Source organism: Papilio machaon, chromosome 10 (assembly GCF_912999745.1).
Source record: "Papilio machaon chromosome 10, ilPapMach1.1, whole genome shotgun sequence".
In the NCBI taxonomy this organism is placed as follows: Eukaryota; Metazoa; Arthropoda; class Insecta; order Lepidoptera; family Papilionidae; genus Papilio; species Papilio machaon.
This window is the reverse complement of record NC_059995.1, coordinates 2,429,853-2,490,751: the sequence shown is the minus strand read 5'-3', so window position 1 is coordinate 2,490,751 and position 60,899 is coordinate 2,429,853. Positions and strand designations below refer to the sequence as shown.

Genomic DNA, 60,899 nt, shown 5'->3' with positions numbered 1-60,899 from the left:
ACTTTTTTTGAAATAAATATTTCAATATCGGAATCGAAAGTAACAAATCGATTTTCCTTTTTTCCGAATTAAATATGGCAATCATGCACTTAGATGATTTAAATTTATGGTGTAGACAGAGAATGGTAAGAGAGTGATTGAGAGAAAACAGAAATAGTTTGAGAGTTAATACTTTTTCTGAAATATATATTTCAATGTCGGAATCGAAAGTTACAGATCGGTTTTCCTTTTTTCCGAATTAAATATGGCAATCATGCACTTAGATGATTTAAATTTATGGTGTAGACAGAGAATGGTAAGAGAGTGATTGAGAGAAAAGAGAAATCGTTTGAGAGTTAATACTTTTTCTGAAAAATATATTTCAATGTCGGAATCGAAAGTTACAAATCGATTTTCCCTTTATTTCAAATTAAATATGGCAATCATGCACTTGGACGTTTCAAATTTATTGTGTAGGTAGAGAATGGTAAGAGAGTGATTGAGAGAAAAGAGAAATCGTTTGAGAGTTAATACTTTTTCTGAAATATATATTTCAATGTCGGAATCGAAAGTAACAAATCGATTTTCCTTTTTTCCGAATTAAATATAGCAATCATGCACTTAGACGATTCAAATTTATTGTGTAGGTAGAGAATGGTAAGAGAGTGATTGAGAGAAAACAGAAATCGTTTGAGAGTTAATACTTTTTTTGAAATAAATATTTCAATATCGGAATCGAAAGTTACAAATCGATTTTCCTTTTATTTCGAATTAAATATGGCAATCATGCACTTAGACGATTCAAATTTATTGTGTAGGTAGAGAATGGTAAGAGAGTGATTGAGAGAAAAGAGAAATCATTTGAGAGTTAATACTTTTTCTGAAATATATATTTCAATGTCGGAATCGAAAGTTACAGATCGGTTTTCCTTTGCTCCGAAATAAATATAGCAATCATGCACTTGGACGTTTCAAATTTATTGTGTAGGTAGAGAATGGTAAGAGAGTGATTGAGAGAAAAGAGAAATCGTTTGAGAGTTAATACTTTTTCTGAAATATATATTTCAATGTCGGAATCGAAAGTAACAAATCGATTTTCCTTTTATTTCGAATTAAATATAGCAATCATGCACTAAGACGTTTCAAATTTATTGTGTAGGTAGAGAATGCTTAGAGAGTGATTGAGAGAAAAGAGAAATCGTTTGAGAGTTAATAATTTTTCTGAAATATATATTTCAATGTCGGAATCGAAAGTAACAAATCGATTTTCCTTTTTTCCGAATTAAATATGGCAATCATGCACTTAGACGTTTCAAATTTTTTGTATAGGTATAGAATGATTAGGCAGTGATTGAGAGAAAAAAGAAATCGTTTGAGAGTAGATACTTTTCCTGAAATAAATATTTCAATTTCGGAATCGTAAGTAACAAATCGATTTTCAAAAACTTACAAATCTCAAAAATTGAAATATTTATTTCAGAAAAAGTATTAACTCTCAAACGATTTCTCTTTTCTTTAAATCAATCTATAACAATTCTCTACCTACACAGTAAATTTGAATCGTTTATCCTCATGATTCCCATATTTAATTCGAAACAAAGGAAAATCGATTTGTAACTTTCGATTCCGACAGTGAAATATTTATTTCAGGAAAAGTATCAACTCTCAAACGATTTCTCTTTTCACTTAATCACTCTCTTACCATTCTCTACCTACACAGTAAATTTGAAACGTCTAAGTGCATGATTGCCATATTTAATTCGGAAAAAAGGAAAACCGATCTGTAACTTTCGATTCCGACATTGAAATATATATTTCAGAAAAAGTATTAACTCTCAAACTATTTCTGTTTTCTCTCAATCACTCTAGTACCATTCTCTGTCTACACCATAAATTTAAATCATCTAAGTGCATGATTGCCATATTTAATTCGGAAAAAAGGAAAATCGATTTGTTACTTTCGATTCAGAAATTGAAATATTTATTTCATGAAAAAAATTAACTCTCGAACGATTTCTCTTTTCTCTCAATCACTCTCTAAGCATTCTCTACCTACACCATAAATTTGAATCGTCTAAGTGCATGATTGCTATATTTAATTCGGAAAAAAGGAAAATCGATTTGTTACTTTCGATTCCGACATTGAAATATATATTTCAGAAAAAGTATTAACTCTCAAACGATTTCTCTTTTCTCTCAATCACTCTCTTACCATTCTCTACCTACACAATAAATTTGAAACGTCCAAGTGCATGATTGCTATATTTATTTCGGAGCAAAGGAAAACCGATCTGTAACTTTCGATTCCGACATTGAAATATATATTTCAGAAAAAGTATTAACTCTCAAATGATTTCTCTTTTCTCTCAATCACTCTCTTACCATTCTCTACCTACACAATAAATTTGAATCGTCTAAGTGCATGATTGCCATATTTAATTCGAAATAAAAGGAAAATCGATTTGTAACTTTCGATTCCGATATTGAAATATTTATTTCAAAAAAAGTATTAACTCTCAAACGATTTCTGTTTTCTCTCAATCACTCTCTTACCATTCTCTACCTACACAATAAATTTGAATCGTCTAAGTGCATGATTGCTATATTTAATTCGGAAAAAAGGAAAATCGATTTGTTACTTTCGATTCCGACATTGAAATATATATTTCAGAAAAAGTATTAACTCTCAAACGATTTCTCTTTTCTCTCAATCACTCTCTTACCATTCTCTACCTACACAATAAATTTGAAACGTCCAAGTGCATGATTGCCATATTTAATTTGAAATAAAGGGAAAATCGATTTGTAACTTTCGATTCCGACATTGAAATATATTTTTCAGAAAAAGTATTAACTCTCAAACGATTTCTCTTTTCTCTCAATCACTCTATTACCATTCTCTGTCTACACCATAAATTTAAATCATCTAAGTGCATGATTGCCATATTTAATTCGGAAAAAAGGAAAACCGATCTGTAACTTTCGATTCCGACATTGAAATATATATTTCAGAAAAAGTATTAACTCTCAAACTATTTCTGTTTTCTCTCAATCACTCTATTACCATTCTCTGTCTACACCATAAATTTAAATCATCTAAGTGCATGATTGCCATATTTAATTCGGAAAAAAGGAAAATCGATTTGTTACTTTCGATTCAGAAATTGAAATATTTATTTCAGAAAAAGTATTAACTCTCAAACGATTTCTCTTTTCTCTCAATCACTCTCTAAGCATTCTCTACCTACACAATAAATTTGAAACGTCCAAGTGCATGATTGCCATATTTAATTCGAAATAAAAGGAAAATCGATTTGTTACTTTCGATTCCGACATTGAAATATATATTTCAGAAAAAGTATTAACTCTCAAACGATTTCTCTTTTCTCTCAATCACTCTCTAAGCATTCTCTACCTACACAATAAATTTGAATCGTCTAAGTGCATGATTGCCATATTTAATTCGAAATAAAAGGAAAATCGATTTGTAACTTTCGATTCCGATATTGAAATATTTATTTCAAAAAAAGTATTAACTCTCAAACGATTTCTGTTTTCTCTCAATCACTCTCTTACCATTCTCTACCTACACAATAAATTTGAATCGTCTAAGTGCATGATTGCCATATTTAATTCGAAATAAAAGGAAAATCGATTTGTAACTTTCGATTCCGATATTGAAATATTTATTTCAAAAAAAGTATTAACTCTCAAACGATTTCTGTTTTCTCTCAATCACTCTCTTACCATTCTCTACCTACACAATAAATTTGAAACGTCCAAGTGCATGATTGCTATATTTATTTCGGAGCAAAGGAAAACCGATCTGTAACTTTCGATTCCGACATTGAAATATATATTTCAGAAAAAGTATTAACTCTCAAACGATTTCACTTTTCTCTCAATCACTCTCTTACCATTCTCTACCTACACAATAAATTTGAATCGTCTAAGTGCATGATTGCTATATTTAATTCGGAAAAAAGGAAAATCGATTTGTTACTTTCGATTCCGACATTGAAATATATATTTCAGAAAAAGTATTAACTCTCAAACGATTTCTCTTTTCTCTCAATCACTCTCTTACCATTCTCTACCTACACAATAAATTTGAAACGTCCAAGTGCATGATTGCCATATTTAATTTGAAATAAAGGGAAAATCGATTTGTAACTTTCGATTCCGACATTGAAATATATTTTTCAGAAAAAGTATTAACTCTCAAACGATTTCTCTTTTCTCTCAATCACTCTATTACCATTCTCTGTCTACACCATAAATTTAAATCATCTAAGTGCATGATTGCCATATTTAATTCGGAAAAAAGGAAAACCGATCTGTAACTTTCGATTCCGACATTGAAATATATATTTCAGAAAAAGTATTAACTCTCAAACTATTTCTGTTTTCTCTCAATCACTCTATTACCATTCTCTGTCTACACCATAAATTTAAATCATCTAAGTGCATGATTGCCATATTTAATTCGGAAAAAAGGAAAATCGATTTGTTACTTTCGATTCCGATATTGAAATATTTATTTCAAAAAAAGTATTAACTCTCAAACGATTTCTGTTTTCTCTCAATCACTCTCTTACCATTCTCTACCTACACAATAAATTTGAATCGTCTAAGTGCATGATTGCTATATTTAATTCGGAAAAAAGAAAAATCGATTTGTTACTTTCGATTCCGACATTGAAATATATATTTCAGAAAAAGTATTAACTCTCAAACTATTTCTGTTTTCTCTCAATCACTCTATTACTATTCTCTGTCTACACCATAAATTTAAATCATCTAAGTGCATGATTGCCATATTTAATTCGGAAAAAAGGAAAATCGATTTGTTACTTTCGATTCAGAAATTGAAATATTTATTTCAGAAAAAGTATTAACTCTCAAACGATTTCTCTTTTCTCTCAATCACTCTCTAAGCATTCTCTACCTACACAATAAATTTGAAACGTCCAAGTGCATGATTGCCATATTTAATTCGAAATAAAAGGAAAATCGATTTGTAACTTTCGATTCCGATATTGAAATATTTATTTCAAAAAAAGTATTAACTCTCAAACGATTTCTGTTTTCTCTCAATCACTCTCTTACCATTCTCTACCTACACAATAAATTTGAATCGTCTAAGTGCATGATTGCTATATTTAATTCGGAAAAAAGGAAAATCGATTTGTTACTTTCGATTCCGACATTGAAATATATATTTCAGAAAAAGTATTAACTCTCAAACGATTTCTCTTTTCTCTCAATCACTCTCTTACCATTTTCTACCTACACAATAAATTTGAAACGTCCAAGTGCATGATTGCCATATTTAATTTGAAATAAAGGGAAAATCGATTTGTAACTTTCGATTCCGACATTGAAATATATTTTTCAGAAAAAGTATTAACTCTCAAACGATTTCTCTTTTCTCTCAATCACTCTATTACCATTCTCTGTCTACACCATAAATTTAAATCATCTAAGTGCATGATTGCCATATTTAATTCGGAAAAAAGGAAAACCGATCTGTAACTTTCGATTCCGACATTGAAATATATATTTCAGAAAAAGTATTAACTCTCAAACTATTTCTGTTTTCTCTCAATCACTCTATTACCATTCTCTGTCTACACCATAAATTTAAATCATCTAAGTGCATGATTGCCATATTTAATTCGGAAAAAAGGAAAATCGATTTGTTACTTTCGATTCCGATATTGAAATATTTATTTCAAAAAAAGTATTAACTCTCAAACGATTTCTGTTTTCTCTCAATCACTCTCTTACCATTCTCTACCTACACAATAAATTTGAATCGTCTAAGTGCATGATTGCTATATTTAATTCGGAAAAAAGGAAAATCGATTTGTTACTTTCGATTCAGAAATTGAAATATTTATTTCAGAAAAAGTATTAACTCTCAAACGATTTCTCTTTTCTCTCAATCACTCTCTAAGCATTCTCTACCTACACAATAAATTTGAAACGTCCAAGTGCATGATTGCCATATTTAATTCGAAATAAAAGGAAAATCGATTTGTTACTTTCGATTCCGACATTGAAATATATATTTCAGAAAAAGTATTAACTCTCAAACGATTTCTCTTTTCTCTCAATCACTCTCTAAGCATTCTCTACCTACACAATAAATTTGAAACGTCTTAGTGCATGATTGCCATATTTAATTCGAAATAAAAGGAAAATCGATTTGTAACTTTCGATTCCGATATTGAAATATTTATTTCAAAAAAAGTATTAACTCTCAAACGATTTCTGTTTTCTCTCAATCACTCTCTTACCATTCTCTACCTACACAATAAATTTGAATCGTCTAAGTGCATGATTGCCATATTTAATTCGAAATAAAAGGAAAATCGATTTGTAACTTTCGATTCCGATATTGAAATATTTATTTCAAAAAAAGTATTAACTCTCAAACGATTTCTGTTTTCTCTCAATCACTCTCTTACCATTCTCTACCTACACAATAAATTTGAAACGTCCAAGTGCATGATTGCTATATTTATTTCGGAGCAAAGGAAAACCGATCTGTAACTTTCGATTCCGACATTGAAATATATATTTCAGAAAAAGTATTAACTCTCAAACGATTTCACTTTTCTCTCAATCACTCTCTTACCATTCTCTACCTACACAATAAATTTGAAACGTCCAAGTGCATGATTGCCATATTTATTTCGGAGCAAAGGAAAACCGATCTGTAACTTTCGATTCCGAAATTGAAATATATATTTAAGAAAAAGTATTAACTCTCAAACGATTTCTCTTTTTTCTCAATCACTCTCTTACCATTCTCTACCTACACAATAAATTTGAAATGTCCAAGTGCATGATTGCCATATTTAATTCGGAAAAAAAAAGAAAATCGATTTGTAACTTTCGATGCCCAGAATTAAAATATTTATTACAGAAAAAGTAAAAACTCTCAAACGATATTTCTTTTCTCTTAATGTCTCTCAAACGACTCTCTAACGATTCGCATTGAAAAAAATAAAAAAAAGTAAAGTGAGGGGGCCAACTTAACACTAGAATTTGAAATTGTTTTTACGGAGAAAGTAGGAACTCTCAAACGATATTTCTTTTCTCTCAAACCCTCTCAAACGATTCTCAAACGATTTGCGTAAAAAAAAGTTAAAAAAATGAAAGTGAGGGGGCCAACTTCACGGAGGTGCTTGACAGCAAAATTGACAGAAACATTGAGTCATAGAGTAGACGTGCCTCGCGAATTGTCAAAGATTAAACATTACGATTTGTTTTACGCATGTCTATAAAACAACTAACTCGTTTCGTAAACCAGAGGAGTAGGCAGATATTACGGATTTGTATTTGATGCGGTCTTGACACATCTCTTTCGACTCTTCCATTTGAGTTTCTAAGACCTTTAGCTTTATAAAACCAAAGTACTCAATAATACTTCATTTTATTAACTAGAGATTTTGTACAGGAAATACATTATTACAAATATTATAATTTTGCACAAACAAAACTTTACTATTTAACCGAATATTGTTTAAATAGGAGATTGGTAAGTTGCAATTTTTGATGCTGGATACAAACTTGAAAAGTCTTTGCTCCATAAAGTGAAACGTTTAGTATCTTGATCCTTCGTCACGATCACATCTTCTGTAAGTTTTATTTTAAAAGTAGTCGATCTGTTAAAAAAAAATGTGTACCACATACAATGTATATTAAAAACTAAGTACATTTTTTTTATAAAACTATGTATTACTCAAAATACAGTTAGACACTGTTTAATTAAATACGTGATTTAACCCTTTAACCGCTGATTGGTAATATGGATGTCAACGTGGTTATAATTGAATATGTAGTAGTAACCTTTAATATGTATTACTATAACTACTACCGATACAAGTACTCTAGTTATTTATTTGTTAAGGTCGCATTTTGGAAGCCAACGTATAAATGCATAAATTACAATAATCATGATTTCTAAAAGCGTGCGATAAAAGGGTTAACATATAAGTATTTTAAGCTAAAATGTTATTGAAAAAATATCTAAATTAAGAATTACTTGATTGGAATTTTGATAGCCGCAGGATCTTTGACAAGCGGCTTACGAAGTGGTACTGATATAGTTTCATTTAACATAGGGCATGGAAAATGTTTGAGGCCCATTGGCATCTCGTCTCTTTCGTCCACATCCTGTAAAGTATTTAAGTATTAATATCATATTGAAAAATCACCTTTCCATTTCTTAACCCTTAACTGATTGTGTTTGATGCTCTGTTTGATTTCTTAGAGCGTAAACAAGCGAATTAATTTTGATCCCTCGAGCCGGATAGACGTTACTTGTAAACTACAACAATATCTTGCTTTGCTTTGCTTTGTTTGTTTATATGCCATTATCTAATCATTTAAATTTTTACCTCCTTTGACTTCGATTGTTTGTATTGCTTGGAGACATTTTTACACCATTTCCATATATTTTCATCGGCCGCACCGCGCCTTTCTAAACGTTCGTACAGATCCGCCATGTTTTTTATAGGTTTTGGAGCCTAAATAAATGGATAAGAAACAAACATATTTTTTTTACTATTTATTACCTCATTACATTCTGCACTTTAGTTATTAAAATTGATTTCATCTTACGACATATTTGCGAGGTTTATTCATCTTCTCTTTCAAGTGCCTAAAAGAAAAATGTCCGGACTTCTGACTAGCGCGTATACTGGGCAGTCCACATCTCGTCTTCACTGAAGTTGTGGGCACTAGGCTTGGTGGCTGTGAACTGAAGTGGTCTATTTGGAAGCCTGATTGATCCAATGTGTCCTCACTCTCGTTGTGACGTAACATTATTTCCTTGAAATACGAACGTACATTTTCATATACGTAGTAAACGAAGTGATTATTCAAACTCTAATTATAAATAAAAAGTATTGCAACTTTTACAATTAAAACGTTCACAGAAATAAAGGATTATTTAAAAAAATATACCGTTAATTTCTGGTGTCGAAAAAACATTGTGAAACAAATCGTCATCGTCCTATCCTAATGATCTTTGATAAAACAGAGATAAAAGTTTTTCGACTATAGATATCTTCGTAATTACGCGATACTTGTACGTTGCAAACATAACAATGCTAGTAATAATCTATTATAGATATGAGCGTCGTCGACACATAGTTGATGGATCGAAATCTACACGTCCAAGTTCGTCGTTCATGTACCAATGAGTTTTTCGATTTTTGAATTTCTTTTGTACGAGTATATTTATCTGACGTTCTTAACGAAGAAAAACATTGTAATGCAACCTTGTGTGCAATTCAAAGTTATGTAAGCCAACCAACCCGCACTGGACCAGCGTGGTTGACTTTGGCCTACACCCCTAACTTGGATAAATCAAACTCCCTCGATGGGGATATGAACTGACGACGAACAGATACGAGTATTATAAAATAAACATTACTCGCAATTTTTCCAACTCCACTTGAATTTTCTGTCTTGCTACGATTTCTGCTTTCAGTTCATCGATAAGATATGACCAATACTTATTAACTTTAGAACATTCAACTAATTGGGATAAAGGTAGAAAGCATAGAATACGTTTTCCAATAGCAGATGGTAGTAATTGCAACTGAAATAAAAATAAATCTTACTAACATTATAAATATGAAATTTTAGGATGGATGTTTGTTAGAAGGTATCTCAAGAACGGCACATCAGAACTCGATATAATCTAAGCATGTATGTAGAACATAATCTGGCAGAGCACATACAAAATCAACCGTCTCCATAGCCTCAGGCATTGGCCTGTCCACTTTCCAAATTCTCTTCTTTGTGCCGTCATTGAAAGTCGTTTCTATTTCTTCCAATTTAAAGCTATCTCGAATCAATTTCATAGTACCATTCCAAACGAGCATACATTCATCTAACTGAAAACGACTGAAAAATTAATAACAAAGTATTGTCTGTAAGAACTTGACTGTAAGACTTGACTTCTTATCCAGTAACATAAATAAAGTAAGGCCTAAACCAAGGGCGCAAATTAACTCTTTTAGAGTTTTAGCCCCCATTCGCACGGGCGCTTTTTTAACGCCCGTTAAAAAAACATTCAAAGGAAATAAGAGTCATTTTTAACCGTTTGTCGATCAGGACCGGCAACACTAAGTTTTAACAAAGTTTTAAAAAGGCACCCGAGCGAATGTGCTCTTATGCTAAAGCGACTTCTGTATTCTTCTTTCTCGTTCCCAGAGCTGGGCATTAACTCGTTAATCCGTTAATCGTTAATTAACGAAGTTAACATTTTGCTTAACGGATTAACTTTTAAGTTAACTTCAAAAAGTGTTAACGCTTTTGTTAACTTCCGTTAAACTCAACTTCCGTTAATATTAGTCCGTTAATCGTTAAATTAGAAACTTGGAGACGTGCTGTCATTTTGTTTAAATTACGCGCCACGCCATTCTCGTAAGTTCAGGTATGTTGGGCGACTGTCGGCGACTCGAATGGTGAACGAACGAGTTGATAATTGATATATGTGAAGTTCAAGCAAATAAGTCAGAGCGTTCGGGAAAGACGTGACCAACAGGACAAAATCAAAAGAAGGTTCGAAATAGTATATTTCATTACGAGTATATAAAAGCACGAGTATGTCGAGTATGCCCACATTCCGAACGCTCTTCGTTCCTGCAATACGCCACTTTTTAGCAACTGTATTAAAACACTTTTTTACTCATGCTTATTCTTTAGCTTTTCCAAACTCGTGCGTTCTCTTTCCCGACTGTCAAATTATTGTCTGTTAAAAAGAAAAACCAACCACGAAGTTTTAAAAAAAAAATAATTATTGAAGTTTTTATGATTCATGCAAATATTTTTAAAAAGAAGCTACTAATTTGTTACAATATGAGATTTAGTGATTTGATTCAATGAATTAGGTTAGGTTTCATTTTATTTCATCTCATTAAATTTCATTTTCATTTCATATCAATAAAAATACTTACTACTTATCTACTGAAGGCTTGGCTGTTTGGGCATAGTTCCCTTTGCCTACCCAGAATGGGTGAAGAAAACAAAAAAAATCTCTGTTTGTATTCTTTTACGGTTGGCGCCATTTTCCAAACATTTTAGTTAGATGAGTTTATTGGGTTTTTAATTATTCTATTAAATTGCTTCATTTTTTCGCAACTGTATCAAAAACAGTTATTTAGTACACGTGTAAACTGTCATTACAACTTGTTCCAACTGTCAACCCTCACCTTCGGCTCGGGTTGACTTTTGTCGGAACATTTGCAAAGACAGGCTTTCCGTACTCGTAATGAAATATACTATAATGCATGTATACTTGTCTCTGATACTAATGTGTTATAGAATGTATAGTCAAATTACTATTTTAAACAACTATTTCACACTTATGCGACGACGTAAGTGTGAAATTAGTATGTATAATTTTGGTATGGTTAACTGTTAACGATTAACTTTAACTTGCGTTAAATCTTCGAGAATTTAACGCTTTAACGATTAACGAAGTTAATTTTTTAATTAACGAATTAACGATTAACGAAGTTAACTTTTCGATTAACTGTGCCCACCTGTGCTCGTTCCCAATATATAGCTGTAGTTGCACTTCCTCGGGCAAACAAAAATCGGTAAAGAAAAATTTATAACTCTCGGCATGGTTACTAGTGTTTCATTCACCTTACGTTATTTCTGAGGTGTTACGTTTTATTGATCATTGAACACACACCTTGACCGCATTTATGACGTAATTTTCTGTGGCATTCTTATATGACGCGTTATATGACGTATTCATCGTAAGGCTGTTATGAAATTCTAAAGTTACCGATCATTGTACGTAGAATGTACAGTAGAGTTTGCTGTCAGTATTCCACCTTTAAGACGTTATTCTTTTGAAGTCTTTTACGCCTTGAATCGTTAAAAGTCGGTAAATACTACGATGGGCCAGTTGTAATCCGGCCCTGTCTTATTCGGCGCCCCTTGTAATCCGTCATGTAATATTTCTTAAATCCCTCTTACTAATATTATAAATGTGAATGTTTTGATAGATGCATGGATGGATGGATGTTTGTTTAAGGTCTCTCCGAAATGGCTCAAAGAATCTTGATGTAATTTGGTACAGATGTAGAACATAGTCTGGAAGAACACAGGCTACTTATTACGTTTTTTTTTAATTCCGCGCTGACGTAGTTGCGGGCGACATCTAGTTGATTCATAATTATGATTTACATACGTAAGTTTTTATTATTTTAATATATATGTACATACATTTGTCTGTACATAATTATTTCCTAATGTAAAGTTATCCTTTTTTGTAAGGTTTATAGCATTGATTGTGTTATTTTTTACTTCAGATTATAACACGTACAAACGTATATTCGATGTATAATTTGTCGGATTACAAGGTACTCTTTTGTAAAGAAGTCCGGAATATAAGGAGTCTTAGGTAGTACTGTACAATCTGACAAATATGATACTTCGACACTGCAAAACGTTTAACTGCTGGTCTACTTTATACAAAGGAAATGTGCAAGTAACCTACAGTTGTTTTTGAGTTGACGACAAGGAACGAGACATTTTTTCAATAATGGACTACCGACAGCGTAGGTCACGGTACCTATGTTTTCTATAACAAACGTCAGAAAGCAGACGTTGGCGTGCGCGTTTTACGTGACAATATGTGCACTAAAGGGATTTGGTGTGAAGCTGTACAAAATGTGATATATATATTTTTACACCCAATTCGCGTGTCTGTTGGGATTGTGTTATCGTGTAATTAAACAGAAGTAAAGAATAAATATATAACACAATCCCACATGCAATTGTTTTAGTATGTCAACTAGAATTTAAAAGATTAAAGCTAAGATTTTCTATGTTTAACCTTGTATTTTTTGAAAGGAGGAGATGAGGATTTATCCTCAACTTTGAGAAAATTCAGTGTTACCTTCTTTTGCGCCTTACCGCTGGACCCTTCAGCGGTCGTCACATCTTTAACTGCACTGAGTGAGTCGCCGTTTTTGCGTCGAAGCGGATCTTTTTTCTGTGGTAAAAATGTATTTTTTACAATATTGAACTTTATAGTACAATATCCCAGAAAACTTTTTTTAGAATATAGTTAGTATAAAAGTTTTCAGATATCTTGGTGGCTCTTAACTTCGCGTGAGTAGTTGAGCAGAACTCAATTTTAGGTGGAGGGTACTGCGCAGTGCGTCGATGACTTTGGGCCGCCAAGTCAGTTACAGTTCGTGTTAAATTTTGTCAAAGGACATTTTTAAGATAGAAAACCTGTGTCATTTCGTATATGGCCAGTTACAATAATGTAGACGTTTAAAAATAAAAACATCAAACCATATGATGAGCTAAATCTGCATGGTGCGATGTCTTGCCGTGATGCGCTGTCTCAGCAACCACCATAGATTCCTTTAGGTTATCAATCTCGTATTCTCGGTAGCGGTCGTATATTTTCTGCGCCCGAGCGTACACTTGCCATACCACGGGCCCTCCTGCCACTGACACCAATTCCAATAATACTAGCGCTTGAGCTTCCTTGGGAAAACAATAATCTTACTTCTTACTAATATTATAAATGCGAAAGTTTAGATAGATGGATGGATGTTTGTTTGAAGGTATCTCCGGAACGGCTGGACGGCTCTCAATTAAATTTGGCACATATGTGGAACACAGTCTGGAAGGACACGTAGGCTACTTATGATTTTTTTTATACCGCGCGGACGGAGTCGCGGGCGACAGCTAGTATAAATATAAAATGAACAAAACATTCGTCACTGGTCAAGGAGAAATCAGAAATCATGGATTAAACCAAATACGATCGTCCTTCCCTGTTTATTCTAAATTCATATATTCTAATATATTACTGTATTTTTTCGAGTTCGACTAATGATACTATTTTCTCTGCTGGTAAAAAAATATATAAAGAATTTAAGTTGGGAGATTTAAAAGAATACTTACTGGCTCTAACGAAACAAACCATTTTCTATCTTCCGTCATAACTTGTGTCAGAATGGACACAGGCAGAGCAGTTCTGTTGTGATCGAATGGTGCCTGGTCGTAGATGCTCAGAACTTTACGTCTACAAAACAGTATACATTATTAACTCAATAACACGGTGTTGGACACAAGTCAAAATCTCGTTTTTTCGCAACATTTTTTGCAGCGCATATGTGAGACAAATAACAAGTGAGAATCCTAATATTAATACGATAGTCCGCATTTAATAAACTATTAGCTTCTTCCTTTCTTCCAAGAGATAAAAAATAATAATTTGATATGTAAGTACCTGCTAATAGAAAATATGGAATCTTTAGGTCGACAATTCCATATGGACTTCAACAGTAAAGATAATGTCCATGCGCTCCGCACGTCTTCCAAAAGAGCCAATAAATATAGTTTCTTGTTTACAAATGATATCCTTTCAAACCAACTCTTTGTTACTTCTAAGTGATTATTAAACTCTTCATTATCCTCATAAATATACTCTAAAATTGCCAAATACATTATCACAAGAGTTTGCATAACTCATCATCATCATCAGTTCACTATAAGTCCCTACTGAGGGGCTTAGCCTGACCTAAGTTAGGGTAGAGTTAGGCCATAGTCAACCACGCTGGGTTAGTGCGTTTTGGTTGACTTCACACATATCCTTGAATTTCTTCGTAGATACGTGCAGGTTGCATCACGATGTTTTCATTCACCTATCACCACATATGTAAATCGAAAAACACATTGACACATGCCGTGTTCGAACCCAGGACCTGTAGATTGCAATTCAAGTGCTTAACATCTGAGCCACCGACGCTTGCATATGTGTGTATTTAAAACTATACCCTATAGGGCATAGTTTTAAATGTTTTAGTTGGATGAAATAGTTACTTTGCTCTCGTAAATAATACACGTGTTCTCCATGCTATATAGTTCGTGCAAAATGTTCGCCATAATAACAGTGAACAAATTTAGAATGGTGTCGGACCTAAATCTGTCTTTTGTTATCTAATTTAAGGTGTACGGAATAAATAAATAAAACGTCTACATCCTTTGAACTTGTATCCTTGTTGACAAATATAGATTTGCTGGTTTGCGTTGTATTATTAAAGTTTTTATGTCAACTAAATGTAAACTAAGAGCGTCGGTAGCTCAGGGGTTAAGCACTTGACTTGCAATCTGCAGGTCCTGGGTTCGAATCCCACCATGTACCACTGTGTTTTTCGATTTTCGATTTACAAATGTACATTTATCCGAAGTTCTTACGGTGAAGGAAAACATCGTGATGCAACCTGCACATATCTGAAAAGAAATTCAATGATATGTGTGAAGTCAACCAACCCGCACTTGGCCAGCGTGGTTGACTATGACCTAGTCACCCCTAACTTGGGGTAGGCTACGAGCCCCTCGGTAGAGTGAGCGTACGTATAGTGAGCTGATGAAGAACAAAACTAAATATTTTAGAAGTTATAATGGAATGTAAAGAATTACTTTCCCCCTGTTTATTCTTACTCATATAACCTTTTAAAATTATCCTACATTACGTATCTTTATTCTTGTGGTTATGATCAAATAACAAAGTTACGTTTTTTAATAATCGAATTTACATCATAAAGTATAATTTATAGTGAAAATTATACTTAAAATTTCGTTGTAAATTTACAAACCACAGCACAAATCGTCTAAAATCGATTCATTGATTGCATTGATCTTTGAAACTATTTCTACGAAGGACATTTCGGTAATTCACTTAAAATATCAGAGTCATCAAGATAAAATACTTTTCTATAAAAGAATTTGTAATGTCACTTCATCTGTCTGTCAAATACCTTTTTTTAAATGTAATATCAGCCAGTGACAATCTTACGGCCATACCGAAGACCGTATTAAGATATTTCTACAGAAGTCAGTGATTTATACCGTGAAGTTGCTGATGATCAACAATTCATACAAATCTCTTATTATTCCACCCTATGAGGGACGGCGCACCAGATTTTTGTTCTCCAGATCGATCTATGTTTTGTGAATACGAAATTCGGAAAAAAAACTTATTTAGTTTATGGGTTGGTCATTTCAATTCGATTCCAGGGTCAAATGTACAAAGGCAATTATTTAGTTAAAGTACATCGCGCTCAGTTTGAACTGGCCGATGCTCTAGTTAAGAATGTGTTACGGTGACGCGATGCTGTCAGTCTGTCAGTAGGCTACTGCCATGACGCGAGTCGGCACACAAAACCAATTTCAGGTTTCAGTAAGGCCGAAAAGTGCAGATTTCTGTCGTTTTATTTGTATACTATCTTTTGTTACACTTTTAGCCATCGTATACTTGATTATAAAAACACCAATCGACTCATTAGACGATCCTTCAGATCAATTTTTAGTTAAAAACATACCGGCGACTTATACAAAGCTAGAAGGTATAGATCCGGATGAAAGAGATGTGTTTGAAGGTTTTAGGACGTCTTTTTTGCCTGAAGAAGAGATAATGTTAGCGCAAAGGATATCTAAAAGAGATGTTTACAATGATAATGTGACAAGTGACAGTTTCATTTGGGGGATTGCGGACAATCAATACGATATACCGAATCGTGTTAAGCGTAAAAGTCATTTTACTTCTAAGGATTATGAGTAAGTAAAATACAGCTTCCATTCTGCAATGAATGAACTGATTCGAACATGTTTGCTTTATTTTAGTAGACAGAGTCATACCACACAAAGCAGCGCAGGGGATGAATATTATGATGATTACAGCGACGATTACAGTGAAGATGCCGAACTTGAAAATACAAATAGCAAGAATCATGAAAAAAAGTAAATCATTTTAATTCAAATTACCGACTTAGTAGAATAGTAAAACATTATGGGCCTTAACATAAAAAACCTAAGCAGTGTTTCATATATATTTTAACTTTAATATTAAACCGTAACGCTAACGGATTGTAAACAAATCATGGTTATCGAAACATAATAATGCGTAGGCTTGCCTTACCAATAAATAATGAAGTACTTATATCAAAAGCGTTTTGGTGATACATATTTATGGTGAAACATAAAACCACGTTGACGTCAAAAATATTAATCTGCGGTGGTCAAAGGTTTAATAAAACACGTGTTTAACTAAACAATGTCTTAACAGTATTTTTTGGAGTAATAGAGTAAAAGTTGTCTGCAATTTAGTCCACTTATTAACGATCAATAATGCTTTCGATTTTAAACGCAGAAATGTTTTTCAAAAGTTCATAATAAATTAACGCTTGTTTACATCCAGTGCGATATTCCAAGAACAATATGTTGATAGAGGACCACTGGACGACGTGGTGGAACAAGTGAGGAGGCAGCCAGAGTTAGAAGAAGGTGAAATGGGTTCCTCTGCGCATTTATACAAGCCTTCCAAATCCCATACGGGTACCTAGTTTTAATGCTTTACTTTAATATTCAGTAAATCCTAGTGGCTAACATTTTTTTTTTGGAAAATCTTGGCATTTTATTTTTAAGCAAAAATCATACGTTACCAATGCTATGTCAATGTATCATCATCATTATCCTGTGTCAGTCCACTGCTGGTCATAGACCTTCCACAGTATACGGTCTTCTACTTTCTCTGATTATCTTGACCGAAATCAATTGCTATCTCTAGTATTTCCAAACTAATGCTATATTAATTGCTTACTATAATTCATTGAGTAAAAAAATTAAAATTAGCATAAGTTTTTTTGTGTGTGAGGTATTCATGCCTTCTGGAAAGGTGAAGGTGATCGATTAACAATAAGAAAAACACAAGCGATTATAATGAAACGATATATGGACGCTGAAGCGGACCCCTGTCACGATTTCTATCAATATGCTTGCGGTAATTGGGCATCTCTAAATCCTATACCAGCTGACAAAGCAGGGTAAGATAAAGATACTGTTCACATCATTCATTCAAAATATGATTATTACCTAGCATTCCCAACTGTAACCCTGTATTCTATCTAAGCTCATCCCAAATTCGGCATTTCTCTTTACGCGATCTCGCTTCTACATTTATACCTATACGTGCCTATATATGCTTCATACATATACATCCTTCATCTTTAATATTTTACTAATTTGCTTGCAAAGAAAAGTTCACATTTGCACCAAAAATTAAATTGTAATTAGTTACATTTTTAGATACGATACATTTGAAATGCTAAGAGAAAATTTGGATACAGTCCTTAAAGATTTATTAGAATTTAAGAGTTCTGAAAATCTTAAAAGTTCGTACCCAGGAGAACATTTGGACCTCAGTGAGAACTTTTTGACTCAAAAAAATCCACACAAATGTCTTGATAAACGAAATACTCTGTTCAGTAGACCGAAAAGAGGAAGGTTTTTTAAAGGGCACGATACATTAAACAAAAAAGTAAAGAAATTAAATGAACCTTATAAAGATAATTCGGATATTATTAGTCGGATTCGACGATACTTGGACCAAAGGCCTAGTCTGATAACTGAACCTGGTTGGAAAGTCAAATACGGAATGCACGGTCATCTAGCGAACAATATTATATCAAAGGAAGATTCATATATTGATAAAGAAAGGTCAAATAAAAAACCGAAACCTAAATTTGATAAAAGAAAACGGTCTACATATCAAAATTCTAAAAGCATTTACGTAGGTAGAAAACTACAGATGTATCACACAAGAGTTAAAAAGAAACATATCCATGGAAAACCTGAAAAGAAAACACGAGCACCAACAATAACAATGTCAAATGATCCCGCGAATGGGGATGCGGCGTTGAAATCAAGATTCTTATTTGCATCTTGCATGAACCATGAAATTTTGGAAAAGCGTGGTCATCAACCATTGCTGGATTTACTCAACCTACTTGGTGGATGGCCTATAATAAACCAGCAATGGAACAACAATAGTTTTGATTGGTTAGAACTTATGGCAAAACTGCGAGTTTATAATAATGATATTTTAATATCAGAATGGGTTGGACCAGATATAAAAAATTCCGATGAATTTGTCATACAATTCGATCAAACTAGTTTAGGTGAGAATACCATTAATGAAATTAAATACGTTATTTTAATGTTTCTAAATGACTTCTGTTACGTTAATAGGTTTGCCTACAAGAGATTATTTTTTGCAAGAGTCAAATAAAGTGTACTTAGATGCTTATAAAACTTACTTGGTAACGATTGCCGAACTTCTCGGAGGAGATCCCGATCATGTCAGAATAAGCGCTGATAAACTTATTGCTTTCGAGATTAAGTAAGTATTTTTTTATTTAAGACATTTTTATAAAAACACATACACGTACACACACACACATACGCAAGCACAAATACAAACACACACATACACAAACGTGCGCGCTCGCGCACACATACAAGCATATTGTATAGATAAGTACCTATTTAAGACATAGATTAAGAGAAGGCACTACCTCCTGTAACACTGGTCCCCACCAGGAGGCAGAGTCCTAAGAAATTGTAAAAATTTTTGTTTTTTTTTTTATTTATTTAATTTTCTATAGTATGTTTGTAACGAATAAACTCAAAAAGTACGAGGACGATTTCTAATATTTTTAGCCAATTACCAATGAAATCATTCATTATCTCCTAGAAACATTGGCTATATTTCCTATTGTTCTAAAATGTTTTTTAAATAAATGTCCGCCCGTGGGAATACGAAACACGCTATTTAACATATTCTTGAATATTTATATTATTACTAAGGTGTATAAAAACAACTTATCTTCTAAAGATCTCGAAAGTTCTACTGAAAAGTATAATAAATCTGAATTTTCAGCCTCGCTAGAATAACATCAGCACCAGAAGACAGGCGTAATGTGTCTGAAATTTATAAACGAATGCCTATTTCCAAACTTATAAAGCTTGTACCTGAAGTGGACTGGATTAAATATTTGTGCATTGTAATGAACAAAACAATACATAAAAATGAAACGATTGTACTATTTGCACATACGTATGTTTCGGTAAGTTTGGTAAAAAATTATCTATTTTGCGCTATATTATAATTTACATTTTAAACTATATATTATGCACATACGTATTTGTGTTATGTCGCCTGCGACTCCGTCCGTGCGGAATAAAAAAATCTTAATTAGTAGCCTATGTGTTTTTCCGGTTTATGTTAAATTCCATCAAGCTAAATCTGTGCTAAATTTCATGAAGATCCGTTGAGCCGTTCCGGAGATACCTTCTAACAACATCCATCCATCTAAACTTTCGCATTTAAAGATTATTTGTTATGCGTAGTAGATTAAGCAATAGTTTCATTGTAGTTGAACCTGTATATAAGTAAGTATAAGCGAAAAACCTCTACAAGCGAGAGTCCTTATCCGATCCCTACGGACGATCTCCATAAGCGAGAAACTAGGGTTAGAGAGAAATAAGCGAAAAATGTCACTGTCACTTGGATTACCGCTTTTCTATGTTCGACTGTTTATGAAAATAAGCGTAAGACTAATTTAAAATTTCAATACTTTTAGCATCTTGTAAAATTAGTACAAGAGACGGATTCAGACACGTTGGCTAATTATCTATTGTGGCGATTTGTGAGACATCGGGTCAATAATCTCGATGACCGTTTTCAAACTGCAAAGCAACAGTAAGTATTTGTTCATATTTTAATTATTAACTCGTCTTCATTGTGGGCAATCACACTTACCTGAATTTATCACCTTTTTCGAATCAAAGTCCAACGCGGCAATTTTTCTATTTTCATATTTAATTGTGTAATTTTAATTATAGTTTAGAATATTCCAAAGTATTTATTTTTCGTAACAATTAAAAATTAATATGTCATGAGTTTATTGGTATTTTATGATTTAACACGTTGAATGCCACAAAAAGTCCATGCGAGTTTACTTATATGAAAATTGTATTGATTTAACGTGTTAATAGATTTATCGCATGATCACAGACCACAGATTAAATAAATTAGAATTCAAATAATTATTTATTTTAGATTCTATTATATTCTTTTCGGTCGAGAAGAAGCTCCACCGAGATGGAAAAATTGCATCTCCCAAGTTAATTCTAATATGGGAATGGCTTTAGGGTCTATGTTCGTTCGGAAATATTTCGATGAAATGAGCAAGAACGATACACTTACAATGACTAGAGAGATACAACAATCTTTTAGAGAGATTCTCAACATGACAGATTGGATTGATTCGGGCACTAAAAAACTAGCCGGACATAAAGTTGATTCTATGATGCTTAGAATCGGATATCCCGATTTCATTTTAAATACGAAAGAATTGAACGAGAGATACCAAGAAGTTAAGATTCATCCTGACAAGTATTTTGAGAATATTTTAAATATATTACAGCATTTGACAAAAATGGAGCAATCACGGTAACGTTTTATTTTGCTTAAACTTTTGTGTATTAGGTCATTTTAAACATAAACCGAGGTGAGCTGAAAAATGTGTTGTCACCTCTTTCATTCGTAAAAACAGCAATATCAATAGATTTTTCAACACATTTTGTAACAAGTGTGAACTAGTTAAATAATTGTGATTTAATTACAGTATTGGGCAGCCAGTAAACAAATCATTATGGAACACTGCACCGGCAGTTGTAAACGCGTATTACAGCCGAAATAAGAACCAAATAATGTTCCCAGCTGGTATTCTACAGCCGCCTTTCTATCATCGTCATTTTCCACGTTCGCTTAATTATGGTGGTATCGGTGTTGTTATAGGTGCGTATCCATTCTTACATCATATTTAATTAAATAAAAAGGAAAAGCTATCCAAAACTTCTGGTTAGCTGTATGAGCAAATGGAAGCAGTTTCTTTCAATACTAAAGTCATTCTCTTCTTAAAAGGCACTATCGGAGGTCATCCTTTACTTTCGCAACTTGTTCTAATTCCATGTGCTCTCAAAATAAAAGTAAATTTTACTTAGTTTGAATATAAGTATGAGTTTAGTATCTATAAAATCACAGAAACGAAAATAATTAGAATTTATATTAGACAGATCATTCCAGGTCACGAAATCACCCACGGTTTCGACGACAAGGGCCGTCTGTTCGACTGCGAGGGTAATCTACACCGCTGGTGGTCGGACCCGGCCATCGAGGCATTCCACCGCCGCGCTCAGTGTCTCATCGACCAGTACGGTAGATACGTCGTTCCGGAGGTCAACATGAAACTCGACGGGGTTAACACACAGGTCAGAGACACATTTATGGTGGACGTTATACACAAGTAACCAGTGCTCCTGTGTTTGGTGGCCACTGTTCAAAATAGACTACAATAACAATTGTGTAACGCCTATTAAGTAATAAATAATAGTTAAAAAGGTAAGAAGTTCGACTGTCTACACTTTCGGGGCCGAATATGAATCGAATCTTAGACTACATGCAGACACACATCCTCGAACCTATAAATTTACGTACATACCTACATTTGAGGTTAGATGACAAAATAGAGAGTATGATGAGAAAGACAGTGGATTTATATTTCTTACTTATTAATATAAATGCAAACTTATTGTACGTTTTTTCAGGGTGAAAACATAGCAGATAACGGCGGCGTGAAGCAAGCTTTCCACGCATACCTCAAGTGGTTGAAGAAACACGGTTCAGAAGACGAGACTCTACCCGGCCTCAATCACACGCACACGCAATTATTTTTCCTTAATTTTGCTCAGGTATGTAGCCTGCTATTAATAAGTTTTGTTTTACAATGTGGTCCTAATTTTTTAAACTCTATTAACTTAATGTACCGTGCTGGTGCTTGCATAGGGCATTCAAATACCATAATACCCTTCCAAAACATTTTTCTTTCTCCTTTTTTCCATTAAGAATGATGACATCATGTTTATGTATGATTGCTTCGATACTGGTAACCCTCAATAAAAATGTCATCAACAGGTCTGGTGTGGTGCAATGCGACCAGAGGCAATGCGGAATAAACTGAAGACGGCAGTCCACTCCCCTGGCAGATTCCGCGTCATAGGCACATTATCCAACTCTCAGGACTTCGCCAAAGAGTTCCATTGCCCACCCGGCTCGCCTATGAATCCTAAACATAAATGTTCGGTGTGGTGATATATTAAGAATTCTCAAAGCCCCACACTCATATTGATTATAAGAATTAGAAAATAATAGTAATTAAATAAAAAACCGACTGACTGTTCTACTATGACACTCTGAGGCAATCCGAATGACTCCTCGCTTTGTAAACTTCATCAAACGGACACACTCCTTACAAATCCATAAATACTAATACTAAACCATGACAACATACAAACATTTCATAACTTGGATTTTATACTATGAAAATAGATTTATTTTACGTTTTGTGTAAATGTTACAATATATTATATATTTATTATGTTTAGAGTAAGTATATTTCTTTATTAATTTACGTGTATTTTTAGTGGTAATATTATGATAGGAAAGTATTATTTTTATGCTTAACAAGTTCCTAATTGTTTTATATAAATATACCTCATAGCAAAAAAGTTTGTGTTTTAATTATCAAAAACACGTATGACGACTTTTTTTCATAATATTTGAATCTTTCTTATCTAATTTAAATGTAATCATATTTCCCTTAGTCATGGCATCACGTGTGAACGTCTGAACTAATTTCACTAATTCCTTTTTGTTGTATTTTTTTTGTCAGTAGAAATTATTTTTGAAAGAAAATATAAATTTGGGATCGTGGCTAAATTTGGCATAGATTTAAACATAATCTGGAACGTCACTCATTAAGGTTGTTTTTAATTATCCAACCAATACATCTGACTTTTTTTGCATTGCATTTATAGGTAAGAAGAAATCTTACTTATAAATGCGATGGATGTTTGTTAGAAGGTATCTCCGGAATAGCTCAAAGGATCGTAATGATATTTGTCACAGATGTCTGGAAGAACACATAGGTTATTAAGGTTTTTTCAATTCCGCGTGGACGTAGTCGCAGGCGCCAGCTAGTATTCTTTTAAAGCAAAAGCATTTTAAGTATTCTAGATATTTTACGTTCAAAGTCAACATCCAAGGTTGGTATTTACTCATTCATATTTTTTTTTTGCGAAAATTATAAATTAATAGTATAATAATCACATAAGAGAATGAACCAGTATAATGATCGTATAAGAGAAAAATCATGCAATTGCACCGTCTCTTAATCAATCCATATTTACCACTTTGGGTCGGTTTTATGGTTAAATAATAACAGACTAGATAATAAATAATTATTTTCATTTTCATTTTTTCTCCAAACAAATTCACGAAAGACAACATGCATTGATAACAATTTAATAACACGTTTTAGGACATGACGTCATCCAAGAATTTTTCCCGATTTGAAATCTTTTTCACAAGATTTAATAAACAAAATTAGACACTTCAATGCTCGGCACCTCTTCATTGCTCCATAGAGTCTTGACTTCTTCTTCCAAGCCGCATATTTTCACTTGTTCGTTGGCCTCCCATCGGAGAAATACCAACCTTACCACCTCTAACCACAGACGTAACTCTGTAACTGTTAAAAATTATGACATAACTTTTAAAAAATAACCTAAAACACGAGGTATCTTGTATAACTTCTAAGTTTAACAAGAGAGTTTACAAAAACCGTCTCCTGGAAAGCTCAGGTCAATGAATTTTACAAATTATGAAGTCTTTTAGTAATATTCTGTTCCTTCAGTTTTCTTAATTTTACTACATCAGTAACTGAGGCTTCTTTCGTCTTTCTTCTTTTGTTAACCATTATTAGTATGAATTTTTCAGTGCCACATGTAAGCGTCACATGGTAGTCACGTGACTCTGTTACGCGACTACGCCAACGTCCTCCGTCGTAATAACAAACTCACTAGACGCACTGTCAATAATACTTACTAAATAACAAAGCGAATGAAGTTAGAAACAGCGTATTGATGTCTTCATTAGCGACGTACATAGTGTACAGAAGCGCTGCGGATGTCGGCAGCTGACGTAGTGCTAGTCCACGCAGCGTGACACCCATCCAGGGTAAATACATGTACTCGCAAGTAGGATGACACTGGAGAAATATTTAGAGAATACGGTCCGTAGTTTATTTTTTGTTTATTGAAGGGTTGGTTTAATGAATTTTAATGGAGTCTTTTTGTTTGTAACATCTTGTTAACTTTTATCAACAACTTTTAAATAGATTGTGAATTAACATATTATGAATTTTCATTTTACTCATGGCGTGATGGGCGACAAATATGCACAAGGTCCACATAAAATGTCTTACAAAAACTAGATCCCTTGAAGATACATTGGTACTTAAAACATAAATAAACGGGAAATATATCTAGATAGATAATCTGGAAGAATAAATATGCTACAAATTATGTTTTTTTCTGTTATTCCGCGCGGAAGGAATCACGGGCGACAGCTAGTATTACAAAAATGTATCAGTATCAAGTTAACATGCACATTTTTATCGATATCGAATTTTATATCTAGAATTATCTACATCCGTAATAAGCCTTGAACTTAAAACGTTTAAACTATTACACGATAACCATCAAAATTTTGATAGAAGCATAATTATTTAGAAAAAAAAACCTATTGTAACAGCGATAATTTTAGTGACGTTATACTTCTGTATTTTTTCGTCACTAGTGAATGCAATTTATAACTAATAAAACTCTATTATACAAGTGACTCTTTAATTGATGAATCAAAATTTGTCCTCTACTTCCACAAAGCATTTGATCCGTCCATAAAGAATCGTCCTGTATAAAAATAATTTGAATAAAACCTGATTAAAGTTAATCTTATTTATCGGAAAGGCAATTATTTTAATCAATTAATTTGCATATTTTTTTACTTAAAAATTAAGTTAAACATTTATAAGTGCATCATTGTTATTTTATTTGTAATTCAATTCGGAGTGCAATTTGAGAATAGAATATGGGAAAAGCACGAAAGTATGTAGTGAAAAAACATTTTGAAGGTGTCCCTAAGCGGGATGATTTTGAAATAGTGGAATATGAACTACCATCTTTGAAACCCGGTGATGTATTAGTTAAAACGGAATGGATCAGCGTAGATCCATACTTAAGAGCTCGCAACACTGTGTATTCTCCACCATTTGATCAATTCTCTACTCAAATCGGGCTGGTTATTGAAAGCAATCATTTTAAATATCCCGTTGGTACTAAAATTGTTTCTCACATTGGTTGGTGCGATTATGGTATAGTTAATATGAATGAAGAAGAACCACTCAGAACTTATAAACTACCAGATTTTGAAGATCTGCCAACGTCCTATGCAATTGGTGCTCTCGGTAGACCAGGAGCGACTGGTTATTTTGGACTTTTAGATATTTGCAAACCTAAGGTTGGAGAAACTGTGATTGTAACAAGCGCTGCTGGAGCAGTAGGGACTATGGTGGGACAAATTGCTAAAATTAAAGGGTGTATATTAATTGGTATTACTGGCTCGGATGAGAAAGTACGAATTTTAGAAGATGAATTCGGTTTTGATAAAGCGTTTAATTATAAAACAGTAGATATTTCAGAAGTTCTAGAGGAAGCAGCCCCTAACGGCGTTGATTGTTACTTTGATAACATTGGTGGGGAAATAAGCAGCATAATCATCAAACAAATGAACAGTTTCGGAAGAGTTGCGTGTTGTGGTAGCATAAGTTCATACAATGACAATCCACTTAAAATGCCAAAAGCAACAGTTATACAACCGTATGTAGTTAACAAACAATTAACGCTTGAAGGATTTAATGTTTCAAGATTTGCCGATAGATGGCATGAAGCTTTACCCGAAGTTATAAATTGGATCAAAACGGGACAAATTAAAGTAAAAGAACATGTAACAGTAGGTTTTGATAACGTATTGAACGCTTTTGTAGGAATGTTAGCTGGAGAAAACGTGGGAAAGGCTGTTGTTAAAATGTAACATATTTAATAATATTTACCGCAAATCCTGAATTGGATATCAAGAAGCAAGATATCAATACCAATAATGTGTCTGAAGCTTCAATACAGCACATAATTTCTGCGAATAAATGTTTGAAATTATTTGTTAAGTTCAAACAATTTTTAAAATTTAATCTTTAAATATGTTTCTTCTAAAAATTCACACTACTTTATTCTAAGATGACCTACACTCTGTAAACAAGTAAACGGCATTAGAAGGCTGCGGGCCAATCATTTTGGCAATTTCATCAGAAATTTAATTTTATAGACATTGAGATAAGTTGAAGTGATAAAAAGTGAAATTGTTTACAGAGTCAGGTCTTGATTGGAAATAGTGCGGTATAATTCATAAACCGAACTTACTTGATACATCAATATCATCCACGTACAATTTATATTTCTCGCTCAATAAAACAATGTGTAGATCATGTTCTAAAGTTGTTTCGTCAATAGTCACAACTTCCATCTTGACATTCGCAAGCAAACCTAACACTAAGCAAACGAAAGTCATAAAAGAAATGGATAAAGTAGATTTGGATGTCTGCACATGCATTTGTTCAGCTGCAACAAATGATTTCGTCCACAAATAGTGTATGCTAGTGTCCACATAATCGATAAGCGCACCCAATAAAGGGACCCTTGATTTTGAATACGTCATATATTGAGGACTAGGTGAATCTCCACTGGCCATGGTCTTTTAAAATAGCCGTAATATTGTAATTTAAAAATTCTAAATATACAAATAGTAATTTACATGACTTTACGTTTAAGAATAAGTAAAGTAATTGAAAATGACAAAAGTTGGAAATGTCAATGTAAGAGATGCAGAGTAAAAAGTCGCTAGTCAAAAATTTATTAATTATCTATATATATAAAAGAAAGTCGTGTTAGTTACACTATTTATAACTCAAGATCGGTCGAACTGATTTAGTTGAAAATTGATGGGGAGGTAGCTTAGAACTAGGAGACGGACATAGGAACTTTTTTATCTTGTGTGCATTTTTTTTCCGCACGGACGGAGTCGCGGGTAAAAGCTAGTTAACAATAAACTAGTCGGTGCCGATACCGGACAACATACGTGAGTGATTTAGCCGTTTTTATATTAGTAACGAATAACGATGTTTGAAATAGAGACCTACCTATAGATGATATCGTAAATATTACCCAATATTGATGGGCAGATGATAAAAACTCAAAAGATATTAACTCGAGTTTTACCCATTTTTATCGTATATTTATACAAAGCAATGGATATTTATGTTTTTGCGAATCTAACATTTATTTTATTGTCAAGCATTGTACCAAAACACACGTATTTCTAACTTCACTCTATCCCGGGCACCTATTATCCCTTTGTTTTCGCTTATCCTGACCCCACTCCCATTATGCCCATGCCGAGCAGTGCCCAGGTAATCGTCGTATGAACCGCACGCGCATCTAAGTGCCACTATCTTAAGCTAATATAATATTTGTTAATTAAAAGCTTAAATTTATAACTTTTGACGACTTCATATCATACGGTGTTAATGATATTCAAGGATATGAAATCTAAACTATCACCTAACATAACTATTCTTGAAAATGAAGCCATAGAATCAAATTCTTTCTGCAGTGGAGAAAAGAAAAAAAGATTGCGTGAAGCCATTGCATTTAGCCGCCTATATCCTTAATCCAAAGACTCGAGGAAATGAGTTAAAACAAGATGAAGAACTAGAAGCAATGGGTTTTATTAACCAAAAGGCATGTATTTTACATATAGAAGTAATAGCAGAGTTAGCTGGCTATAAGGCAAAGGAAGGATTTTGGCGAAAACCTTTTATCTGGAAAAGCGTTGTGGGCTATGTAACTTCTTGAATAACTATTACTGCTCTCATCTATAAAAATCCTTGTTTAATCTTTAAAAACAAACATTGATTAACCTAATGGTCACGGGCACGTCGAGGTCATGATTAAATTGTCTGCATTGCATATCTTATAAATTCGAAAAACATTATCCATCTACTTATAAAACAACTCGCGACAATTTGGATCTAAAAGAACGTCAATACAGTTCAAATTGTGTAAAATTTGTAATCAGACAATTGGAACAATAGGTACTCAGATTCAAGTAATCATTATTTATATAATAAAACGAAAATAAATCTAGTTTTTGCTTGTCATTGAATAATGTACACAGTATTGTGTTAAAACATCTATTTAGTAGTGTAGATGTAAATAGTTATAATTGATCCTGTTTTCCGCGTAGTGACGTCTGAAAAGACCTTCAAATTATTTGTATATTTTTTAATAAGTCCAATGCTGTGTCATGGAATACAAAGGTTATATCGCTTTTGGGACCCACACAGTATGGGTCAAAAATAAATATAGCAGCCATTTTCTTTTTATCTGACTTCTTACTATTATAAATGCGAATGTTTAGATGGATGGATGTTTTTTGAAGGTATCTCCGGAACGGCTCAACGGATCTTGAAATGAAATTTGACACAGATGTAGAAAATGGTCTGGAAGAACACTTAGGCTACTTATTCATTTTTTTTATTTTAATACCGCGTAGACAGAGTCGCGGGCGACAGCTAGTAACGTCTTAATTGAATCATGAGATTTTAAATAAAAGTCAATTTATTGATTTATATAACAGTTCAATACCTTTAGATATGGTTGATAATCTCAGAATGAATGATAATTTGGTCCAATGTTTAATAATGTTAAATAAATAAATAAATTAAATTATATTAATTATCACTGAAATCTAGATATTATAAGGAACGCATTGATATAATTTTTCTAGACTGTTCATAAATACTGATGTACTTTGATACCTAAGATAACAAAAGTTTATTTTCTAGTTCAAACAATTATGATTTAAAAATCCGACTATATAATCAATATTCGCAAAAAACTTTTATATTTATTCTTATGTTTGATAACCGTGAATTTTCACTGCCCAAACAATCGTATGAATACATTATGTCTCCCACTCATTCTCTTTGAAAAGAACAGAGATAACATCATGTTTGTGTATTGGAAACATACACTAGACTAGAAGCCACAAGGTCAAATTGACAACTTGACGATTACGCAATAAAACATGTTGGACAATGACTCGTCTTGTCATTAGTCCCCGTGTTGTACGCCAGACGGTCGTGTCCCTTGTGTATTTTGATTTTAAATTTAAACAGCCATAACTTTATATACTGAAATTAATTAAAATGTAAGTACCACTACACAACCAGTATTTTATCACGTAAAAATCTTTTAGTTTTCAGCCAAACACAAGGTAAATTTTAAAGTATCTAAAAGTACGATTCTTTACCGTGTAGATAACGCTTTATTTTATACGTTCGTCACGATAAGTAATATAAAAAGTACGAAAGTGTGTATCTGTTTATGTTTATTTATGCCCCAGTTGATTTATTTATTCTTACTAATCTCTTGGTGCATTAGACTATTTTGATAAATTTATGTTCATTTTTGTCGTGATAGAAAAATATTTTATATAGTTTATTAAGTCTCTTAAATCAATACCTTATCAAATATATCCGTAAACCGCAAAAGATACTCGTTTTGAGATAAGATAATTGACAAGATAGAACACAAGTAATGAATAAAACATTAAAAATCCATATTCTATTTGCAGTTGAACTTCGATCAGTGATCAATCATGGTTAAGGCAAGAAAGTACGTCGTAAAAAACCACTTTAAAGGAGTTCCTAAGCGCGAAGACTTCGAATTAGTAGAATATGAACTACCTCCGTTAAAAAATGGAGAAATCCTAATTAAAACAGAGTGGCTCAGTGTGGACCCGTACCAACGTGCATACAACACGAAGAACAAGGTGCCTTATGATCAATTCGGATTCCAAGTCGGAGTTGTACAGGAGAGTAAAGACCCCAAGTTCCCCGTTGGCACCAAAGTCGTTACACACAAAGGTTGGTGTGATTATACCATCGCTAAAGATGGAGTCGCTAGTGGACCCGTTAACAACGTTTATGCCCTACCTGATTTGAAAGGACTATCGCCATCATTAGGAGTTGGCGCGGTAGGCATGCCAGGAGCAACTGCCTATTTCGGTTTCCTTGAAATCTGCAAACCAAAAGCCGGTGAAACAGTTGTAGTGACCGGAGCCGCTGGAGCTGTAGGATCTCTAGTCGGTCAAATTGCCAAGATTAAGGGTTGTAAAGTAATCGGATTTGCTGGCTCCGATGACAAAGTGGAATGGCTAGAAAAGGAACTTGGATTTGACAAAGCTCTCAACTATAAAACTGTGGACATCGCTAAAGCTCTCAAAGAAGCTGCTCCTAATGGAGTGGACTGTTACTATGACAACGTCGGTGGGGAAATAAGCAGTATCATTATCAATCAAATGAACACACATGGAAGAGTAGCCGTATGTGGTAGCATCAGCTCGTACAATGATGACGTCGCGAAAATGCCAAAAGCGACTATTTTACAGCCAGCATTAGTGTTCCAGCAGCTCACAGTGCGTGGATTCTTAGTCTGGGAATGGTACAGCAGGTGGCAAGAAGGTTTCTCTCAAATTGTAGACTGGATCAAGAGTGGACAGTTGAAGACAAGGGAACATGTAACAGAAGGCTTTGACAACATCTTTGATGCATTCATTGGAATGCTTGCCGGTGAAAATACAGGAAAAGCCGTGGTGAAGGTTTAAACATGTGACCAACTAAAATATCGAAAGTATATGATATATTTCAACCAATTGTTGTGATTAAATTTGTTGATTAATTGTTCAGAACTTTTCTTTCGTTTCTTACAAAACAATACATGCAATTTTATAAGAAACATATCTTAATAGTTTGCCAACTTATACAGATTTTTTGTTAGGAACGTGGTAATTTTTTAAACAAACAATAATTCGGCGTTTGTTTACTTTACCGGACTCAAATGATAGTAAGATAGGTTTTGGGAATGGCTCATTTCTTTAGTAATTTTTTTTTTTGCAAAATGTATAATCACTACTAATGATTATTAACATTTTCGGCCAACCTGAAGGGGGTCTGTTAGAATCTAAGGCTACAATAAAAGTACACATGTCTCTGTCTTTCTTTTAAATAAATAGGACGTATCTTCAATGATTTAGTAGTACGAATCTGAATCTTACTTTTTTTCGATTCGAGAGAAAGAGTTCCTCCGCTATCCACGTGTAATTTTTGGATATATTCACTCAGGTTACCTTCAAATCTCTTAGCAGAAAATTGCGTAATCATTTCAACGCCATTTTTTTCATGGGCCATTTTAGTAATGGTAGCAAAATGACATGCACTTTTTTGAATAAAAAAATGATGATGTAACCGATAAGTAAACGAAATATATGAATGTAAAGTGCTACATTAATCTTGAGTTAAGTTTCCACCGGTGACCAAACATGGTGAAAGCAAGAAAGTACGTCGTTAAAAACTATTTCAAAGGAGTGCCCAAGGGTGAAGACTTCGAAGTAGTAGAATATGAATTACCGCCTTTAAATGATGGTGAAATCCTCATCAAGACAGAATGGATTAGTGTAGACCCATATCACCGTGCGCACAATAAGGTAAGCAAGATACCTTATGATCAGTTTGGATTACAAGTGGGAGTTGTCAAGGAAAGTAAAGATCCCAAATTCCCAGTTGGCACTAAAATGTTATCGCACAAAGGTTGGTGTGACAATACTATCGCTAAAGATGCAGTGCAGGCTGGACCATTAGACCATATTAACATTCTACCAGATTTTAAAGGTCTGTCGCCATCATTAGCGTTGGGTGCCTTGGGTTTGATTGGTCTTACTGCCTATGCCGGTTTTCTTGAAATATGTAAACCAAAAGCAGGCGAAACAGTTGTTGTGACGGCGGCCGCGGGAGCTGTAGGATCTCTAGTCGGACAAATCGCCAAGATCAAGGATTGTAAAGTAATCGGGTTTGCTGGCTCCGATGACAAAGTGGAATGGCTAGAAAAAGAACTCGGTTTTGATAGAGCCGTTTACCTTACGTTTACGAGACGTTTAATTACAAAACCGTGGACATCTCTAAAGCTCTTAAAAAAGCCGCTCCCAAAGGCGTAGACTGTTACTTCGATAACGTCGGTGGAGAAATTAGTAGCATTATTATTAATCAAATGAACAAATTTGGAAGAGTATCTGTATGTGGTAGCATCAGTTCTTACAACGAGGAGGGGAGTTTGCCTAAAGCAACAATCTTACAACCAGCAATAATCTTTCAACAGCTTATAATACGAGGATTCGGTGTCTCAGAATGGAGTGATCGACTACCGAAAGTAATACCTGAACTTGTAGATTGGATCAAGAGTGGGCAATTGAAAGTAGCAGAACATGTGACAGAGGGTTTTGATAACATTTTTGATGCGTTTGTTGGAATGCTTGCAGGCGAAAACAAGGGAAAAGCTTTGGTGAAAGTATAATTGTATTTAAATGCAGAAGTACCATGTAAAGTTGTAATTTACGTACCACATTTTCAGGAATGCTGACATTCAGTTTTCGAATTCAAGAGAAAAAAATCAAATAATATTTTCAGTTAATAAATAATAAATTAATAATGTAAAAAAAAAGTTGTTTTTCTTAAAATACAGCAATTGAGAACTAAAATGAAATATTGATACCCAATTACTGAAAACGACTGCTCTGAAAACAATTGAAGTGGTGGCAGCTTTTTTAATGCCTATTAATTGCAATGCATCGCTTTAGTTATGCTTTGTGTTTATTGTATATACTTTTATAGCAGAAAAAACATTAAAAGAGCCACAAAATATATATATATACTGACTCATTGATTTAGTACATGAGTGATTTATTTAATCATGAGTATTTTACATAATCTTGCGATAATTTTTACCTAATTACATATAGGAGCGATGAGTTAACAACGCGATAATTTTGAAATAAAACTTTAAAAACGATGACTTGTAATTTTATTAACTGAACTAGCTGTCGCCCGTGACTCCGCCAGCGCGAATTAAAAAAGAAACTTATTAAGTAGCCTATGTGTTTTTCCAGACTATGTTCTACATGTATGCTAAATTTCATCGGGATACGTTGAGCCGTTCTGAATATACCTTTAAACAAACATCCATCCATCCATCCATCCAAACAATCGAATTTATAATATCGGTACGATATTAAACGAAACTAGACACTTCAGTATATGATAAAGAATAAGCAAGCAAGGAATATAAATACAAAATATTTTATTTTTCTGCAGTTGAATTTCGACTGCTGATTAAACATGGTTAAAGCCAGGAAGTACGTAGTGAAAAATTATTTCGAAGGAGTTCCAAAGCGAGAAGACTTCGAAGTAGTAGAATATGAACTACCTCCATTAAAAGATGGTGAGATCTTGGTCAAAACTGAATGGCTTAGTGTTGACCCATATCAACGCGCCTACAATTATTTGTTCAAGGTACCATATGATCAGTTTGGTTTTCAAGTTGGAATTGTACAGGAAAGTAAGGATCCCAAGTTTTCTGTTGGAATGAAAGTAGTAACGCATAAAGGTTGGAGCGACTATACCATCGCCAAAGATGGAGAACTCAGTGGACCTGTCGGCTATGTTTACCCGCTTCCTGATTTGAAAGGTCTATCGCCATCATTAGGAATCGGCGCTGTGGGTATGCCAGGAGTCACTGCCTATTTTGGTTTTCTAGAAATCTGTAAACCAAAAGCCGGTGAAACAGTTGTTGTGACGGCAGCCGCAGGAGCGGTGGGATCTCTTGTAGGACAAATTGCTAAGATTAAGGGTTGCAAAGTAATCGGTTTTGCGGGTTCAGATGACAAAGTGGAATGGCTGGAAAAGAAACTTGGTTTTGACAAAGCACTGAATTATAAAACTGTAAACATCGCGGAAGCGCTTAAGGAAGCCGCACCTAATGGCGTGGATTGTTACTTCGACAATGTCGGTGGAGAAATAAGCAGTATTATTATCAATCAAATGAACAAATTTGGAAGAGTATCTGTATGTGGAAGCATAGGTTCAAATAATATGACGGACCTACCTAAAGCAACAATCCTGCAGCCAGCGATAGTCTCTCAACAGCTTACTATACGAGGATTCATAACTGGCGAATGGTATGAGAGGTGGCATGAGGGATTCTCACAGCTTGTAGATTGGATCAAAAGTGGACAGTTAAAGGCAGGTGAACATGTAACAGAAGGTTTTGATAACATTTTCGATGCATTTCTTGGAGTGCTCGCTGGTGAAAACAAAGGAAAAGCTGTCGTGAAAGTTTAAAATATGAAGATTTTTTCAATTAAGAACAAAAATCAATGTTTTAATTAATATTTTCCTTTTCCGTGTAGTGAAAAGTTTGGTAGAGTCTTAGTGGACGCCAGACTGGGTATATAAAGTGAAGTATGTAAAATAAATAGTATTTTTCATTTAAAAAGTTAATCGGATTGGATTATGGCGTCACTGTATGGTGTAATAGCATGAGATTGCATTTTTGTTTCCGTTATCAAATGATCAGTTTTATCAGATGTATAACAATATTACCAAAAAATATATTGTAGTTGTAAAAATATATGTTATGTTTACAGTTACTAGCTGTCGCCCACGGCTCCGTCCGCGCGGAAAAAAAAAACATAATAAATTGTCTATGTGTTCTTCCAGACTATGTTCTGTGCCAAATTTCATCATGATTCATTGAGCCTTTCCAAAGATACCTTCAAGCAAACATCCATACATCCATCGAAACATTCTCATTTATAATTAGTAAGAAAAAAAAGAAAATTAGTAAGATAGTAAGATGGATCAATGTGGTAATTGAAGATAAAAAAATAAATGAAATACAAACATACCCATGGGTTTATTATAATAATAACATAGTACATTAATTTCATACAAACTTACAAATACTAAACTATATTAATATGCTAACATAGAATAGATTCAAGCTTCGACCTTAAATCTAATTCAGTCAGAGACTTGTCAAATAATAGATAACAGCTCCATCTTTTGAATGTAAAAAAATATTAGAATCAACAAACAAAACCAGATTTAATTGTACTTTAATTATTGATGTGGAACACTTCTGAACAAATCTATAGAAACATATGGTTGTCTTTTTTCTGTACTTATAATAAAGCGTAAAAACACACTTCTTTATAACGTAGGATTGTAGCAAACACGGCATATTTTTGAAAAACCATTTATATAATTAAAATAAAAAACCCTATATTTACGACATGCTTTAGGCAATATATTTTCACGCCATTAAACAAGGAAGTGAGTAAATTGAAAAAAACTATAAGAAAATTACTTTTACTTCAATATCTTAAGAGAACAAGAGTGAGGACAATATGTTTGTGCAGTGTTTCATTAATGAAAGCTCAGTTACATTAATGCTTCTAACTTTCTTAATTTTATGGAGCTAAAATAAGAAAAAAAATCCCATTTATTTCTGTAACAGAGTAATTTTCTAGATCCCCAATAGTGTTTTATTTTTCCTAATAATTGTACTTGATATATTATTATTTATTAACTAAAAACCATATTAATTGTAGTTTCCATGAGACATTTAATATTGCATTAATCAAACAATAATTTAAGACACTTGGTTATAAAAATATCTTTCTTAATTTTTTCATTTAACTTAAATTTATAGCAAAGATTTTTTTCTTTCAAAACAAAAATGTTGCTTAATTATGTTAAAAGAAATTTAAAAAGCATAAAATGGAACACAATTTAAATATTTATTACTTTTTTTTAAGTCAAATCCAGTATTCTACTTGATTGTAAATTTTTAAATAACATAAGTTAGTACATGAATATGCTAACAAAAATATTTACCACTAGATTTTAAGTAGATTCATCTTAAAAACTCACCTTAGATGTCCTTAGCTTTAAAAGAAGGCTTCCTAACACTAAAACATCACTTTTCACTAAACACACTATTCACGTATTAACTCTCTTTGAGGCAGAATCTGCCTCACCGTCACTAGCCTTCCTCTTTCTCTTGATAAGATGTGAGATGTCTGATGCAGCAGGTTTAACTTTGGGTTCCGAGGAAGTGGAACTGGCAATGCTTGGTTCCCCTGAACCCTCGCCATTTGCAGGACATAATGTCTCACGAACTCGCTTTATCGTCTGAAATGAAGTATCAATTGTACGTAAATATGATTTGTTTTTTTTTAACTTCTAGAATTTCTTTAATCTGTGGTCTTAATATGCACTACAGGTTAAAATTTTATTAATTAAACTAGCTTTTACCCGCGACTCCGTCCGCGCGGAATAAAAAATAGAAAACGGGGTAGAAATTATCCTATGTCCGTTTCCTGGTTCTAAGCTACCTGCCCACCAATTTTCAGGCAAATCGATTCAGCCGTTCTTTAGTTATAAATAGTGTAACTAACACGACTTTCTTTTATATATATTGATATATGTAGATAAAGATATAGATTATCGTTTTGTAAGAAATTGAATCTCAGGAAAAGCAAAAATACCAGATTCATATACAGTCAGACTTGGATAAGCTAGAATGATTATCCCATTTCAATAGACAATATCCTTGAGAAACTAATTAGACGGAAACCTCTATAAGCGAGACAAATATCTCTGATCCTAGAACTCAAGCTTCTCACTCTACTCGATCTACTAACCGATCGACTTTACTCTAAACCATCCTACCCTGAACTGTCGTAAATCATCAAGTTTTTAATTATTTCTTGAAACTATGTAGGAAGAATACCTTTTTCATCTCTAAATTGACCATAAACAGTTTTAGTCAAATTAAAATCAAATTAAATTAAGTACCAAAGGCCCAACCAAGATTTATTTAAATTTATGAAATGACGGTTATTAGAAATCATATAAAGGCTAGCTTCAAAATTCCATGTAAAAACCACATGGTCATTATTGTATTGGGTATAAAATAACAGACAGGGTTTAATTTTGTATGATTTTATTATAAAAAAAATGTAAATGCAATACAAAAATGGCCTTGTGGTATATCACTAGAGTCAAAAACTTACAGATTCAAACAACTATGAGTATTATACAATATGAGTATTTATCTGTTAATTGAGATTCATAAGGTACATGTCTTTAGAATTTAATATTTTAAAATTAAAAAAAAAATAATCAAGTTCACAGAATTAAAAAAAATTAGGGCAAAAAGCGAAAAAACAACCCTACAAAAGTAAAAAAAAAAAATATAAAGGTAAAAGGTACCTACATACTAGAATAGTATTATTTTGATTAATTAATAAGGGTTAAAAAAAATGTCTAGCTTAATTTTCAGTCTTCAAAATTCAATATTTCCTTATACTGATTAATTAGTCTTTTACATAATTTATCACAATTTAATCACGGACAATATTAACGAACTGTTCCACAATATCTAAGTAAAGTGTTGTATAACTAACACATAACTTCATGTCAAAACAGTTTGGAACTTGTGAAATGACAACTTTATTTAACAAAAAAGTTCCAAGTAGCTGATTAAGGACTAAATTAGACATTTTTAAAGAGGTCCTAATACTGTTCAAATTAGCGTTCAATGTGAAATCGTCAATCAACAATTAATCATCATATTATAGGAATATTAAATGCTAAATACCATAATAGATATGAAAGAATGTAAAAGAAAATGTTCACAATTAAATTTGTGTAACTATTTTATGATTCTTTTCTTTCAACATTAAACATCTTAGCATATTTCTAGTATCCTCTAGACAATCACACGGTCTTACCTCAGCTTTGCAATCTATCATATCTTGTATTTTCTCCTGTATTTCAGGTAGAAGTTCCTTCAATTCCTTAATCTCTGCTTCAATAGAATAGAATGGATCGTTTAATTTATATTTCTTTATAGTGGCATCGTCTTTGGGATTTGCATTCTCTAATGCTTTGATTCTAGATTCTAAAATGTTCGCTGCATTCTTAAAATGTGTTACTGCGTCTTCAAAGTTTGATGCTAAAGAGTTTGCGAGACCTATAAATAAGAAAATAAATGATTACAAACTGTGACAAGCCCGGTGAAACTGTAAATGCCTCCTCACAGTGCAAGGCAAACAGTGACTACTCACTCACAAAAAAAAAAAAAATTACAAACTTTTTTTTTTTTCATAGTTGAAAGTTCCACCTTTTCTTTTTTTTTACATATAACATTAGTGGAAGGAGCACAACATCTGTTAAAGGAATGGGCTGGCTCGGCCCGGCAAAATACCACATCCACACAGAAGACAGACATCAAGTGAAAGCAATTCCGACTGATGTCTGATGACTATGTTAAGGTACCATTTTTTATAAGGTAAGGATGGGAAGAGGAAGTGGATCTGACGGAGGAGGGGACGTATAGGAAGAGGAAATATTCACTTTCCTTCATAACTTAAAGATAGGCAAAGCATCTGTAATCGCGGATTTTACGAGCAGTGGTTGCTTCGCTATTTCAGCGAATCCAGGTAGCCGTTTGGTCATTTACTACCTTATATCAAAACAATAAAATTGACAAGGCACACAGATCACCTTCCTTTTATTTGTTTGATCAAGATTTTCGTCTAACATTTTAAACTAATTTATATATTGAAATAATTTGACGAAGACAAATTTTGATTTGTTATTTTCCTAAGGATTTTATAATTTTCATAGGGCTTAATATAATTTTTTTTTCTACTCACCGATTTGATAGTGAGTTTCAGCTATGCACCTATCATCACTACTGTACAGTTCTTTTTGAATTTCCAAACAGGTCACTGAAAAGGAAATAAATCAATATATTTTTATTTACACTTATAAATATAATTTTTACTCCGGATTTCTTTTATTAAATACAGTTCCATATAATTTTATACATACTCATATCAGTGACAGCTTTGTCGTAGGTCTCACTTTCTAAAGCGACCTCTCCCAGTGCGAGATGTACATCAGCTAACAATGTTCTCGCAGCATCTCCACCTCCCGCCTCTACACGACGCTTTAGAATACTGCGAGCCAGATCTGTATACAAATACAAGGTATTTAACATTTCACTGCACTTCATTAATATCATCATCATCATCAACCTGCCCTTATCCCTATGGAGGGTCGGCACAGTATGTACTACTTCTTCATACATCTCTCCATCCTTCATACATCAGCCATCATATCTGAATTCGTCACTTAAATTAACATTTTCAACAGATATTAAAATTTTTCGGTAATGAGATGACTTCATTGTATTAAACAAGTACAGAAATACTTTTTAACACACTCCTTACAATAAAGGAAAACATTGGATAAGCAATGTTGACTATTAAGACCTAAGTCACCCCTAATTCAGGGTAAATTCAAACCCTTCGGTAGGAATGAACAAGCTGATGAAAAGAGATAACTCACCAAGTGTTTCCCACGCTAGTTGCAGATTGTCAACATCATCTTCATTGTCCAAATTCGCCATAGATTCGTCCATTGCATCACCATTTGAAGTCCCCTTGTAACAAATGATATTACAGTTGATAAAATACAAATAATAATAAATGGCGCTAATTTACAGCAAAATTCAATGATGAGACAATGAAAAATATTTTAACTTACATCAAAAAAAAAGACAATTTAAGATTGAAAAAAATATATATAATAAATAATGATAATACTACTTATATGAAAACCTGGACACCAGAATGTAATTAGGGAATTATATAAAAAATTGTTTACTGCTCAGTTAGAAGCTACATGTCCAAAAAAAAAAAATACTAACAGGTTTCTCATCATCAGTCCCGCTGGGCGCTACCACAGTTGGTTCATCATCCTTGGTAGTAGATTCAGCTTCAGTCTTCTCAACTTCAGTTCCGCTGTCAGCTGAATCGTCCTGAGTCTCCATTTTGGCTTCTGCTTCTGTTCCCTCCTCACCATCTTCATTCTGTTCTTCATCATTATCTTCTTGATCTGTATATTACAATATATACAAGTGATGATGTGTATTACATTTTTCACATTTAAAATATGGATTAAATATTTTAGACTATAAAAATCTAATATGACTTTTTTTATTAACTCTCAATGTACCTCCGTTTTCATCTTCATCAGCATTACCAGTTCCTGGCATACCATCTCCTAAGACTCCACTTTCTTCTCTTGATAATCCAAGAAGGGCTTTGCCATACCTGTTGAATTATATATATCTATATATATAAACATGAATTGCTGTTCATTAGTCTCACTAAAGCTCGAGAAAGGCTGAACGGATTTATCTTATCTTAGTCTTGAAATGTTCGTGGAGGTCTAGGGAAGGTTTAAAAGACGAGAAAAAATTCATACCGCCATTATGTTTTTTTTTACTGCGCGCGGACGGAGTCGCGGGCGACAGCTAGTATTACATATATTTACTGATATAATGTTTACACACATATTGCATATCCCAAGAACTCACAAACAGCATGACTGTTTAATTCTGATAACAGCAAAAATAATACTGAAGACCAAAGAAATATTTCATTACATTTTTAATTGGAGTTTACATTAGAACTTAGTTTAGTTGATAACTGGACTTCAACATCAAACACAACTTACCATAAATAAGCTTCAGCACATTGGTCAGCGGTATCACCATGTTCTGCAGCAAGCAACTCGCAAGCCTTCGTCAAAGCCTCAACTGCAGCACTGTAGTCTCTCACTGCAAGATGTCTCCTGCCTACACTTAACAACTCCACCGGTGATGAAGTGCTCACGTCTGCTACATCAGCCATCTTAAAACATAATTATAACAATGTTTGTTCTATGATTATCAATTTTTCAAGACAAATCTTTGTTTCATAACTGAATGGCAGGGTTTCTGGAGGGCAATATAAGAATATATTTAACTGTGGCTGTTGCACATTTATTGTAAAATAGATTTAGGATTGTATATAGAAGTTAGTGAAGTGTGGTAAAATCGAACCAAATCAAAAATTGGTAAGAAGGTTGGATTAAAAAGGCGGATGTTATGTTTAGAGGCTTAATCTAAGTTTTTTTTTTGTATGATACAAACTTTTATAGCTTAATTGTACTACGCGACAAGAAGATTAACTTGCTAATTTCAAAGTCGCAGGCAAAAAGTATAAGTATTCTCTAGTCGCAGGTGCATATCAATGTGCATACCTGCCGCGCCGGGTTGTAACGGTCAACGTGACAAATGGTGTAAAGAAAACAATGGAAACGTGTAATGCCACGTGCAGCACACAATTATCATTCGTATTTATAATTTAAATAAACAAATACAGTCAAAAGAGGCCCTGACCCATATTATGTACAAAACAAAATTCAATTTTACCAAGTATAAGACAGTGTTTAACTGTTACCGCCAAAATTATGATTGAAGTTATTGCAAAAAGTTAAATACTTACGGCTATTTATGTGTGTTAAATAATATTAAAACAAAAACGAATTGTCTGTCGATACTATAAAACTATGCTTTGAGACTTGAGTTCACTAAAATCAAGAAGAAATAACTTTCCCTTTTACAACCACAACCACAATTAATCGGCACTCGGCACGTCGTTCGTTCGTCGTTTGTTAGTGTTGCTATAGCAGAGTGAGTTGAGTTTCTAAAATATAAATATTTGGCGTTGGCGCTTATCGCTCGTAGCTTGCAATATTTGAATGTCAGAAATGAAATGAAATTAATATTTTTGTTGAAAATAAAATTAAAATAGTTACATTACAAACTTTCACAATAAATTGAATTTCTTTTTAATTGTAATATTTTTAAAATTTGTAACAAAAATTGTTACTAAAAACAGTTTATTAATGTCGTTGCCTTTATTTAGGTAACACTAGCACACAAATTTTCGATTTCATTTTTTTAATAATTTAATAAAACTTGATACAACGATCCTTATCTAGTTCTGCAATATTTTAGTGTTTTTACCCTTTGACTTCATACAGCTACATTATAAAGTAGTTACTGTTTCGGGGAACTAAGCTGGAAGTTGTTTTACTTCCCGCCCGGACGCAAATTCGCGGTAGTCACAAATTTTCGGTTATATTATAAATGTGAATGTCTCGGCAGTGTAAAGAAACTAATTAGACAGCTTTGTTTATTTGTAATAGATTATTTATGCATAACTTATTAGTATTTTTTAAAATTAGTTTTAAGGTAATTCATTATCATGCCAGGGGATAAGAAATCAAATCTTGGACATTCAGAACATACATCTATCATTTAACCACTGAGCTATCGGTACCTAAGCGTTTACGATGATGAGTCACTTAAATAAGAACTATAAACAGATTTCAATAATCAATCATAATTTTTAACACACATGGAATTCGAACATCAACAGTGTCAATTTTCCTTCATAAAATTATATTCCTAAATCCTCAACTTTAACAAAAATGAGACATAGAAGTTTTTTCGTACAAAGAAGAGATAAAAACATAAAATATTTAACGTATTTTTGATTATTTTGGATTTTGGGTAGGCATCTTGTCATAATCGATTGATTCGATTCGATTTGTCCTTCTTGAAAATATTGTTTAAACAAGGTATTATTATTTATTTATTTATAATACAATGTTAACCTAAAATACAACTATGTCTCACAAAATTATTTAAAATAAATAATATTATTGTAAGCTCTGTTTTACGAGTTAGCAAATGCGGTTGTTGATTCAAGTGAATAACGCGTGTATTACACATCTTAAGTGATTGTTGTGAAAAAAGATTAAGTATAATCATTACATAAACGCGTTAACCACAATGCAGGGTGCATCGTATAATGGCGATAGGTATCGACTTTTCCCCCGCCCGCCCCGGCGAAAGCAATTGCCCGCCCAATATTTATGTAGTGCTGAACATTATCCTTTTTAGTTTTATCGATAAAAGTAGATATACATATGTATTAATTTTAATCCAGTGGCGGTAAGAGTATGATTTGTTAGGGCTGGCTTAATCTGTACTATATAATTTTTAAGTATAACGGTCAACCGGAGGCCGGCTGGAGGTCTATTTATAGTCCCCTTCCCACCCTTTTATTATAAGCAAAGGATGGGAAGGGGAAGTGGATATGACGGAGAACGGGACGCTTTTGAAGGGGATATATCCTTTTTCCGTGCGTCCTTTCCTCCGTCAATGAAATATAGGTAATACATCTGCAATTGCGGATGTCTACAGGCAGTCGTCGCTTCGCTATTTTATATATACGAACTAAATACAACAAAATACTATTAAAGGTCCTGCAATATCGATATCTCCTTGATTTGTTGATACCAACACAACACTAGATATTGCTTTATTTCCACGATTTTCCAACTTAGTCTGTGTCGAACGGTATAGCGGGTAAGCCGCTTACACTCTTCTTTGTATTTATCGTGATTGAGAATAACTTATCATAATATTTTACATCATAATATAACAAACGATAATTTCTTATCTAGTCAAAAATGTGACATAATACCAATATTATTCTGGAGTGCTGCGGAGGAGATTTCAAGGAAAAGTAAGCTTTTTATTATCATTTACGCAGGTGTAATAAATGGAATTACAATGCGATACTTACACTACATATTTTGTAATCGTCTTCTAATATTCCTTTTAAATTATAATATCTATTTAAATACTTAAGGGTTATTGTTATAAATCAAGTGAAATACGTTCTTTTTTAAGTAAAGAATTTCTTGAAATATTTTCAGATAACTTTGGACTATAGCCAAATTTGGTGTTATCCTTCGTTTAAATATGATTACGAAACTCCTTTATAAGATGTCTGATTTTCTTTAAGCTGTATACCAAAATGATACTGCTTTCTATTCATTTATTATACTCAAAACTTTAATTACTATGGTAACTTTACAAAGGAAAATCAAACATTAATTTTTGTAATGTGGCTTTTTCTCATTTATTGTATTACGATTTATTTTTAATTAGCCTTTTTTGTTGTTACAAAAAAGCGACATTTCGACGTTTGTTTCGATTTCTAAGTGAATAAATTTTCAAGTCTCTTATCTTGTTCTGATTATTTATTTCGTTACTAAGAGTCTGCTATTGTTTTTTAAACGAGATATTTGTTTTTAGGTGTGGAGTTGGGTGTAGGCGCCCAGATGAGTAGATTTAGTGCCATCGTGAGCGTTTCAAAGTCCCAAAAATTGCTCCCCACGGCAGTCCGGCGCGAGCGTACATCGCTTACCATAAGCTGGGCGCAGGCATGGAGGCCCAAACAGCCACGCCACAGACTGAATGCGATTGTGGCGTACATCCCTCCGTATTCTACTTACTGGCCACATTACTATTTACCAGGTAATTGTTGGAACTACTTTGACGTAATTAAGTTATCTATGAACTTTCGTATTTCCCGCTACACAAAGATTTGACAAAAATAATGTAATCTTTAGTAACTTTATGTTATCTAGTTCACTAAGTAATCAGTTACACATTACATCTGCACGTAAAAAAAAAACAAGTTGAAAAATGAATTCATTATATTCAGTTAGATACATAGCCGCGAACGTTATCGAAGCCAAACATTGATTTATATTTGCCCTTTATCCTAAGGGACTCGACCACAAAGGTTCATTGTATTCGCGACGTCGGCCCACATTTCTAATAAATTACGGCCATTATTCAATAAATACTAAGAAACTTTAGTGGATAGGATTAAGATTTTTCATGTTACACCTCAATTATTTTAAAATAAATTAATCAACCTCTAAATAGGCATGTTAAAGAGGAAGAACGGCGTAAAGAAGTAAAGAAAAGTTAGCAATAAGGCTAAGACAAAATAGATGTATTCCGTGACATGATCATGACATGATGACATGATCAAGAAAACTCTAAATCACATGAATAATATTAAGAATAGATTGATTTATAGATAAGTATGTACCGACCTACATAAAGTTGGATAAGGGCAGGAAGATGAAGATTTAACTGACAACAAGATTTGCTAAACGAATGAACCAATTTTAACTTGTATTTTAAAAGAAAATATTTATTATATATCTGATTTGAAAAGTTTACTACATATATTATGTTTAAGTACAATGCAGCAAAAGTCTGAGTAAATAGTTTGACATAATGCTGTAATGCCGCAACCCAGGAAATAAATGCGTCAGCGCTTTAAAGCAATTTCAGATAAAATTGCTTTATTTTTAACCTACTTTTGTTCTTCATACATTCATGAATCGCTTCTATGCAATTGCATCAGGTTTTTTTTAACAAAAAAATATCTTTAAATATTTGTAATTTGGTTCTTGTCTGTAATAACCAATATGAAATAATTTCTGGCATATCATAGCAAAAACTTCATTTAATTTCTTTCATCGTTCACTTTTCATAATTAAATTCTTTGCGAGACATGAGATTGCAATTTTAAAAAAATGTGAACACATTTTTACGTAGACCAATATTAGATATTAGCAAGAATAATGGCTTATAGGATATTAAGCTATGGAATATAAATAAAAATACACATATTCAATGTTTTAAACAATAGCTGTAACTCTAACCTGCCATTATCATGTCAGAGAAAATTGTTTAAATTTGTTTAAACGCTGTTATTTCATAATTTTTCATAAATGCTTTGTTTGCTTTTCTCATTAAATAAAGCAACGGTAGGGCTTTTGATAATTAAACTTGTGCCTACATAGGATAACAAGGTTCAAAATAATTTCCTGCGATGTTTACACTGAGAAGCACGCGAAATGGCTGATGAGTTTTTCCCAACTTTATTTTCATATTTACGACAAGTGCAAACTTTGCAAATAATCTTAACAAGCCTTTTATTTCTATTGCTAGGGGCATCAAAACCCTACAGAACACGGTCAAGGCGTTTTTAATCTTTTAAACGTTACAAACATTTTTAATTTCAACACCTAAATGTTAAAATAGAATTGGAACTTCAAGCAGAATTCATAAACTAAATATGAAACGGCTCGAAATTTATCCAACGACTAAATTAGACCCCATTCAGGCTCCTTTTCAGGGTGAGTGGGATTCGTGTTATATCGCGGTCGCAGCTCGTCTATCACTGGACCGTTCTTGGTAAATAACTTTTTTATAATAAAGTATCCACATCCACGCTTTTTAGAGGTGAACAAACTCCAAGTTACCTAATCCTGATTTTTTTTAAAGATTGATCCAGACTTAAGACTATCGTTTCTTTGATTTTTATATTGAATTGATTCAAAGAAACTTGAAAGTGAATTGTCAAAAAATAATCAAAAGTAACCTTAAATTGGATTGTTCCTAACAGTTTGGTATAATTTAAAAGGCGACTTTGAATTTATAGGTTCGTTAGTACACAAAAGAACTAAACTGTAACTACAACAATCGTTTTAAAAACATAATAGAATTTTTAAACTAACGATGCTAACATCTAACAAAGGTTTTCGTTTGTTGTTTCGATAAAGAAGTAAGAAACTCCGCTTTTGTTAATTCATTGCTAGCGACTTGCGACATAACGGGTAAGTAAAATATTCGGGTAGGAAATTATTTATTTGAACAGTTAACTCTCTTTATAAGCTAACCTTAAAACTTAGACCGTTGACTAATTAAAATAAATAAGCATTGACGTTTTCCTTTACCGGCAGTAACATTGCTAAATTACGTACAATATTGCCTCGGCTCCGTAGTAACAAGATATTAAACGCCATGCCGATACCCTCGTAAAACCTAATACCGGCTTCTCCATTTTCTGCCTAAATTAATATTTTAATAAAACAACCCAATTTGTAACGGCATCACTAAAAGATCCAGGGTAACACTTATATCAAGTGGAGAGAGTAAAATATTGAATTTAATATGAACTGCTGCTCGACACTTTAATATAATAGCCATAGTAGTTTTTAATAAAAAGACTAATTAGGCTTACTGACTAACTTTACGACGATCTCCTTCATCTATTCGGGATGTTTTGTGTACATATTTAATTATAATCAAAGTTTAGTATATATATGAGTCTAACCGAAAAACAGCTGGCAGAATTGGCGCGCTTGTGTTTTCAAGGTTTTGTCAACAACAATCCTTTACAAACCTGGCCAAGTCGGAGGTTGCTAGTTGACTTACAAACCCGCATATTTATATACCCTTAAAATACTTTACCCTCTGTAAGTCGGGGGAAAGGTGATTCAGAATTTAAGTTACTTTCATTCCATAGTTAAATCTAATCTGATTAAATTCATCGTAAAAATTGTACCAAAAAAGTACAGTTGTATACAATCAATTACTATGAGTCACGGCTTTATTCGGGCAGACTTGTCGGCACCGACATAAGAATTTCCTACATTATTTCTTTAATATGTTTATCAACGTTTCAAGTCACGTTACTATATTACTACTAAATTATTGTCCGGAACGTTATAGACCGAATTATGTATTTGATTAACTTCTTGAATACCTAAATAATTTCGTATTCATTGATGAGATAAAATGGTGCATAGACACATCCATAGACAAGATGTTTTTAAACAAAGTAGTTTGATTTGTCTAACATCAAACGGCGGGGAAAGCAATTTCTCTGAAAAAAGGTTACCCGGTCTCTTGTTTTTACGACCCAAGTAACGAAACTGGAATACATCGTAAATCAGACCTAAAGGGACGTGAAAGGGTAATGTCAGGGTTTACTATGTGACCGTATTTAAACACATGACACATAGATAACATTTAATGCGATAATGAGGTATTAGAATATAGAAGTTCAGTAATTAAAGAATAAATTGTTTTTTTTTTGTTTTACAAGTAAATGTGTATTTTCTAACCACGACCTCATTGAATACTCAAATCATTACATTTTAGATTAGTCCGTGGTACGTTCCGTGTGTATTGGTCTTTAAGAACCATCTGGTCAGTAGACAATTTGACCACTTTTTAAGCACTCTGTGGTCTTGAATGTATATTATCCGTTCTCAGCAATATCATCATCTAGCAGCCCTAAGCCAGACAGTAACATTACTGTTAATTGATGTTAAGATTAACAGAAGTTTCGTATGATACAGTTGTTCAACGGCGATGCTGTGCGCGGCTATGATGACGGAGCACTGGGAGCATGTGGCGTGGGAGCGCGCCGCGCTGGCCGCGCTCGCAAACACATCCAACACGGTGCTGCACTGGTTGCTAGATGACAAAGTCGCCAAGGTATGACAACATTCAAACTTTATGAGGGCTCATGGTTAGCTGGGGATACATATCTACGCAGATGGTTTTGGTGCGTCAAGGGTTGTTCCTCTGCCTTCCTTTACGCCTCGTCAATAACTGTTGTAAAATTTGTTCTGCTATTGTCAGCTACGACGTCGATAGTCGTCCGATTATGCTCTTGGAGGTATTGGTCTTATAGGCATGTAGTGAGTCCACATTCATACATTTAGATAACTTACTATTTGTATATTTATTTACTTAGCGTAATTTTATTTTGTTTGAAATCTTACGATCATTTATTTTATTAGTGCTACGCTTGTAGATGCAGCTCTGAATTAAAATGCTACGCTAAACCTACGAAATTCGTTTCGTAGCTATAGCGTGTAGTTGCTTTAGTGCGCTACGAATATAAAGCTACAAAGCTTGATTCGTTTCATTTTTTTTTCATTTGCTAAATTCTAAGTATTTAGGAACTCAAAAATGATATTTGATTATGTACCACTACTAGTATAAACACAACTTACTTCACTGGAACGTAACAATATTTTTACCGACTTCAAAAAAGAGGAGGTTCATAATTCGTCAGTATGTTGTTTTTTTTTTGTTATTATGCACTGTACTATAACTGTTCTATAACTTAGATACAACAATTTTACATATATGTGTCATAAACTATATCTGTAATTTGTCACAATAATTATAACGATTATAAAGGTAAGTAAAATTTTATCTCATATTCAAAGAATCTATTCCCTCATCGCACTTCTTCATAAATACAACTAATAATAGTGTAAGTAACAATATAAACACTTGTAAGTGTGACGGCACAATAGGTTTCGACGTAATCTGTGCGTTGCCCCGAGTACGGCTTCTCTGAGAGAATCTCTATATTGTAGAAATAACTTCAAAGGAACCAGTCTTTTGCTGACTGGATTTTTATCTAAATGATAAATGAAGTTTTTATTTAACAAGAACCATAAAATTTACAAATTAATCCTTTATTTTTTATCTGCACCAAAAATTGCAAAATTTTTGCGCAGCGTTTCGTACGAAATTGAGAGTGGCCATTAAGTTTAGTTACCATGATATTTCCATATTTTTTATATAAGTTATTAAATCTTACTAAACTTTTCCTTCTTCGCGAGTTATTACGATATGTATAATAGAATGTGACTAAGCTTATAACGTAGTAGTCCTACATGTAATGAGTGACATAACATAGTGTTACAATTACTACTTTACGCCGACAATCTCAGCCTTGACCTGAACGCTAACAGTAATTGAGCCTGAATAATAAAACACAGTTATCAATAACGATTATTTCGCTGTATTATTTACATATATTGGTTCAAATATTACTACTAAAGTACAATAATGTTTTTTTCACTTTTAATTAATAATTCCAACTGCGCAATTTATAGTCAATTTTGTAAAGTTGTTTCTATCTCTATCGTAATGTAGGTACAGTAAGGGTATTTCGTGGTATTCAGCTTCCAGAAAAAAATGTCTTGTTTCTTTGCAATGAGAAAATTCCCGCCCTTTCTTACAAAGTAATCAATTTGGTAGCAGTAGAGTGCGTAAAGGACGGCATAATAGCAAAAACAAATTATTTGTGTACTGTTGATCGAACTTTTTCCCTAAAGATACATTTAAAAGCTGTGTCTCATTTCAGACGACTTTCGCTTTCAATGTGGCATATCACCAGATTCTCTGATAGTAAATGCAAATTAGTACATTTTCAACCGTAGGTTTTTTTTATTGGCAAATTTATACACATCGGATAAAAACATTAACCTCATGTCTGTTGGAAAAAAAATTGCTAAGATTTGAACTCGGAGTAAGATGAGAAATCTACATACTCTTTCAAGTTAAGTTAGATTGTTTTTTACCTTTACCATTAGAAAAATAATTTCTGTCGCAATGATTTCTTTCATTGCTATAAAAAGGCCATTGTGTGTACAATGTCATTGTTTTTATTGTTATACATACTAATAACGCCCGATTACACCCAGCCTTGGAATAAAATATATAAAAAGAATACAAAATATTACTGGATATTTAAACAAGAACATTTTATACACTTGACATTGACAAATGGCAAAAGGTTGTTCGCTTTCTCGTTGCCTCTTCATTGTTTACTCATTTGAAACATTAAAACTGTGGTTACATTCATTTTAAGAACAATAGAAAGCTTCTAATTTAGTATTAAATAAATAACACTTAGTAGTGGATTATATTAACATTAAATGTATCAAATTACTTGTACAAATGTTTTTTAAAACATTTGTTTATCCTGATTAAGTTAAAGATCACTAAATCAATTTTAGATCACTCATCAATAAGGCTGTATTTTTTTTTAAATAAAATTTGGTCAAAAGTCAAAATTCTCTTTTCAGCTATAGTCAATTGATTATTACATAATACTAACAGATTTTTAGACAAGTATTGCTGACATTACGCCTCCGTGGGTTCAAAGAAAACACTCCAAAAACAACTTGAAAGAACCCTAGAGTTGAGTAGCTATTGTATGCAGTAAATGTCAAAACACTTTTTACAAGAACTCTTAAGTGTACTACGTTAACTAAGTGTAATTTTATTTCTTAAACATCTTAATATTAGAATCATCAAATAATGAAATTCAATGGTCGTTTACTTTGCGTAAGAACTAATCTACATAATTTAAAAATATGTGAATTGATTTTTTACAGACTACAATTTTTGTTTTATATGTTTAAATTTAAACCTAGAAAATCCTAACGGAGCGTTCAAATATTGTTTTTGTGGTGACCATAAATTTTTTGAACTTTTAAAAATAAGTAAAACAAGTACAAATTAAGATTGTTAGTTCATATTATGTAGAAACTTACCATCAAATTATTTTCAGGTGGAGGTAGCAAACAACCGGAAAGGCGGCGGCGGCACATTTTTAGTGCCAATGAACGGCGGCATTTGGACTATGTGTGTGTCTTTGGAAGGTAGTATACTTTGTAATCTTTATAACAATTAGGTATACTAAAGCTATTGATGATTATAGAAATAATTTTTAAATTACTAGAGTGCATTGTGAAAATATTGAAAAAAAATATTAATTAATTCGGTGTAATTAATTACTATTGAACTTGAAAATTCAGATTTGAATAAATTTACAATTATAAAAATATCACTTTCCCTGAATCTGTATGTTTCGTTCGATTGAGACTGAGACGTCACAATATCGTGCGAGCACATTGTTTATTTTAAACTCATTATAACTAACAAAGTTGTGTGTCAGAGGAGGAGGTGATGATACTGTCGCGGGCCGGATTCCCACAGGAGCCGCTGTGCACAAACTACTTAGCTAACAGCGAGGACGAGGAGCCCAGAGCGGACTGGCAACATCGTGAGTACTTTAATTAATTCACACGTTCATTAATTGTTTTAACTTTAATTACGCGTCTACATTTGTTTTTTTTTAATACATTTACGCACAGGTGGGCACAGTTAATCGAAAAGTTAACTTCGTTAATCGTTAAAGCGTTAAATTCTCGAAAATTTAACGCAAGTTAAAGTTAATCGTTAACAGTTAACCATACCAAAATTATACATACTAATTTCACACTTATTGTGGCGACACTTGTTTAAAATACGAGTAAAAAAGTGTTTTTAATACAGTTGCTCAAAAACTGGCGTATTGCAGTAACGTAGAGCGTTCGGGATGTGGGTTATTACATACTCGTGCTTTTTCTTTACCTTTTCCGAACTGGTGCGTTCTCTTTCCCAACTGTCAAAATAATATCTATTGAAAAAAAAAAGAACAACCACGAAGTTTTTACAAAAACAAAATCATAGAAGATTTTATGATACATGCAAATGTTTCTAAAAAGAAGCTACTAATTTGTATCAATATCAGATTTAATGATTTGATTCAATGAGTTAGGTTAGGTTTAATTTCATTTCATCTCATTAAATTTCATTTTCATATCATATCAATAAAAAAATCTACTGAAGACTTGGCTGTTTGGCCATAGTTCCCTTTGCCTACCCAGAATGGATGAAGACAACAAAAAAAATCTCTGCTTATATTATTTAAGGTTGGTGCCATTTTAAAAAAAAATGTTAGTTGAGGTTAAGGTGTTTTTATTATTCTATTACATTGCTTAATTTTTTGGCAACTGTATTAAAAATAGTTGTACAGTACACGTGCGGAACCGTCATTGCAACTTGTACCCTGTACTGTCAACCCTCGCTTTCGGCTGCCTCTCGGGTCGGGTAGACATTTGTCGGAACTCCTTGCATGACAGGCTTTCCACACTCGTAATGAATTAAACTATTTCGAACTTATTTTGATCTTGTCCTGTTGGTCCCGTCTTTCCCGGACGCTCTGACGCATCACACTTGCACGCGAACTTCACATATATCAATTATCAACTCGTTCGTTCACCATTCGAGTCACCGACAGTCGCCCAACATAGTTGAACTTACGAGCGTGGCGTGGCGCGTAATTTAAACAAAATGACAGCACGTCTCCAAGTATCTAATGTAACGATTAACGGACTTAATTAACGGAAGTTGAATTTAACGGAAGTTAACAAAAGCGTTAACACTTTTTGAAGTTAACTTAAAAGTTAATCCGTTAAGCAAAATGTTAACTTCGTTAATTAACGATTAACGGATTAACGAGTTAATGCCCAGCTCTGCAATTACGTCTTTAAAATTACTTTATAGAATTATAATTTTAATATAAAACAATTAATTTTGTAATAAAGTGTTAAAATCAAAGTGAACAGGTATTTAAAAATGCGGAGTTACTACAACAGACGTTACTATGTTCGATGTCACAAGTCCTATGTCAGCTTTAGGTTCTTATGTGGGACAGTTAAAGAAAAATGACAGAGTGGTTAATAGGATAGGGAATAGAAGTGTGATATCTATTACCTTACTTTCTAAACATGGAAGAATTAAAAAACATTACTTGACGCCGTCTGGTGACATGGTACTAACCTATCGAGTCCGGAGTAGTTGAGTTCTACATCTTAAAGTGTGTACCAGGCATGCAGAACCTTTCTATATCATGCGCGATGGTGTGCCTGATTGTGCTGGGCAGCGCGGCGCTGGTCGGCACGTTCGGAGTCTGCAAGCACCAAATCAGCGCAGTACTTGTCACCGGCGTCATGTACTTGTTAGCCGGTATGTTGTCCTGATACTTTTTACGGCTCCTGTCGCACTTAATCATTAATTAAAAAGAACGTTAGTGTATATTCCCGGTTGGTAAAAGAAAATAACTATGCAATTTACATCACCAATATTTAACAGTGATAGACGCAACAACAACATTGGTTGCAAGAATTGGCCGGCTCGCCCGGTAAAATACCACGACCACACAGAAGATATGTAGGCGTCAAGTGGAAGTAATTCCGCGTTTCGTCTGATGAGTGTGCGTGCTGGAGGCCTAATTTTGGTCATCTGTCCCTTCCTACCATTTTCTTATAGGATAGGATGGGAATGAGAGGAAATATTATCTTTCTGTGCGTCTCCACCTGCGTGATACATCTGCACTTGTATATGGGCAGCGGTCGCCGGCAAATTCAGTTGGCCGCTTGCTCATTGTCCTTATGATCAATCTTTACCTAAGACATTTTACCAGTGCGAGTTAATGTCAGACAACACTTTCAACAGAAACAGACTTTTAGCGTAGATTTCTCATAGATTATGGCAATTGCTTATCGATTAACAAGCGAACATTTGCAGGTCTATTCGCGATGTTCACGCTCATGATAATCCACTTCAAGCGTATCCAGCGTGTGTCGACCCGCAGCAGTAGTCACGGTGACGACACCGCCGACGGCGTGGTCGGACCTCGCATTGCCGCTTTACCACTGCTCTCTGCTAGAGAGTTCACCACAAGCTGGTCGCTGGAGCTCGGTTGGGGCGGAGTCGCCCTCGCCACAACAACCTCCTTGCTTTGGATATTACTGTCAAAAATAATGAGATACAATCCTATATCAACTATGCTGTTATAGATTTATTGTTTATCTTAATACGGTCAATTATAAAAACTCGTTATATCGCGCAATTTTGCTTCAGCTTAAGTTCTGTCGGAAGAGTAGGTAGTTTTAAATCTTGTAGATTTACCAAGTAGATTAATAATAAAATTAAATTTAATTATAAACAGTTATCGTTATTGAATTTGAATACGAGTATTCTTTAAGAAGAATTTTCAGTTTAGTTTAATGTGAAATGAGAGAGAAGGAAACGTTTAGAAAATAATTGCTAACTGGTATTGTAAAACATAGTTTATAAGTCGGGATGAAATCGGAGCAATTAAATATAATTTTGACTTAAAAAAAACTAAAATCTCTGTAAAAGAAATATAAGAAATCTGTGCTCTCCCTTTTTCCTAAAACTGATTTCCTCTTCATAAAATTTCATAATACCCGCATTTCTAAATTTAACACGATTAACCGTGAGTTTCGTAGACCGAAATCTCTGTATAAAACATATCGTCATCCAAGTCATTTATCTTTGACAAAACATAGATAAAAGTATGTTTTAAACGGAGATTTCGGTCACATTAATCCACGGTAATAGTACCTAATACAAAAAAAAAATGTTCAAAATTATTTTGTATTTGTGTATTTCGAAGTTTACGCTTTTATATTTAGCTTAGGCAAATGCCAAGCTTGCTGCCGTCCATTGCTATTATTGTATTATTAAAATTGTTTCTAAAATTTATCCTACGTCATAAAAAATGTAAGCCGATCACTTTGGAGCTTATAAAAATTAAAGTGAAATATATACTAAAGGTTTTTAAACGTTACAAATAAGGCTGGTTTTACAGTCACGCGTTTCGGCAGCGCCGTCGGAGCGCGCGCGCTCGGATATGTATTGGGGTATTAGTAGCGTTTCAAATTCGCGCGCTTGAGCAGCGCCGTTCGTTGAACGCGTCCTATTCGCGCGGCGCGGTCGAAGCGCGCGCCGCTCGTGCGCTTCTACGGCCATTGTGCGTTTTAGTCTCACGCCGTTGAGACGTGCCGTTAGGTACTGTTGTGTACAAAATGAATCACATCGATACGGGTCGAGTAATTGACGAAGTGCGAATTAGAAGATGTTTATGGGACCCGGCCGATGATTTTTATAAGAATAAGGAATTTCGTAAAGAAAACTCTAACTTGCACAGTAATTCGTCGAAACTGCTGGTTAATAGGCGAAAATATTAATAAAATTTATAACTATTTTCTCGTAAATCAGAGAAAGATGTTACGTGTTCGCCTCTCAGTAACCTTGTCGCGTTATAAGGATCAACACCTACTGTTCTTCGACGTTTTTGTTGCCTTTTTTTCCATAAAAAGTAAATAGCCAGTACTCTAACCGCATTGCCGTTCATTTTGTATCTGTTTGTACACGACTGTCTCACAGCAGCGAAACGCGCCGTACTAATGTCGTTTTTTGGTGCACCGCTGTTCAAACGCGCGCTGTCCAACAGCGCGCTGTCCAACGGCGCGTCTAGCGGCGTGACTGTAAAACCAGCCTAATATATTCTTTGTTAAACTTGTTGCTTAATCTTTGACATTCGCTTCCACAGCTGTTAACTATTGCAAAGATTAAAATGAGCACAGAATTTTTTATTAGCTATACTTACGTTCTTGCTATTAAATTAAAAAAAATATTTTTAGAACAATGAATAAATTAAAATAAAAAACTTGAGAGGTGTCAAGGGACAGCCGGATGGAACGAAGTTCCTTTCTATTAATTAGTGAAGGAACCAATGTTTATTCTATGAATAAAAAACTTAAGTCTTCACAAGAAGTACATTTTATTTCTATGAATTTTCGTTATATATTGTCACGTCGTTGCCATGGTGAAGTAGCGCTCATTCGTCGTTAACATACTTGCTATATATAGCAAAAAGTGTCGTGACAACTTTTCGTAAGAATTTTTTCCGTCTAGCCCCCTTTCACAACCCGCGATAAGGAACTTCGTTCCAAAAATATTTTGATGATACGACTGCGTATTAAATGTCAGTGTTGTCAAAAAATTGTACAATTTTTTTTTTCTCCTGCAAAAAGCATTTTTTTTTGTATTGTGTGGGACATTTTGTGTAACATGAGTGATTGATGCTGTGAAATTGTAGATAATATTTAGATTAGTTAACAACGAAATAGTAGTTACACGTCTTAATTAAGTAAATTCATACAAGATGAACGGTGTAGATATATCAAATCTAATTGGCGCGAGATATAAACTGACGCACTCGTACACGCATAAAATCACGCGCCAAAATGTGTTGTCTATAGTAAAAATAAAATAAACAAATAACATTTTAGCGTAAAGGGACAAAGCTTTTTTGAAAAAGAAATAAATCGTAAGTACAATAATAACAACGATGTTTAAAATATGTATAAAATTAATAACGTTGTTTTAATAATAATAATTTACAATATATTTTATATGTTTTATTTTATACTTTAAAGCAATATTTAAGAACTAATGCATAAATACAAGAATTAACATGATTGTATAAAATCAAGCAACCATCTGTTCAAACCAAATGTTGTCTACACCCTCCCTGTTTACCGGTTACCTGTACCATGAAATTCATAACGACAGTAGTTTGCGATATTGTTGTATGACAGAAAGCGACAGATAGTGCTATCGTAGTGGTAGTATAGTAATAGTCAGTTTGTTCACATTATTTGTGTAATGTTGCTACTAAAAGCTTATGAAAAGTCCCGTTCCATACTTATTTAAAAGTAAAGTAAATAATTATTAATTATATATCTTTTGACAGAAACATTGTTACTATTGTTTAATTTATATGCACTTCTTAAATATGTATTGTTTAATAATATTGTTTCAGTATTCTATAATGTTACTTTAAAACTGTTAAACGATTTTTTTTGTACTTCGAAAGCATAAAATGATATTTTGTTTATTTTCTGTTTTATTTTACCTTCCCACAATGACTACTTATTAGTCACAAAGACTAAGACTACTCATATTCTGGTAAAAGTCTTGTCAAAAAACATTAGAACGTTGATCAACAGTCAGTTATCATCCCTGAATCCACCCAGGTAAAAGTTCGGGTCCGGGTTCGATCCCCGCCATATTACCAATGTTTTCTAATTTCAGTAACTATGTATATTTGGCCCTTAGTATACAAGGCTATGTAAATAAGCGATTTTAGTCCCTAAGCTATGTTATAGAGGTTTTGTACCCAAAATCCAGTGGCTTGCAACCTGACGTCGGAGCAAATCTCATGTACAAAGGGCATTCAACGTGCTTACGGTAAAGACATCGTGATGCAACCTGCAATTATGTGCGAATAAAATCAATGTAAGTCAACCAATCCGCATTGGGCCAGCTTGGTTAACACAGTCACTCCTAATTTTGGGTAAGATCGAGGCCCTCAGCGGGAACGCATATATGAACTGACGTTATATACGGTGATAAAACTTTAAGTCATTAACCTAAAAGCTTTTCTTTCTATTTCTAATGTTCAGATATATTTTTGTTATAATATATTTTCATTAAGTCTGGCAGCAGTCGATATGTAAACGGGGTCGTTAAGTGAACACGCAAGTGGTAAGTGCAGTCTATAAACGGTCTAATTTGCTATTGTTCATTACCATGCTAGACCTGCTGGAGCTACTAGCGATGGACTGGCAGGAGAAGGTACAGGACAGACGACTCTGGCGATCTCTTGTGTCGGAGGCCAATAAGTAAGTAATTACCATGTTTTTTATTGCCATCCCTTTAAATATCATATTTGATTTCAAAGCTCTTTGTAGTACAACAAAATTTATTATGTAATCAAAAATTTGGAACAGCAATGAATTCTAATAGACTAAGGAAACTTCTTACAAGAATTGGCGAGAGCCATGTGAAAGGAAAGCATGTTTAATATTAAAGAAGAAAAATAGTTGTTAGTAAAGTAATATCTGAATTAGTTATCATTAATTAATTTATTTATGATCGCAAGAAAAGATAATAAGAAACATTTCTTTTACATAGTATTAAGATAATCTAAAATTCTATAACCTACGCTCGTGTTATCTAGGTCTTACATTTTATCCAACAGCTTAAAAAATCTTAACTATAACTTGAGTACACTTCTACTTACTTTGTAATCACCATTACTTGAAATAGCTTGATATACGTTTCGTAATATTTTCATTCACACACGTGTTCCAAAAATAGGTAGGCAGTGGTAACTAAAGAATTGTTGACATACTTTTTTCATTAAAATATTAATGAACCGAGTTTTTGCATATATACGTGCCAATATGTATTTTAATCACGCAAATGTGACGAACATTTTATATTTGAGTTATTCCACGATGCTGCTTTGAAAGTAATATTTATGAAAACAGACATTTTCTCTTTGTGTTTCAAACTACGTGTGTGCTTTATCGTCCAACTTATTTTATACCTAGTTCGTAAACTATAGAAATAAAAGAGACTCAAACTGTAACACTACAGGGAATTTAGGACGTTAGCTTTCTAGATAGATATATGTTACAACTTTTGTATTTATGTGTTGTTGAATTACCAAAAGCACAATGTAGAGATTTAAAATAGCAACTCGCTTTTTTACCTAAACAGTTCTGTAGGCCTTTAGTGCCGACTTAACAATTCTGAGTGTAGTTGTTAGTATATAAGACCAAGTTGATGCATCGAGCTGTTTTGCATGTATATTATAGTAAAGTTAGTAAATATTAATAATACTTAATTAATCAAATTGTTCGCTGTTCGTCCATCATACTAATATTATAAATGCGAATGTTTAGATGGATGGATTGATGGATGTTTGTTTGAAGGTATCTCCAGAACGACTTAACGGATTTCGGTTAAATTTAGCATAGATGTAGAACATAGTCTGGAAGAGCACATAGGCTACTAATCGAGTTTTTTTTTATTCCGCGTGGACGGAGTCGCCAACGATAATTAGTTTATAATAAAGTAGTTTATAGGCAAATATTGTATTAAAAACTCAATTCAAGCTTTTCTAATTGGTATAAAATTATGAAAGCAACGCTTAAACCCTTGCTTGTTTATGTGACAGTTAACTCGGCAATTATAAAATGCGCTCTCCGACACCGCTGGCCCCTTGTGTATTCAAAGCGTGTCGACTTCTATTATAGCTCACACGTTATTGTCGAGAATGTAAATTGGTTGGCCACTAATTAATTGGATTACACATATATATAGCATTTATGCAAATTTATACGATACTAAAACAATTTTATGGAAACTAATCTTACTAATATTATAAATGCGAAAGTAACTGTTTGCCTGGCTGTCCTGCTTTCACGCAAAAACTACTGATCCAATTTAAATGAAATTTGGTAAACACATACTTTAGAGCCTGAGAAAGAACATAGGCTACTTTTTGACGCAAAAAGAGTGATAAGAGGTTGAAAGTGGGGGGTGGATGTTTGTATGGAAGTATCGTCATTATATTTTGAAGCTTGAAACCTATTTTTTAGGCTGTTTGATATAAATAAATATGAAATTCAATATTTGTAAAAGATCTAACCTAAAGGTGCAAATAACAATAAGGAATAAGGGATGAAAGTTTGTATGGGCATATGTAAGGGTAAATGTTTTGTAAGTTAAATATGTTCATAAGTTTAAGTAAAACAATTAGGTTAAGTAATTAAAATGCTACCCGAAGACAGTATCGAATTAGCGGGCACAGCTGTTTTCAATAAAAATTTACTTCTAATTGAACCTAATAGATCCTTAGTGTCAATCTCAAATACATACTTGAACAAAAACTAATTGTTATTTCATATTTATAAAAATACCGAAACAACATGTATTAATACAGTTTCGGCAGTAGAAACTTACGGTTACAATATAAATTTCCTCAACGCAGCGCCGGATGTGCTTCCGACGCAATCAATTTATGTTGACGTCTTCAACAGGCGATAGATAGAATTATTTCTAAAGAAATGGAGATGTTACGAGTTTAATCCATACACCATCAAATCAAT

The 60,899-nt window shown here is 33.3% G+C and overlaps 8 protein-coding genes and 1 pseudogene across 10 annotated transcripts; 6 read left to right on the top strand and 3 right to left on the bottom strand.

Annotated features, from left to right (window-relative positions):
- Nucleotides 1-7,513: 7,513 nt before the first annotated feature.
- LOC106717478 lies at nucleotides 7,514-15,746 on the bottom strand. Its single transcript, XM_045679776.1, has 11 exons — nucleotides 15,642-15,746; nucleotides 14,273-14,471; nucleotides 13,945-14,065; nucleotides 13,324-13,521; nucleotides 12,920-13,015; nucleotides 9,741-9,896; nucleotides 9,431-9,598; nucleotides 8,614-8,823; nucleotides 8,391-8,519; nucleotides 8,036-8,166; nucleotides 7,514-7,655 (listed from the first exon to the last, which is right to left on the bottom strand). The coding sequence occupies exons 1-11, from the start codon at nucleotides 15,709-15,711 to the stop codon at nucleotides 7,514-7,516; spliced, it is 1,620 nt and encodes a 539-aa protein (XP_045535732.1). The 5' UTR covers nucleotides 15,712-15,746.
- A 385-nt stretch (nucleotides 15,747-16,131) lies between these two features.
- Nucleotides 16,132-23,234, top strand: LOC106717479 (neprilysin-4). 3 transcript variants are annotated; one of them, XM_045679671.1, is made up of 13 exons: nucleotides 16,132-16,602; nucleotides 16,669-16,785; nucleotides 17,273-17,379; nucleotides 17,699-17,867; nucleotides 18,130-19,001; nucleotides 19,072-19,222; nucleotides 19,763-19,949; nucleotides 20,466-20,584; nucleotides 20,945-21,337; nucleotides 21,513-21,685; nucleotides 21,974-22,158; nucleotides 22,495-22,638; nucleotides 22,862-23,234. In XM_045679671.1, exons 1-13 carry the CDS (start codon nucleotides 16,187-16,189, stop codon nucleotides 23,036-23,038), a joined length of 3,210 nt encoding a protein of 1,069 aa, XP_045535627.1. In that variant the 5' UTR covers nucleotides 16,132-16,186; the 3' UTR covers nucleotides 23,039-23,234. The 3 variants fall into 3 exon arrangements, with proteins under 3 accessions (XP_045535627.1, XP_045535628.1, XP_045535625.1); XM_045679672.1 differs by having other exon boundaries at nucleotides 17,243-17,328; XM_045679669.1 differs by having other exon boundaries at nucleotides 17,243-17,379.
- A 1,045-nt stretch (nucleotides 23,235-24,279) lies between these two features.
- On the bottom strand, nucleotides 24,280-27,645 carry LOC106717524. Its single transcript, XM_014511396.2, has 4 exons — nucleotides 27,262-27,645; nucleotides 26,898-26,977; nucleotides 24,833-24,995; nucleotides 24,280-24,476 (listed from the first exon to the last, which is right to left on the bottom strand). The coding sequence occupies exons 1-4, from the start codon at nucleotides 27,587-27,589 to the stop codon at nucleotides 24,319-24,321; spliced, it is 729 nt and encodes a 242-aa protein (XP_014366882.2). The 5' UTR covers nucleotides 27,590-27,645; the 3' UTR covers nucleotides 24,280-24,318.
- Nucleotides 25,877-26,878, top strand: LOC106717523 (prostaglandin reductase 1-like). Its single transcript, XM_045679848.1, has one exon. The coding sequence runs from the start codon at nucleotides 25,877-25,879 to the stop codon at nucleotides 26,876-26,878; it is 1,002 nt and encodes a 333-aa protein (XP_045535804.1).
- Nucleotides 27,646-29,998: 2,353 nt separating the features above from the next.
- On the top strand, nucleotides 29,999-31,642 carry LOC106717550 (prostaglandin reductase 1-like). The gene is made up of 2 exons (XM_045679549.1): nucleotides 29,999-30,109; nucleotides 30,536-31,642. The coding sequence occupies exon 2, from the start codon at nucleotides 30,560-30,562 to the stop codon at nucleotides 31,565-31,567; it is 1,008 nt and encodes a 335-aa protein (XP_045535505.1). The 5' UTR covers nucleotides 29,999-30,109; nucleotides 30,536-30,559; the 3' UTR covers nucleotides 31,568-31,642.
- Nucleotides 31,643-31,716: 74 nt separating this feature from the next.
- LOC106717551 lies at nucleotides 31,717-33,392 on the top strand (annotated as a pseudogene).
- Nucleotides 33,393-34,128: 736 nt separating this feature from the next.
- Nucleotides 34,129-35,132, top strand: LOC106717515 (prostaglandin reductase 1-like). The gene has a single exon (XM_045679804.1). It carries the CDS (start codon nucleotides 34,131-34,133, stop codon nucleotides 35,130-35,132), a length of 1,002 nt encoding a protein of 333 aa, XP_045535760.1. The 5' UTR covers nucleotides 34,129-34,130.
- A 1,538-nt stretch (nucleotides 35,133-36,670) lies between these two features.
- Nucleotides 36,671-42,372, bottom strand: LOC106717501 (histone-binding protein N1/N2). The gene is made up of 9 exons (XM_014511373.2): nucleotides 42,200-42,372; nucleotides 41,388-41,563; nucleotides 40,884-40,981; nucleotides 40,576-40,763; nucleotides 40,215-40,308; nucleotides 39,696-39,836; nucleotides 39,518-39,592; nucleotides 38,591-38,832; nucleotides 36,671-36,986 (listed from the first exon to the last, which is right to left on the bottom strand). The coding sequence occupies exons 2-9, from the start codon at nucleotides 41,561-41,563 to the stop codon at nucleotides 36,795-36,797; spliced, it is 1,206 nt and encodes a 401-aa protein (XP_014366859.2). The 5' UTR covers nucleotides 42,200-42,372; the 3' UTR covers nucleotides 36,671-36,794.
- A 1,753-nt stretch (nucleotides 42,373-44,125) lies between these two features.
- LOC106717480 lies at nucleotides 44,126-55,336 on the top strand. The gene is made up of 7 exons (XM_045679829.1): nucleotides 44,126-44,293; nucleotides 44,869-45,090; nucleotides 48,786-48,924; nucleotides 51,809-51,899; nucleotides 52,196-52,303; nucleotides 53,953-54,090; nucleotides 54,652-55,336. Exons 2-7 carry the CDS (start codon nucleotides 44,999-45,001, stop codon nucleotides 54,921-54,923), a joined length of 840 nt encoding a protein of 279 aa, XP_045535785.1. The 5' UTR covers nucleotides 44,126-44,293; nucleotides 44,869-44,998; the 3' UTR covers nucleotides 54,924-55,336.
- The last annotated feature ends 5,563 nt before the right edge of the window (nucleotides 55,337-60,899 follow it).

Excerpts from the sequence above, each read along its gene's own strand:
- LOC106717523 (XM_045679848.1), top strand. The coding sequence starts at position 25,877 with ATGGGAAAAGCACGAAAGTATGTAGTGAAAAAACATTTTGAAGGTGTC.
- LOC106717515 (XM_045679804.1), top strand. The coding sequence starts at position 34,131 with ATGGTTAAAGCCAGGAAGTACGTAGTGAAAAATTATTTCGAAGGAGTT.
- LOC106717480 (XM_045679829.1), top strand. The coding sequence starts at position 44,999 with ATGGAGGCCCAAACAGCCACGCCACAGACTGAATGCGATTGTGGCGTA. Across the intron at positions 51,900-52,195 it reads TATGTGTGTGTCTTTGGAAG|AGGAGGAGGTGATGATACTG; the intron begins GTAGTATACTTT and ends GTTGTGTGTCAG. Across the intron at positions 52,304-53,952 it reads CAGAGCGGACTGGCAACATC|GCATGCAGAACCTTTCTATA; the intron begins GTGAGTACTTTA and ends AGTGTGTACCAG.
- LOC106717550 (XM_045679549.1), top strand. The coding sequence starts at position 30,560 with ATGGTTAAGGCAAGAAAGTACGTCGTAAAAAACCACTTTAAAGGAGTT.
- LOC106717479 (XM_045679669.1), top strand. The coding sequence starts at position 16,187 with ATGACGCGAGTCGGCACACAAAACCAATTTCAGGTTTCAGTAAGGCCG. Across the intron at positions 16,603-16,668 it reads TTTACTTCTAAGGATTATGA|TAGACAGAGTCATACCACAC; the intron begins GTAAGTAAAATA and ends GCTTTATTTTAG. Across the intron at positions 17,868-18,129 it reads ATACCAGCTGACAAAGCAGG|ATACGATACATTTGAAATGC; the intron begins GTAAGATAAAGA and ends TTACATTTTTAG.
- LOC106717524 (XM_014511396.2), bottom strand. The coding sequence starts at position 27,589 with ATGGCCAGTGGAGATTCACCTAGTCCTCAATATATGACGTATTCAAAA. Across the intron at positions 26,978-27,261 it reads GGATGATATTGATGTATCAA|AAATTATGTGCTGTATTGAA; the intron begins GTAAGTTCGGTT and ends ATTTATTCGCAG. Across the intron at positions 24,996-26,897 it reads TATCCAATTCAGGATTTGCG|TGTCATCCTACTTGCGAGTA; the intron begins GTAAATATTATT and ends ATATTTCTCCAG.
- LOC106717501 (XM_014511373.2), bottom strand. The coding sequence starts at position 41,563 with ATGGCTGATGTAGCAGACGTGAGCACTTCATCACCGGTGGAGTTGTTA. Across the intron at positions 40,982-41,387 it reads TGTGCTGAAGCTTATTTATG|GTATGGCAAAGCCCTTCTTG; the intron begins GTAAGTTGTGTT and ends ATAATTCAACAG. Across the intron at positions 39,837-40,214 it reads ACTAGCGTGGGAAACACTTG|ATCTGGCTCGCAGTATTCTA; the intron begins GTGAGTTATCTC and ends ATTTGTATACAG.
- LOC106717478 (XM_045679776.1), bottom strand. The coding sequence starts at position 15,711 with ATGTCCTTCGTAGAAATAGTTTCAAAGATCAATGCAATCAATGAATCG. Across the intron at positions 13,016-13,323 it reads CAGATTTAGCTCATCATATG|AAAAAAGATCCGCTTCGACG; the intron begins GTTTGATGTTTT and ends TTTTTACCACAG. Across the intron at positions 9,897-12,919 it reads GCGGTAAGGCGCAAAAGAAG|TTAGATGAATGTATGCTCGT; the intron begins GTAACACTGAAT and ends AGTCGTTTTCAG.